Raw genomic sequence first — 72089 nt, 5'->3', positions numbered from 1 at the left:
ATTGTTGCGGCCAGAGTGATAGGCAGATCCGGCAGGACCGTCCTTATCACATTTGAAGGCAAGTCCATTCCAAAATACGTACGTTTCTTATACGAATCCTACCCAGTATCATCGTACAGACCACGACCCGTAGTCTGCTTCAACTGTCACGAAATCGGACATAAGTCAGATGTCTGTCCCAATAAAACTAGCCGTTGCGACAAGTGTGGACACGACCACAGCAAGGACAGCGACTGCGAGCTACAACCCAAGTGCCACAACTGCGGAGGCTCTCATGTGGCCACCAGCAATGATTGTCCCAAGCGCAGGATTCCGCCGAAGAGGCGAACGACGCACACAGCCACGCCTCCACAAGAGAACAAAACAAACAAACCGGCCCCCACAAAAGGAGCCCCGGGCCCGTCCCCAGTGATACCAACCACACCAAGTAAGGGAGCATGGAGCACTCCCTTATGTTTCACCGATACTGGCGCATCGGTGGTACTTGGCATGCCATCCAACAAACAGGCAGAAACACCCTCAGCAACCGTAGAGCTCGCCATCTGGCAAAGCAAGGTAGAGGCAAGAATGACCTCCGTAGAAACTTCGATAAAAGAAATTAAGCAAATGTTAGGGACCTTATTGAGCAAGCTAAATGTATAATCAGTCCCATCAGAAGACACGCAATCACACCGACAAAAAGAAATATATGCCTTGGATCATGCAATGGAACTGCAGAGGATTTCAAACCAAAGCTGCGGAACTTAAACTTCGATTTCAAGACAAGAGAGTAGAAAAACCAGCAATGATTCTCTTGCAAGAGGCGGATTGTGAGAACATAACACTTCCGGGCTATGTCACATTCACAACGCCCACCATAACAAGGCACAAAGGAGCCACGCCCCGTTCTTATGGTATAGCTGCAACACTGGTTCATAAAGGAGTACACCACGCAAAAATCGACACGTCAGATATCAGCGATAATAATAAAGAGGTTATCGGCATCAAGATCAAGATCGGTAGCAAGACCCTGAATGTTTTTAATGTCTATATCAGACCAACTATAACGGAAGACAAAGACTGCAAATGGCTCGACCAACTTTTAACGGACAAAACACCAACGATTCTTTGTGGCGATTTTAACGCCAGACACACGATGTGGGGATACAAAACGACGAACAGGAGAGGAAGGTCCATCAAGAAGTTGTGCGAGACTCATAATCTCGTACTTCTTAACGACAAAGACACGCCGACAAGGATATCCCAAAACCCTTCGCAGGCCGACACATCGCCGGACCTAACATGGGCCTCCAAGGGGCTCCGAATGTCCTGGCACGCCTCGCCAGACTCCATGGGCAGCGACCACGTTCCGATTCACATCGAACTACACAACCAGACATCTCCGCGGAGGAAGACCCACTTCGTTAAATGGGACAACTTTCGAAAAGTCATCGCCAACCTCCCCGGCCAAGACTTAGCCCAAAAGATCCAGACGGCACTCGAGCAAGCCATGGAAACTTATAATATAAAAGACGACGCCCCAACCCCGGACCTCCATCTCCTAAACCTATGGGCAAGTCGGCTTCAAGCCCTACAACGCTACCGGAAGAAGAAGAGCTCTAAACAGCTACGAATCAAGCTTAACCTAGCCACAGCCAGAGCCAGACGCTACACACTTGAGCTAAGCCGGCATAGATGGAGGTCACACTGCAACTCATTCAACGAGAAAACGGGCCTGAAAAAAGTATGGCGCACGTACAAATGCATGGCGGGTAAAACTAGATCTGTAGGTACCAGCGGCAACCTAGCCCTCAGTCTAGGACTCACGGAAGAAGAGGTAGCAGAACTCGCGGGAGACATATTCTTTCCGCAGCCAACAACGGCACCCCCAGCGGACTGCTATGAGCCTAGCAAGATCCAAGTACCGACCGACGAGGATCTCCCATTCACCATGGGAGAGCTGCAGGCAGCTCTCGCCAAAGCAAAGGCGAACACGGCACCTGGGCCAGACCGAGTTACGGTTGCGGCGCTACGAAACCTGCCTGAGAAGGACACCGCCGACCTTCTAGACTGGATCAACAGGATCTGGGAAGAGGGCATCATTCCGACAGAATGGAAGACATCCACTGTCCTTCCGATCACAAAACCAGGCAAAATTCCATCCGACCTCCGGAATCTCCGCCCAATTTCTCTCACTTCGAACTTCTGCAAGCTTATGGAAAGAATGGTCCTAGCTCGAATCACATGGATCCTCGAAACACACCGGAAACTGCACCCTATGCAGACGGGGTTTCGTCCCAACCTCTCGACTCAAGACAGCCTGGCGCTTATACACAAGGACATGACCGAAAACCCTGCCAATGCAAAGCCCAGAACGATGGTCGCCATCGACATAAAAAAGGCTTTTGACACAATACCTCACGACACAGTAATCCGCGCAGCGGAAAGCAGAGGACTACATGGACGCATACTCAACTTCATCAAGGCATTCCTGAAGGACAGGCAGTTTCATGTAATCATAGGTCGCACCAAAGGAACCCCCAAACCTAACCCCATCGGGGTCCCCCAAGGGGCGGTAATATCCCCCACTTTATTTAACATGGCTATGACGGACCTGGCCTTCGAACTCCAAGAGATCGATGACCTAGGATTTACTATATATGCTGATGATGTCACATTATGGACTATTAAAGGAACCGCCTCGAAACAACAGGCCATACTTCAAGAAGCCTTAAACGTCACCGACAAATTCATGAAAAAAACGGGACTGCAGATATCTACCGAAAAGACTGCCTATATGACCGTAACTAGCAAACGAGCCCGAGGCAAGCATAACATCCAGCTATTCCTTAACGGTGCTCCCATACAACCACAACCCAGAATCAAGGTTTTAGGCCTAACTTTCGACGAAGACGGTAGAGCTACAAGCTGGCAGAAGCAAATTAAGGCTCAGTGGAAGGACGGACTCAACCTCCTCAAACGGATTACCAGCAAATCATGGGGATGTCAGGAGGATTTGCTCCGAAGATTAGTCCGAGCACTGCTCGTCTCCAGAGCAGTGTACGGAATAAACTATCTTAGGCTCACTGCGACGCAAAGAGAGAAACTTGAGGTCCTCAACAGGTCCGCAATGAGGGTAATCACAGGCCTGCCAAAAATAACACCCATCAAGGAACTGCACAAAGCAGCTCAGGTCAACACCATCGAAGAGATCGCACAAGAAATGAAGATCAGTCAGTACAACAGGCTGGAGAAGACATGGCACGGACGCATCATACTAGAAAAACTAGGCAGAAGGACGTGGTGCATTCCAAGCAACCAACCATCACAGCCTCCGTGGGAGGACGAACCTGTCGTCTCCCTCAAACCTATACCCATGAATCAAGGTGAAGGACACAGGAAACGTCGCGCAGCTGCAGCAAAAAGACACCTCGAAGATCTCGGAAGACTTAGGGAACAGGAAGACGTCGAAATCCTATATACGGACGCAGCTAGAGACAATGACGGGAGAACGGCCGTTGCCTGGTTAGCAGAGAGCTCCTCCAAGAAAGAGAGTAAGCTCGCACCAATAACACCCAGCACGAAAACAGCAGAACTGCTCGCCATCCAGTTAGCAATTGAAGCTCATGTAGAAAGCACCAACAAACACCTGTACATATTCACCGACTCGAAGGAAGCGGTTAAGGAATGCCTTCACATAGGCAGCAAAAACAATATTACACGAAAAATCAAGAATTTAGCAAAAACACTACGTCTTAAAGGAAGGCGGCTCGAACTGTCATGGATTCCGGGACACATGGAAATTCCAGGAAACGAAGAGGCGAACGAGGCCGCGAGGGCTAGACTACAAGATGACGTACCCTCACAAGGACTCGCCTCCTCTTCGGTCAAAGAGAAACCCGTGGCACCGGACCCAGAGGAACAGAAAGAGATGGAGCGGATAGCCAGGAAACAACGACTGGCATCCCTGCTGCCCATGGACGACTGCCCCATCCCACCAGGCTTTACCAGATGGGAGAGGGTATGCATCCGAAGGCTCCAGACATGCACAGCCCTGACCCCAGTATGGCGTGCTCGATTTTATAAGCCTACTTCACCGAACGATCCCGGCCCAGACCCGCTCTGTAAAACTTGCAGCGTACCTGCTACCTGCCAGCACCTTATATGGGACTGTCAGGCCACCAGCAAGGAAAGACAAGCTGCCATAAACGAACTGCCCGCGGAAGCCAGACCCACAAACTACCGAGAATGGACAAGACCGGCCAGTGACAACGTCAATAGGAAACAAATATTAACCTCTCTGTTGGGCTACGTATGCTCGGCGGGCCTTCCTCAAATCATTTAACTTCCTCCAATTCCCCTACCCTCATCACCCTATTCCCTAACCCATCAAGGCTAGATGATATTTATCAAGAAGCCTTGACATAACCATTTCATCAATAAAAAAACGTTTAACCACCGGTTGCTTAAATTTGGTCGGTTTCGGTTTCAACGTGCACGCGATTGTGATGCTGTTTCAAGTTACTTTCGATTAATTTTGCGATATAAATTTCTTTCTTGTAGCACACAGCGAATGAAACAATAGTGTTGAGCCACTTGGCAAACCATGAAGGGGTTTCGAGCCGAAATTGCGATATTTTTTTTTACGAACACTATGTACGTCTGATTCCGTCCATCGTTAACTTCGGCCAGGTTCGGCGGTGAAACAACTGCGCTGATGCACAGCGAGAAGTACCATTGTCCACGGCCGTACCCGCGGACACTAATTTCTAGAAGAAAAAAAATAAAGAGCAGGACAAGCTCCGCCTGCAGCGTGCGCTCGTTGCCTGCAGCCGTGCCTTGGCTGTGCGTGCACCGAGTGGTACGGAAGGTAGATAGCTCGCGCTCAAGTCAGATATTGAACTGATCATCTTATATTGCAACAGACTATATTGCATCAGTGCTTAGTAAAAAAGCAGGTCGACAACATGATTAAACCTTTTCTAACTTCGAGACTGGAAACGTCTTTTATAATGACTAGAAAAGTTGCATATAATCAGGTAGATAATATAAAAAAGTGATATTGTCCCTGCCTGTTTTATTTAAAGAAATTAAGCGCTCGAGAAATATTTTGATAGACCATCGTAGGCCTGACTAGAAAATTTCTTTAACTAAAGTACTCATTTACAGCATTTCAAAATATTAGCCTTATGAAATAAACGTTTTGTTATATGGACATTTGCTTACGACGTTCTCAAGGTATAAGAATGGTGAGATAAGTGAATGCCAGACTTCAAATAAAGTCTGATATTCATCTTCCATAAAATTTGCCGAATGAAATTGAAGAGCGCAAAAGAAATGATCTCCGATAAGTTTGGCTGAAGTCGAACGCCAGGCGCCACTCAATGTACCTGTGTAGAAAGCTGTTCACTGATTTGAAACGATGCGCTTTGTACATTTTGACGTCGCCAGCTACTGAAAGGAACTCCCTATTCGCCGTCGACAGCCGGCTGCACTCAGGGGATTTTCATGCAGAAGGATTCTTTTCGGCGTCACATTTTGTGAATCATAGACACTATCAAGTTGTCTGTGACAGTTTCTTACGCGGGGAGTCCAAATATTTGTGTTGAAATAAATTAATTCAAACTTCATGGTTATATTAAAAAATTACTAAGCAACTGAAAGACTATAAAACATGGGACCAAGCATGATATACTATTCCGTGGAATTCATAGATATACCGATAAAGCGAATGCTTATATCACACACGCGATTAAGAACGTAAAACAGATATAGGTATGATATTGCGAACAAACAAGTTGCCTAATTTTAAGGTACCATTATTTATAGCATACAAAATATTTAAAACTAAACGTTTGTTCCCGCGTCTTGTCCGCAAGTTCCCTAGTGTAATCAAAAGAAACGGTTTCCGATCTGTTGTAACTACAAAACAGATGCTTTCAGGAAAAACACGTGGCTAATTACGCTGAGTGTTTTTGTTTCCTCCCTTGACACCAATGCGCACTCATATATATAATCACATTGGGCTTCCTATTGCAAATGGTCCGCCCTTATTAGTAACCAAACCTCAGTTCTCGTAAGTTATTGGTATTTGAAGGCAATGTGCGCGAGTGCTAACGCTGATTCCTGTTCCTATAAAGCCTTTTCACACGTATCCCGCACGCCGACGGTAAAAAAATATTCAAAATGCGTTACAAAATTAACTACAGAAGTTCCGCGCACAATGATGTAATGCAATTACATGGTAAGTATAAGTATCGGACGACACTTTACGGAGTAAGGCAAGAGACGCGGTGAAGCGCACCGAAAAACACGAATTCAACGCATCCGCCAAGGCGCGGACGGGAGAACGGAGCAACAAGTTGAAGCAACCTAATGGCGGCCGCATCACGTGATTCCAAGATGGCAGCGCCCATGCGGCGGAGGGTGAAAAGGTCTATAGGTTCGTACTACAGGTATTTTCTAGAGTGACGGCCGCCTCGTTGAAGCTACTAAGAAGAGTAAAAACAAACTTCCATAAAAACTGAAACGGTTTATGGTATATTTAATCTATCTTCAGCCTTTGAAAAAAATTTCTTCGCGGCCAAACGTGCATTTAGTTTCTGTCAACAAATGTAACTGAAAACTTGACACCCGACAAATATCTTGCGTATCAGCAAAGAGAACGGGAAACACGGAGATTGAACCGAAAAATCACAATTTTCTTCGCGTAAAATAGTGCAACTAGCAATAGTAGCATATTATGCCATTTATTAAAGAACAGCGGGTATTACGAAGTTTTCATTCCCTTCTGTTCGCATGCGTTCACTGATGAAGAAATGGAATGCCCAGATAGCCTCTGCAGCCCTTGCATCAATGTTTGGGGCTTTGTCAGGGTGGGCGAAGGCCATCTCCAAAAAAAACCCAGGAGTTCGGAAGGTGTGCTACCGCAAGTTTTGGGGCTGCTTGGCTAATTTAGAAGTCTGGCGTTCCCCGCCTACTTAGAAAAGAAGCGGAACAGCGGTCAGCTCAACGTCGTCACCAAGCGGAAAATCATGCCGAAGTGTGTCCTTTAACACGTTCGAGATCTTTACCCGAACCCAGCCGGGATTCGCCACAATTCATCTACAAAAAAAAAAAAAAAAAAAAAAAAAAAAAAAAAAAACTATAAAAAGGGGTAGGCTTAAACGATTTGACAGTTTTTGAATATAGTCATGCGGACTAACTGTCCACAAGTACGGAAAGAAATGCGGTAGAAATGCAGAGCTCTATTGTGTTCTTTATGTCCATACTTGTATTTCGCGCTGCACACCAATTAAAATGAATTCTGCAATATCTGTAGATTATGCCTGGTTATGCTGTCTTTAAAAGAAAAGTAATCAAGCAAGTTCGGTATCGTGGCACCAATTCGTGAAAATACAATTTTATGTGGTATTCAACGTCAAAACAGTACTTCCGCGGGAAATAATGCATCCGTCGTTCTTCGTCTTCCTGAAGCTATGAATTACCGATCTCGGCTACAAGACTTTTGGGTCCACAAAATATCACGCTCAGTAGAAAATTTGCCTTTTCTACCAAAAGTACTGGAAATTATTTATTTTTCAAACAGGTCGGGTGGTGATGCGTGTTTGAGTGTAGGACCGTACCAAACTTTTTTAGATGTATTAAGAACAAAAATGTCAATTGGAAAGTTCTAGAGCTGCTTGAGAAACACCCGATTAGCTGTTTGCAACGTGATACGGCTCGCGTGCCTTCCTTCTGACTAATAATAAAGCTTATGAAACATTACAAAATACCCCGTGATAAAGCGCCTCCTCATCATAAACTCAATTTCGAATGTCCCGGGATTTGTTTTCATAGGCCAGAAAACAAAAAACAGAGAGATGCATGCAAGACGTGTGCCCCGCGCTTTATTTATATCAGAAAAGAACTGCCCTCTGTTTTATATACAACGTTTATTGTTTTTGTTTTTTTCACCTACTAGATATGAGAAAAAACGTGGAAATTAGCGTTTTGTGGATGTGAGCTATACGGCCAGGCGAAGATTGGGTTCAAGAAAGAACGCAACAAAAACCGACTGATTACCTAACACTTGTTAATTAACTTTTTGATTATGAAATAAGACGGGATAGTTGATTTATAAAGTTGTTGGGCGTAATCGAAAGCCACCAAATAGTCCAGTGAAAATTAGCGCCATTGCGGTTTGTGTAGGTGAGCTATACGGCCAGGCGAGGATTAGGTTCAGTAACGAACGCAACTAAAACCGACCGATTGCCTAAAATTCGCTAATTAACCTTTTAATTAGAAAATAAAACGGCATCTTGTATTTAGAAAGTTGTTGGCCATAATCGCAAGCCACCAAACCGTAAATTCTTAAAAAGATGTAACGCGCGTACACTATTACACGGCGTCCTCCTAATTTGAGCGCGAAAATATAGTTCTGATTTTATGTGGGCTCCATCTCCCCGTGGCACAGCCTAACGCCATGAAGCCAAAGCGACAAATCATGCGCATCGCTGTGATAACGCCACTGTAGAAGGAGCGAGGAGCGCGGTGGCCGAAAAGATCGCGGTAACACGATTCGCGTCCTAATTAGGCTTTTTAGGACGCCGTGAGCCACTTCACGTCCACTACATCTCTTTAAAAATGAATGATTTGGTGTTTTTGATGACTACAGATAAGGCACAAACCGCAATTGCGTAACTCTGACGTCTTTTTAGAGAAATGTCTAGTCGTTAAAAAAAATCGCCATGTATAAGCACGATTGTAAGGCAGTTCTTTACGTCCGGCGACATCATTACGGCATGGAAGGAGACGTTGACCACAGATCATACTCTGTGTATGATCTGTGGTCACTGTTTTTTTTTTCGTACAAGAATGAGCAAACATTTGATACCAAATAAAATAGATTTAGCATTCACCACATTCGGCTTGTTTACTTGATTCAAACCGATACTTGATTTGATTACACTTATTTTGTACCCGCACACGCCTACTTTATTCCCTAATGAGTTACAAGTGATAATTACTTCTTTTTTTTTGTCGTGCGAGGTCATCACAATTTATTATTAACAATCGGAGCTATGCGATTACGCGGAGGAGGCGCATTTGAAGATATTCAAAATTGTTCTGAATACACAAACAACTTCAAACGTCTTGCTGTTTGGGTCGTTTCCTACACGCAGGCCCAATAATAAAGCCAAAACCTTATAGAGGAGACTATCTCTATCAAATCAACGCACAAACACGATGTGAAGCGTGTCTGCGTACGTTGGAAAAGAGATACCGGCGAGCAAACCATAGCGTCGAATGTCCATGCATAAAATGTCCGTGCACCGAAATATCCGCGCACCGAAAAGTCTTTGCAGCAAAATGTCCGTACCCTGAAATGTCTGTGCACCAAAAAGTCCGCACCGAAATGCCCTACAGCAAAACGCTCTGCACCGAAAAGTACTAGACCCTCTACAGATGGGATCCGCCGTCACCTCTGCCGGTTTACGAACCATAATGATTCAGAACCACCGGTCTATGGAGCGCCATCCCTGATATACAGAAAACGCCGCTCGTACTTCCCGTTGTCGCCATGAATCCGCCTAAACAACGAAAGATGCCAAATCAGATATTTATATTAAAATTGATACTTCAATGACTACTTCTTTGAGTAGAACAAGGCATTTGTGCTCTCACAACAGTAAAGAATCGTCTTCCAAACCAATGCTAAAAAAGAGCCAATGCAACTCGTTGGGAAGAGCAAGTGCCAAGCTCGCTCAAAACAGCTACTCAGTTGGTTCAGCACCTTGTCGCAGGTGTGCCGGCTGAAAAATTGGCTTGCTCTTCATGTTTATACAGCCTTGATGAGATGCGCCTCAACGGGTAATCGGTCTCTTAGCGGTAGATGAGAAATTTGGCCAGTGCGGTACAACCGCTAACCTGGGGTTTTTAACGTGCATCACGCAGTAGTGATCACACGAACGCGTGCCGGTACGAAACTCATCCAGATCGAAACGGGCGGGGGCGGCGGGGATCGAACCCAGGAGGTTCCCAGCGCAAGCTTTCGCTCCACGCTCCGAGCTGAGACGCGTTAGCCCACTCGGCCACTTCCTCCCCTTATGGATAATCTTTTCGAATCCTTGAAGCTTTCATTTCCTCCACCCCAAACTTGTAAAAAAAAAAACAAAAAAAAACAGAAAAAAAACAGGCAGCTGGCAAAAAAAGAAAATCGGAAAATGGCGAGGAAGAAACGAGAGGCAATTTCCTCCTTTCACAGTGGCGAGAAGGAAAGTGAGGGTCGGGTTCCTTCTCTCTGCTTGCGGGCCGGCCTTTAAGGACAAAAATTTTCGGCGTGCCCTTAAATTTCGCAAATTTTTCAAGTCGCGAAATTCGCGAAAATTACGGACCCGCGAATTTAAAGGGTATTACAGCATGGGAAGTTAGCGGGGTATATCCCGGAGCGTTGTATCTTATCGCTAATTACGAGTATCTTAGGTAGCCTAAAGGCCGGTTCTCACATGCAGCGAAGCGCTCATGTAGCGCTCCTCACGTGTCGTCGGCTACTTATCCTCTGCCATGAGCAACAATTTTGACGGGGCGATACAAAGCTGGTGAACGCTGCCGTCAGCACGCGCTTAGCGCGAGGTTAGCGCTATGCTTGTAGCGCTCCGCTGCATGTGTGAACGGGCCTTAAGAAACTCGGTAGAGCTCTGAATAGACCTATCTCACCAGGCAGTTTGACAACGCCTCCGCTGCCGCAATATATCGAGGGAACTTTAGCCTTTCTGCGCGTGCGACAACCTGGCTGTAGTTCTGCGCGTGCAGGGCACGAACAGTCTCGTGCAGTACCGATTGCCTCCTGTGAACTAAGGTTATGCACTGCCTTGCGCATGGGTCGAACGCTTGGTGAGATCGGTCTATTCTTAGGGGTTCGCTGAATAGCAGGAGAGTCGAATGTGACTCTTGCACAATGTCCGGGGATCTACTGCAGAGTAACGTAAAGGGAAGATTGCGTGTCGAGGTGACGTTGCAGTAGGTTGTGAATGTGCCAGGGCAGCGCACTGTCGCGGAACATTCGCCATGCTTCCTGGCTATCTATTACGATGGTGAGGTCAATTGAGAGCTAAGATAACTTCGAGTTTTTCCGCATTGGGAGGTGTGGAGCATTCATTGCAATGCTGGTATTGATATCCTACTAGGGCTGTTAAGCTTCTACTTTGACCGTGACTGGCGTCAGTGTAGTACCATGTGGTATTTGGTGGCGGTGTTTTGCTCTCTATCCGTTAGACTAGTCGTCTGGGGGAGAGCAGCGCTTTTGTACGGCTGCATATGTTTATGTATTGGCGCGTGCGCTTCCACCCATTGCCCGAAAAATAAAGCTGACGGCAACGGGCCATCTAGTTAGAGTTTGAGTTGGATAGGAGCAACATAAAAACATTCTACTGCGGGTTTTATGTTTCTGAAAATTATTGTAAATTAATGGGGCAGTTTTGTGAGCGTTGTATCGTACCGCTAATTCCCAATTTCGTAGTCTACATCTCTACAGCCGTGAATTTGTAGAAATCCGCTGACAAGGAACAGCTTGTGCAGTTTCTTGTCCAGCAAACCGACATGGAATCAGGCAGGACATTTAGATTAGAAACCGTATTGACAGCAAATGAGCACCAAAAAAAAAAGCGTAATGCGGCGGAGTAGAGCCAGGCTACGTTGTAACGCAAGCGTACGCCGGATGTTGAGAAGATGGCGTTGGCTGGATCTTTCCAGCACGTTGCAGTTTTTCACAGAAAACGTTACTCGACATTAAACGAGGCCATTACTTAAAGTGTCCCGTACTTTATGGCAGTCGTGACCTATAAGGGCTGGTTTTTAAAATAAAAAGAAAATCGACGTAAAATTTTTAACGTTGTTTTAAGAAGAAAACAAAACAAAAGAAAAACAACAGGTCAACTTACACAAAACAGTTTTGGATATGCGTTGTCCCGTGCGTGTTCTGTTTTAGTTTCGGTGTATAATATAATTATGGTTAGTCATGCAATCTGCCATTAAACACTCTGCTTCAGCGTTTCATACTCATCCAAAGATTCATTATGCTGCTAAAACTGGTAAAAACAACACGAGAGGGTGTTCGAGATGGTGGAGAGAGTTGCCATGGATAGTGCTGTTAATTAACTCCTGTTTCCTCGGGGTTTGGTGTTAAAAGTTTGACTATTTTTCAGAACAAAAAAGCTTACACGCGAAAGAAACGTGGAGTAGTAATTTCTCTCTAATGAGAAGAACTTACGTGTCCCCTTTGTTCTATTGGAAAAGGATAAACGTGAAAACGATAAACGACAAAATGGGTAGAAAAATTGCTCCCATAAAAAGGGAAGACATTCGCCACCATTTTGCTGCAAGTGGAGAAAAACTTCCTCCCCTAAACTAACATGGCGGCCCGTAATCGAGAACCTGGTCGAAAGGCTTAGCCAGCTACATGGCTCTTCACCGGAGTGACAGCGCACGACGTATATGACTTTTTGACGTCTATCACGTACACTAAGACACTTCAAACACCCGCCTTCAAGCACCGGCCCCATACCTAGTACGGGAAGGACGACTGTGTTTGCGTGTGGTGGTTCGGCAACTATAACCACGTAGAGTAATTGATGTAACTTCCACCAGAGAGCGCTCAAAACGAGAAAAAGAAGTCGGCAGGGCGCTTTTCTTCTGCCTTGCTTTTTATGCAAAAATAACAGGGAATATACGATAAACTGCACTGACATACAAGCAGACAAATGCGCAAACACCAACACAACAGCGAAACCAATCACGCATACTTCTCCACGAATGCCAAGTTCACCCGATCACCGTACAACAACTTGACTCTGTTACGTCACGCCGCGGTAGGGGCGCTTCAGGCGCATTTCTGGTCTTGGGGTATGGGCGGATGTCACTATGCGGGCCGGACACTGCTGCGTTGTTTTGGAAGAAACCAGACCAAAACTTGACTTCTCGTCAAAACGCCGCGAATGGAGCTGCACCTAAAAAACCGGGAAAGGCGTAAAGATAGTTCTTCCGTGTTTTCTGCAAGCCCTGTTCGTCCGACAACGCACATAGGTGCCATGAAAAGGCAAAACCAGACGTTGTCGTACCACAATTGTTTGTGCGGGAAGCAGTTTGAGTTCAATTCACGTAGATTTGTAATCGTCCGATTCACTTATTTTGTTCAAACAACGCGGTAAAATCGTCAAGTTGTCCAAACCACCCGCGGAACACGTTCAGTGCGTCTTCACGTTGCAACAACCCTGATATCGTGCAACCTGTCATCTGCTCTTTCAAACTCGTCTACTTGTTCAAACTGTCGTTTGCTCGTTCAATCGACAATGGCCTGTACTCCACACGTTGATGCGGTAATTGCGAAAAGAAGGAATGCTGGCCTCGAAATGCTTTAAGTTTGAAAGTTCTTCATGGTAAGTAGGCTCGGTAGAAACATACAAGGGGATGTTGACCATTCACATGGTCCGACTCGGCTTCAATTTCCAGTATCGACGTCAAGCATCGCTGTCGTACACACTTTCTTGCAGCCCGAGAGACGTCCCGGCTGAAACTAGCAAGCAGAATCTTCTAACGCGAATCAGGCTTTAGCTGCCATTCTGCGGCGTCCACGCGGAATGAATCGCCGCATGTCAGAATATTCACGCGAAGTTTTGGAGTGTAACGAGTCTCGTCCATTTCGCTGGGGCCAGCAAAGGAGACAGATATCGCTAGGAAGGCGTTTAATCAACATTCCCAACACGAAGAAATGCACGGGCACGCATACTGACACTGACAACATCGTATTCCAACAGTTTGTTGGTGTGAGACGGAGCGCTTCTTGCCCACACCCCATCGTGCATGCGCGGCGCCGGTGTCGTCCGCTGGGGGCGTTGAGGATTGTTTGTAAACATAAGTGAGTGTATATTTGGTAGTTTTTTTTTTAATTCGACTGCGGTTGCTGCCATATTTGTCGCATAAATGCGTAGAGGCTGACGAGATATTACCCACTTAATTTTTTTTTAAGAAATAATTTATTTTGTTTTGTGCGAATAGCTGAGTCAGCAGCGTGCTCGACTACCACGACGCTGGTCAGGATTTGGTCCCCGCCAGCGCTTGTCCTTTTTATTTTTATTTTGCTTGCCTAACTGGAATGTTCCAGCTGACTCGAGAACATTGTTTGTTCCGCGCTCGGAAACTTCTAGAACCCCACGCGCTTACAAAGAGAACTTCGCACGCAGTGTTGCCAACTCAAAAATTGAAAACCCGCAGTCGGAATCCCGAAAACCGCTAAAAAACCGCTAAATCCAATACACAGCGCAAAACAACTTTTTAGACACTATTTTTTTTTTTTTTTTGCTTCAATTCTTGACAAAGGTATAATAACAGTAGAGATCATATCAATGCCATCTGAAAGGAAGCTTTCCTTTTGTTTTGACTAGAAAAAGTCGAAATTGCAGAGTGAGCGCATACGAACATGGCAAGGGACCCTTCAGCAGTGCGTGACTATACTCCGCGACAACTTTTCTTGGCAATGCAATGGAAAGTACGTCCGGCGTCCCCTCTCCCATTTTGAGTGTGCGCAGGTTTTCCTCCTCCCCCATTTCCGGGGAGAGGAGCAAAGCCTTCGTACACTCAAAGTGGGAGAGGGGAAGCGGGACGTACCTTCCACTGCATTGCCAAGAAAAGTTGTCGCGGAGTATAGTCAGACCCCTTCAACTCATAGAGTCGTCTGCTACCAGAGGAGAAAGGTGCAGCGGCCGCAACATGCTTCTTCGTTGCAGCGTGCGCGACCAAATCCACATTCTTCGCAGATAGTTCTGTTTTGAAGTAGCGGCACCTGGCTCGTCTGCTATCACCAGGAACCTCCAGTAGCCAGTCTTTAAGTTAAGGGTCTTATAGCCAGTCTTTTCAAAACTTTTGAGCGTACTTCACCACGCCCATTTCACGAAATAGTGACAAAAACGTCAAAGGAAAATTGGAACATTCATGCTGTTCAAACGTGCGCGCACAAAACAGGGAGGCATGTTCCGACATTCGACGCCTTAATGTTTTGATGACGTCACAGGCGTTACTCTCACAAACCAAAACATTACTGAGAGTAAGCGAAGACGACTGTGGCTTATTATCCTTGTCTTTATGGATATGAAGGGTGCATAGTTGACAGTAAATCGATATAACTTGTATATCGCTAAAAAACCGCCAAGGTTTAATAAAACCGGCTAAAAATCCCGCCGCCCGCAAAACAATAATTTATCCCGCTAAACAGAACCAAAAACCGCTAAGTTTAGCGGGAAAACTGCTAAATTGGCAACACTGTTCGCACGGCTGCTCGATTCAGTCGTCCTTCCGTCGCCGTCAAAGACCGTGCAGTCTTTGTTACTAGATATTTCTCGACACAAGTTCGCTGCATTCAACGTCCATTTTAAGTTTCAATAATCAAGTTTATTATTATTCATAATAAAAGGCCCCTTTCGAAATTCGCTTGTCAATTATTAGAAGGTTGGGACCCCTGCGTATTGGCGGAATAATTGACATCGTGGTACGTGCAAGTCTTTCCATAAGATAGCGAATGTCAGAGCCAACGAGGTAAAGGGGCTTAGAGCGATAAACCGGGGTTCCGGTCTGCACTGAAAAGTGGCCCCCAAAAGGCCGCTGCCATCGTATGGAAATGTGACCACTCTTCACGTCACCAAAGCATATACGTGACGTCGCAGGAAAGATGGCAGCGCCCAGGTAGCCGCTGGCCTCAGTTGTGCCGGAGCATTGGCCGGAGCTTGTCGGATGCTTTGTTCGTTGTCGTTCGTCTCGGCGAGTTGATTTCAGACAGGGAAGCCGTCATATGAGGCCGGTCGAAAGCGACTTCAGAGTTCAGCGTGGTGTCTCACGTAGGTATAACGTGAAAATACGGAGGAACGGTGTGCATTTCGCTGGTCATCGACGTGGATATGGCCACGAAAGCGAAAATTGGCCCTGCGTTGCTCAGACATCAGATTGATTCGGATATCGCTAGGTTGAATTTTAAGGTGATGTTTCTGTGCTTTCGTTGACTATTGGAATCCTCGAGGTCTACAGTGAAGCGTGTGCAACGTATCTGGAAACACAGCGTACACACGGAAATCGCGTGAGTCGTGCTTGGCAGTGTGCGGTGGTGGTGCCGCTTCGTTCAATTGACCGAAGGCTCACTTTGGTTGTGCGGCACACCGGAGAGCTGCTTGAAGCTGGTAGTTCCCGTACCGTGCTAATTGATGCTGTGCTCCTTCCCAAATTGTTCCGGCGGAGGCGTGCACTTTCACGGAGCACAGGTTTTGCCGTTTGTATTGAATCCGCTGGTCTGTCGCTCGTTTTGTCGGCACAAACGTTTCATCCACACTCGTTACGCGAATTGCAAGAATATTTGATCGAGCGTGTTACCTGCCCAGCTCACCCGCTCACGCTGCTTTGCGGAGACAGTCTGCAGTGGCTCTTTACCAGAAAAGTGGTCCCACATTCATTTCAGTTCGTCCACGGCAGTCTCCGAACACCGAAGGAGAGGAATTATTCGGACAGAACGCCACTAAAGCAATGCAGCTTCTTTAGTAGTCAGGATTGACTCTATTCTGTCAGTTTTGTTATATTGTCATGGCTCCTTATTCCAGTCCTATCTTCTATCAATATTCACTATTCTGGCAAGTTCCAGGCTATGCTCGGCTGTCATCGTATGTTCTGGTGGAGGTGCTTGGTACTTTACCAATAGCCCTTCACATTGTGCGCACCCTGGCGGCTCCTCTGCTGAGTTGCCCGATAACGGACACGGGTGGCGGACTATTCCGTGTCTTAAAGGGATACTAAAGCGAAACTTGAAATACACCTATTATGGTCAAAAATGTGTTTAATATGATCAATGATATCCGTAAATCATAATCACGCGTTTGTATTTTGAACGGATGGCTATATTTTTCACCCTGAGGGGCCCGATTGGGCGCGCGCTCAAATATCAGCCATCGGAGAGCGCGATGCGTCTTGGGATATTGGGCGCATTCGCGACGTCACTTGTGCCAGACGGGAAAGGCTACGGCGTGGCTGTTGTGGTTACGAGCGTTGCCACTTGGTGGCGCATCGACGATTTACGACCTGTGACAACGTGGCCGTTAGAGATGTGCAAGGGCTGCACGCACGCTGCACCACGGCAAGTCGGCAACCACGGCACCACTGACAAAACCAGCTCTGAGGCCGGATTCTCAAAGCCAACTTACGACGAAAAAGTGCGTACGACAAATTTGAGAGAAGACCCGTATTCTCGAAACAAAATTGTCGTAACTTTTGCGCAGGTTACGACAGAATCCTACGACAGCTTCGCAGCTGTCTTTCGCACTTTTTACGATCAACTCAACATGGCTGACAGCTTCGCTCAGTTAGTTGGTAGCGACGACCAACGGATATTTATTTTTCTACGTGCTCTTCTCGTGCGTCCCGACTTCAACCAGCAAGAAAAAAGGAAGGAGTACTTGAAACAGACCACGACGCTCAAGAAAGCAGGATCCACACACGCCCGAGAAGAGCTACAACGGCCACGATTCTACCGACCAAGCGAGCTCGGCAGAATATAGTATAGGCCTAGCAGCAACACCGACTCGGCGCACCGTTGCTCCGGCGGTCCTTGGCCAAGACCGTCTGCCCATGACCGGCTGGCCTGCTGAAGGGAATATGCTCGCGTGACCCTTGTGGACCCTTTCCGGATGAATAGTTTGATCCCTGAACTGAATTTCAGAGGTCAATCTTTTCCCCTTGTCATATCTCGATCTCCTTGTTTTCCGAGACAGTGGTGACGAACGCTGTCATCGAAAAGGGACTCTCATTGATTCTATCTCCTTGTTTTGTGTGATACAGAGCTCAAATAAACGCCATACGAATTACCTTCGCAACATGGTATGTACAGTTTGTTATTAGTATGCCATTTTTATTCTGACACGACGCTACGTCACTGTCGAGCTATAGCAGTTCGTGGGAGCTACGCGATGTCGGTCCAACCTTTCTTTCCCGAGTGTCACGTCAGTATCGAGTTGCGATCGTAAAAGATCGGTCCAGAAGCGCTTACCGAAACGCGGTGTAACAGAGCGAATCCAGCACATTGTCGTAGCAATATCAACATTTTTTAACGCTTTGTTGCACTAAAAAAAAATAGCGGTGACCTTTATCTTTAAAGTTTAATGATGGATGAAATGCGGTGTTTAGGAAAAAAACATTTAAATTGTATGTAGTCACGTCACGTTAATTCTACCACTGAATTTTGCGGCAAAATACATTGGTGTATGGTTTACGTGACGTCCAGGTTACGTCCCATACAAAAATGGTCTATGGTCGTCTATAGAAAATTATATGGCGGGCTATCACCCCCTATGGCCCCCTATGGTCGGCCATAGAAATCCATAAAGGCAGCGAAAGCCAACGATAGAAAAATCTATGGCCCTGTGTGGAGCCAATAATATTCTTTACCCGCCTATATAAAATTCTATAGCCGCAAGCCTAAAGACTGGGAACCAATAAACTGTCTTTTGCGGTCTATAGAAAATTTTATGGCCCTATATCTAAAGACCGGGAACCAATAGAATTTCTTAAGACGCCTATGGAAAAGTGTATGGCCCCATGTCTAAAGACAGCTAACCAATAAACGTTCTTTACCCGCCTATAGAAAATTCTTTGGCCCCGAGTTTAATGACTGGAAACCAATAAATTGTCTTTACCGGTCTATAGAAAAATGTATAGCCCCGAGTCTAAAGACTAAAAACAAATAAATGTTCTTTCCACGCCTATGGAAAATCACTACCGGCGCTTACTGTTTTAGTAAAAACACTCAGCGTTAGAAAATTAAATCAATACTAAATTCTTGTAATGCCGGTGACAAACCATGACCCGAGATATGCTCCCTGCTGTTGCAACGAGTTGTGAAAACCAGTAGTATTGTTTGTTTGAAAAATCCATTAAAATACTCGTGCAACAATTAAAATTAATTGTTTAATTTCATAATAATTAATTATTAATTATTATTAATTGAGGGTAATAATTAATTAAAATTAAATATTACCCCCAAAAGTGAGAATAAATTACACTGGCGCCGAACACTCCAATCAAGCAATAGCTTGATTGCAATCATTAGCACCAGTGTACTGCATGTCATCACTGCATTGTCAACGTGATTCATCAAACTTATTAAAAAGATAAATATTAATTTTTTGTTAATTAGCCTGATGATCTACATTTGCTTTTTTCAGGGAGTTGAATCAAGAGATGGGGGCTATTCCAAGACACAATTCAAATAATCTATTAAGTACGAGTAATACTTGCTCCGCCTCTCCGAGTTTTTGAGACAAATGATGGGTCACCGGCAAAGTCGGATTCAAACATTAGACTGCCATTATGTATAGCTAGTGCGAACATAGCATATGTAGAGAGGTGGCGCTGCGTTGTAGCTGTTGTGTAGGATAGTGTTCTGTGTATTCTGTATTCGGACATGTATGTGAATCTACCATGTAGCGTTCACAACTCGGGGAAGGGGGAACCTGAAGTATTGTTTTTTATATAGTTTGCTGGTTAATGAGAGCCACAGGTGATCCATAGAGATGTCTTTAGCGAACCATTAGACAAGCTAAAGAGCGATATGGCTGGACAGCGATAGGGCAATAGACAGAGCTAAAGAGACCCATAAAGGCGACCATAAAAATGCTAAAGACAGCCATAGAAATGTGACAAGACTGGCATACAAAGACGACACAGGCCTCAGATTGTGTGTGCAGGCTGTGTTTTGCACGATGTATCCGCAGCGGGACTGCGGCCTTAGTATCGCAGTGGCAATGCACCACACTAGAGCCGCCGCGCAGAAGGAAGCGCATGGTCCAAGGAGCAAGCACGAATGTTTCGTCGCGTGCGAAACTTTGCGCCTCAAAATTACGAACGCGAGCTTTCTCAGCTTCGGTGTCGACCTCAAAACCAATAGAGCTCCATCGCCACTTTGTCTCAAATGCGTACTGCGTGCGCCAGGCTTTTAACGTAGCTTTCGTACACGAGTTTTAATTGGCCGTTTACAATCGTACGCTTTCGTTCCAGTTCCTTGTTGTGCAACACGCGACTCGTGAGAAGTTGCTAGCTTACGAGTGAAGAAAATCGCCTAATGAAACAAAAGACGAAAAGCATCGCGCCCGTAGAGGATGCCAACAGTGTCAACAACACCTAAGATAATCGAAGCCGGTGCACTGGCAGTTGGACGCCACCAGAGTGATCAAACGCAAAGACACAGTGCACTCGACTGCTACGTGAGCATTTGAATCAGCCTCGTGCTTAGTCCATGCGCCGAAAGACACCCGGCGTCGGTCTCGGACACAGTTTGCTGAGTTGACGCCACTTGACGAAGAAGACGAAGACAAAGCTACTCATCGGACGTGTGTTCTAGTCTCCTCTATTTTCATTGAATATTTTGCTTATGTCGACTTTATATCAACAAGTAGCTTCTCAACGTCATCGGGAGGTCCCTATAGTCCCCTCCAGGGCCTTCTGACCCTTCGATCCGGTTTTTAAACCGGCGAGGTATGGACACCACGACCGCCCCTGCAACTGCCATGGATGAAACACCCGACCCGACCGCGCAGGATGACGCCGCAAGCCTGTCCGACTCGCTGATTGAAGACACTGAAGGTCCCTTCCAGGAAGTGACATGCAGAAAGAAGAGACGCTGCAGCAGCCACAACTCTGGCTCCAGCGACGCGACCATCGTCACCCTCCCAGAGCCGACAGTTGGTTTGGTGGTTCTGTTCACGCCACTGGATCCAGACGTGAGCATCGACTCCATTGATTCGGTCCGCGTCTCTAATACCCTGGAGACGCTGGTGCCCTCATGCGTCATTGAGGCTCGATTCAACGGGCGAAAAAATCTTCTCGCGGTTGACACCCGGAATGGCCAGACAACGCGGGTGCTTCTAGGCTTGACCACGCTTTGCGGCATGAAAGTTCGAAGTTCGAACCTTTGAGCCCCGTGGAAAAGTTTCCAGTGTAGGCATCCTGCGCAACGTTGGCATCGCTCTCTCAGACACCGAGATCGTCGGAGCGCTACGGTCAAGTGTAAGCATCCGTTGTGTTCGTCGGCTTCGAAAATCAAGCACAGTTCGCATTGAGTTTGCATCTGCTACACTTCCCCAACACATCTACGTTGGCTTGGTCCGGCATGAAGTCGACCTGTACGTCAACAACCCTCTGCAATGCCACCGATGCGGGCTCTTCGGTCACGTTGCGACTGGCTGCAAGAGGAAGTTGACTTGCCTCCGCTGTGCGCAGCCCCACGCAACTGCGCAGTGTGACGCCTCTGACCTCCACTGCGTAAACTGCAACAAGTCGCATGAAGCAACGTCTCACATATGCCCGTTCTGGCAAGCCGAGCGCACCATGTGCCGCTATCGCTGCGAGAACAACGTGCCGTTTGCGCAAGCACGAGCAGCAATTGACAAGCCTAATGATGCGCAGGCTGTGCCGGAAGCACAAGCTGCACCAGAAGTCGTCGGCTCTTCCCCGGAACACCCACAAAGGCGAAGACATTCACGACGACGCCAGGTGCAACAAAATTGCGCTGATAAATCGACCTCTTCACCTCTCCCCGAAACATCAAATGCAGTAAACATCGATCAAGGTACCACGTCGGACCCCGTGTCCTCCGTCAACAAAAACGAGAAACGAAGCTTCAAAGACGTACTGTGCAGCAGCTCTAGAACGTCGGCTCCTCAAGTGCAAATGCGGCCTACACCAAAGCCTGCACAGGAACTCCCAGACACCGCACCGAAAATCGCAGATTCACGTCCGCCTCAAATTTTCTCCGGCTCCTCTTCGTTCTCTAGCATCGTTCGCCAGATATTTATTGCAGTACGAGAATTTTTACCATTCATAAAGTACTCATGGGCAGACAAGTTACTGCATTTCATTGGACTGATAGAACCTTTAATCAAAAGCTTCCTGCGATGAAGGTCCTTATCATGCTTAGCATTATCATAATGGCAGTCTGTCCCTCTATTTTACAATGGAACGCCCGCAGCATCGCCTCTAAACTACCTGAGTTGCAATATTATTTTGCCTCTACGCCAGTACCTATACTTGCAATCTCGGAAGGCCGGCTCCCACCTGCATCTCGAATTCAGCCATATGTTCATTATGGAAGTGCCGTATCTGACCCAAACAGCCTGTCGGGAGCTTCGGTTTTTGTTCACTCCACCATTCAACAAGCTGCAGAAGATGTGTCACATCTGTGTACCGAAACAGCAGAGTTTGCGGCTTGCACTGTCATATTTGGTTCTTTTAGGATGACTATTGTATCCGTGTATATATCTCCTGCGGGTCGCTTCGATGCGAAGAGCATTCAAATTTTACGTCGACAGTTCCCCGGTTCTCTGCTTCTATGTGGAGACTTTAACGCGCATCACCCTTCGTGGGATAGTGAACGCACGACGCCGCGGGGCACATCCCTTGCAGACGCCATTGAATCTACAGACTTGGTGCTCTTAAATGATGGCTCTCCAACATTTTTCGGCCATCGCGTGAAGCCTAGCGTCCTCGACCTTAGTTTTGCCTCGCCCGATCTTGACGTATATTGGTCGCTGGACGTGGACACGCGCGGAAGCGATCATCTCCCAGTTTTGATGAGTATACCCAGGGTGGGCCGCTTGCCGCGTCGTCTGTACCATGTAAACAATTGGGACATGTTCCGGAAAAGTCTTTTGTCTCTCGATCCGTCAGAGGATATCCTAAAAGCCATTCCAAGCTGCCTCGTCCAATCTACAACAAAAATCACACTCAGAGTATCGCAACCTAGCCCGGACTTGAAATTTCTTCGTCTTCGGGCAGCTCGCCGTCGTGCCCAGCGCCGTGCGCTCCGCTCTGGCAAGATCGCTGATTGGGTGGTGTGTCGCCGTATAACGTCAGCCTTACGCCGGCACACCCGAGTACTTCGTCGCAGGCAATTTCGCCAGTTCTGCTCGTCACTGACCCCATGTACACCGAAGCCGAAGATCTATGAAGTGCTCAGAGGTATGAGTGGATCTCCGACACCTCGAGACGTGTTCGTTGCTCTTAGTTTAAAAACTGGCTTGGCAGTATGTCAACTTGCCGACGAATTTGCGATACGCTTTGTCGTTGCTCCACGCTCTGTAAGGTCATCGCGGCCCCTATCGCTGACTGGCCCATCGCGAAGTCCGCAGAATCTGGACCACCCCCTCACCATGTCAGAACTGGAAGCTGCTCTTCGAAGATGCAAGCGTCACAGCGCTCCCGGGCCTGCCCATACAAAAATGGTCTATGGTTGTCTATGGAAATTTATATGGCTGTTTATCACCCCCTATGGCCCTCTATGGTCGGCCATAGAAATCTATAAAGACAGCTACAGCCAGCTATAGAAATATCTATGGCCCTGTGTCTAAAGACTGGGAACCAATACATTTTCTTTACCCGCTTATAGATAATTCTATGGACACAAGTCTAAAGACTGGGAACCAATAAATTGTCTTTAACCCTCTACAGAAAATTTTATGGCCCAGAGTCTAAAGACTGGGAACCAATAAAATTGCTTTAGACGCCTATAGAATATTATATGGCCCCATTTCTAAAGACAGCGAACCAAGAAATGTTTTTTACCCGCCTATAAAAAATCCTTTGGCCCCGAGTTTAAATACTGGAAACCAATTATTGGTCTTTACTCGTCTATAGAAAAATTTATGGCCCCGAGTCTAAAGGCCAAGAACCAATACATTTTCTTTCCACGCCTATAGAAAATCACTACCGGCGCTTACTTTTTAGTAAAAACACTCCACGTTAGAAAATTAAATCAATACTAAATTTTTGTAATGGAGGTGACAAACCATGACCCAAGATATGTTCTCTGCTGTTGCAACGAGTCGTGAAAATGAGTAATATCGTTTGTTTGAAGAAGCCATTAAAATATTTGTGCCACAATTAAAATTATTTATTACCCCCCAAAAGTGAAAATAAATTACAATGGCGCCGAACACTGCAACCAAGCAATAGCTTGATTGCAATCTTCAGCACCAGTGTACTGCATGTCATCACTGCATTGTCAACGTGATTCATCAAACTTATTAAAAAGATAATCAATAAATTTTAGTTAATTAGCCTAATGATCTACATTTGCTTTTTTCAGGGTGTCGAATTAAGAGATGGGGGCTATTCCAAGAGACAATTCAAATAATGTATTAAGTACGAGTAATATTTGCTCCGCCTCTCCGTGTTTTTGAGACAAATGATGGGTCACCGGGAAAGTCGGATTCAAAAATTAGACTGCTATATATACAGCTAGTGCGAACGTAGCATACGTTCGTACTAAATGTATAAATGGCAGTCCGGTGTTGCTGCGTTGTTGCTGTTCTGTGGGGTAGTGTTCTGCTTGTGTTGTGTGTACTCTGTGTGTTCAGATATGCATGTATATCTACCATGTAGCGTTCACAAGTTTGGGGAACTTGAAGTAAATTTTTTTAGAGTTTGCTGGCTAAAGAGAGCCATAGGATAAGCCATAGAGGAGTCTTTAGCCAACCATTAGAAAAGCTAAAGAGCGCTATGGCTGGACAGCGATAGGGCCATAGACAAAGCTAAAGAGCCCCATAAAGGCGACCATAAGAAATGCTAAAGACAGCCATAGAAAATTCTTTAGCTAATTGGGCCAAATAGCTAAAGCCGACCATACAAAGAATTTTCTATAGCCGACCATAGGACATTTTTGTATGGGTGATCACATAACATATCAAGCATTGCGAAATCTCATCTATCAGTCACGCAGCTCCTTACTCGAACGTCTAAATTCAGTTTGGTCTTCGGGTGTGATCCCTCAAGAATGGAAACACGCATTAGTAACACCCATTTTAAAGCGCGGCAAGCCCTCCTCTGAGTCGTCATCCTATCGCCCGATATCTTTGACATCATGCGTTGGTAAGCTTTTAGAGCGCCTGGTCCTTACACGCCTTCAGTGGTTCCTCGACGATACTGAAGCTCTTCCCTTTGAGCTCGCAGGATTCAGAAGCGAACGTTGCACCGCTGACTGCATTGCGACTCTCACCGCATTGGAAGACGCCCGTTCCCAGGGAAATACAGGCTTGGCAGTATTTTTAGACGTGGAACGCGCATTTGACTCTGTTCCCCATGATGTTGTTCTTGCGTGCTTGAGACATCTTGGCGTAACGGGAAGGACGTTAAGATATTTCAAAGACTTCCTGAACGGCAGGACTATCAGTGTCCGCCTGGGAACGTTTAAAGGTGCTGTTTGCCCACTGCTGCGGGGACTACCTGAAGGTAGCTGTCTGAGCCCGGCGCTCTTCAACGTCGTAATGGCAACGCTACCACTGTGCATGGACTCATCACCTCATCCTAGTGGTATGATAATTTATGCTGACATTTGTTTGTGGGTTCCCATTCCGATCGCCGTATACTTCGCCCTTTTATGCAAACCTGCCTTAAACGAGTTGCAAACATGCTGGAAGACCTCGGCCTCTCCATCTCGGCAGAAAAGACGGCTGTGCTCGCATGTTCTCGCCGTCCTCTTCGCCACGGGTTTCCACGTTTAACTTTTTCTGGGATCCGATTGCCACGTGTGCGAAACTACCGTTATCTGGGCGTTGATCTCGACTCGCGGCTCTGCTGGCGTCGCCACGTAACCACTCTTGTACGGCAGAGCACGATGACAACCTCCCTCATTCGTAGGCTTCGTGGCCTTGATTGGGGACCAACTCCTCGAGCCCTAACTCACGTGCATCGAGCGCTGAACCTGTCTCGAATTCTTTATGTTGCGCCGTACTTGCCCCCATTTGCTCTCTGTGGGATCAGCTGGAACGACGTCATCGCGCTGGACTAAGGATGGCCCTAGGACTCCCCTCTTACTCTCGAATAGAGGCAACGTGGATTTAGGCCCAGGAAATGCCAGTATCTTTGCACGCTAAGGAACGGGCTCTTCGCCATCTGGTTCGACTCGCCCAGTCAAGCAGCTGTGGTTCTCTTTACGAGGATATCCAACGGCGGCATTGTTCTCATTATGGCAGACACCGCAACACTTTGATAGAGGCGCTCGGATCTACACCAGCTGTTCAGCGTTCTCTAGCCGATTCACCGTGGAGTGAGCCTCCATTCACCGTATATGATGACATCCCTGGCTTTCATGGAAAATCACAGCATTCCTCGCTGGTCAGCCGCGCCTTGATGGAAGACGTCCTGGCGTCCCGCCACGCTTCATTTAAGATCATATTCACTGATGGCTCTGTTAATCTCATTAACGATTCCGCGTCTGCGGCATACCATATCCCATCAGAACATTATTCTTGGTCAGGACGGCTTGATCACGCTGTTTCATCGACTACGGCCGAGCTTTGTGGAATTCACGCAGCTCTTCTTTATATCTTGAAAAGGCCACCAGAAAACTGGCTGCTCGCAACGGACAGTGCGAAGCATTCGAAGTGGCCGAGGCGTTAATGCCAACATGACTCGTGATATATTTAATTTGGGACGTCTACTTGTTTTCCGAGGCTGTAATATTCGAGTGCAATGGATACCTTCACATGTTGGCATTCTTGGAAATGAAAAGGCGGACCAAATGGCTTTTAACGCTCTGCTCCTACCTACTGCTACTTTATACAGCTTCCGACCGAGACTGACTCAAAGATAGCAATCTAATCCTGGATACAGTATAGACATCCGGTCTCAAGAATTGCAGCGCATGACCCGCCTCCCCCGGCATGTACGCGGGGCTTAACACGCAAGTTTGCTTCCCTTCTTCACCGTCTTAGATCAGATTCCGCTTATACAAATGTTAACTTGTACCGGATTGGAAAAGCGGCATGCCCTAATTGCCAACACTGTGACCAACAAGAGACAATTGAAAACATATTTTTTTAAGTGCGAACACTACGCATCCGAACGAATTGAATTCTTGAACTGCCTGAGAGGGCTGGACATTCCTTTCACGCTCGAAGCTACATTATTTCCGAAGGGACCAACTTCCACGTGCATACGGCTGAGAAAATTTGTGTTTTGTTTTTTGGGCGCGTGCGAACTACTCTCAAGACTCTGACCGTGACGTGTAAGAAACTTTAGAACGGTAGCCTATACTTCGTTTCGCCATATCTGCGGGCGGGGCCGGGGCTGAGAGCGCGGGACCAGCGCTTTTAGCGCTTCTCCCCAGCTCGCGTGCTCGAGCCAAGCCTGAGCGCGCGGAGCTTTCGTGCTCGCGCTTCTAGCTTTGCCTTCGCTCGCACGTGGGGTGAAACGAAGTATAGTTAGGTCGATATAAGTACTCTCATTATTTATTTTGTGCTTGCTGGTGCGCGCTATGAGGTTCTGTCGTGTACAGCATTGTTTGAACATATGTCACAGTTCGTCTTAACGGCCCTAATCATTTTTTTTTTTTGCCCGCGAAACGTGTTTAGTCATTATTTTGCAAACTCTGCCCTCGTCATCCCCGGACCCCTTCCATCACCATATTTTCCCTTTCCTTTCTCCGCATTCACCCTCATCAACCTACAATAACCCAGGCCCGTGAAACATGCCCACGTGCGGCAAATGTCACGTCTGGCAAACAATACAACCAACCAACCAACCACTTGACTGTGAAAACGTTACGTGGACTAGAGGGGGGCTGTTCGTAAGCTTCGGTTCCTCTAGGTGGTGCTGGCAGTGCGGACCAGTCACCGCACTCGGAAACCTCCCGTAAAAGAATGGAAGAGAACTCTCCGTAGGCGTTTTGTTTCGTTCGCATAGAGCTTTCGGATAAAAGCGACACATTCGCACTGGTCCTCGCCGTGCGGCTGGTTGACTCGCCCGCGGGGGAAGTCAGCCGTGATCTCGCTGTAGTGCGAGAGGACCGGTTCTTCAGATCGGACTCGCTCGTCGTTTCCAGTGCGGCTTGGAGTCGCGAACAACCGAAACGACGATGCCTGCTACCGCGACGGAGGGAAGAATGACCTCTCGCGAACGGGCTGTTGCGATACACCGTGGCGCTTGCTTTGCCCTCGCACACTACCTGATTAGGAGCACGCGTGACTCATGAGGTCGGCCGGGCTTGACGTCCTTCGGAATTGGAGGGAACAGGAAGTGATCGAGATCGGTTCGGTGTGTCGTCTGGACTTGGCGTCTGGGAACGTGAGCTTCGAACGGACCCAACGCCATCGAAAATTGGCATGCGGTCGTTAGCTGGCTGGGTTTATGCAAAGCTAATTGCGACGATCTGAATGTTCCGTGCTTTAGAAACGCTGATGCCGTCGTCCCCGATTATTATTGTGAAATCCGGGACGAACATCATCGAGCAGCAAGCACTCGTGCGACTACGCCAAGACGGGTTCAAAATTATAGCAGCACTTAAAGGAGCACTGAAGCCATTTTTTTAAAAAGGTCCTTTTTGATCTTGTATTGTTTTAAATGTGTTAGTTCCCACATACTTCAACTCCTATATTACAAAACTCCCTATTCATCTCAGGGCAATTGAAAAACATGTGGACTATTTTTTCTCGCGGACTACATTGTGTGGACTAATGGAAGCCCTACAATACGCGCGGATTCCGAATGATTTTATTATAACTTGTTTCAAAGAGAGAGTGATAAGTACACATTCGGATAAGACTCCCCTTTTCTCCGCGGGCGAAGCCATCGCTTGCAACTCGCCAACAAGCGCCCTTCGTCCACCACTTCACTCGAAAGAAAATTCTTCCGAAAAATGGCGTGTTGCGATCTTTGAACCGCTTTAATTAGGAAATAAGCAACGCACGATTGTGATTTTGGGTTTGTTGGGATGCTTAGAGCGTCTACGTTGAGTTGTCACCACAAAAGGATCATCTCCGAATCGAGTTCAGTGCCCCTTCAACGTGAATGAAGGTGCCATCTGAGGCCTTACCTGATAGAGTGTCGGGTTGCCGTCAAGACACTCCCTTATTCGCACGGTACGCAAAATTAATTATGTTCATTGTATGTTTAGACAGCGGGAAGTTAGACCGCCCCAATAGGTGTATGGTGTGTACAGAGGAGAAATTTAGCCAGTGCAGTACCACTGCTAGCCTGCGTCTTTAACATGCATCCCGTAGTAGTGATACACGGCTGCAGGCCGGCACGATGCTCATCCGAATCGAAATGGGCAGCGGTGAAATTTTAACAAGGAATCTCTGTGTTCTGCAGCGCGAGCTTTCAACCCTCGTCTTCCGAGCTACTTGCGTTAAAAAACTGACCACCTACCTTTTTTTTTTTTTTTTTTTTCTGCATTGCTTGGCCGCCAATTGCCCGGCGGTTAGTGGTTAACACTATACAGAGGCGAGCGCCAGTGTTCACACTTATCTGAGGTGAGGATTTATTTTCGGTTTCGAAAACGTCTTTCGCAGTCCTTTGCTGACAACGCTTCACACAGGCTGGTCGCGACCGTCAGAATAAATAAAAACTATAAATAAAACAATATGCTAGATTTAAACCAAAACGTCACTGCGGTATCTGTCTGTCATTACAACGAACCACTAGTTCACCATCCCTCGATGTCTTCTTTCACAAAGCAGCGTTTTGGTACCCTGCATGAGTCGCAAAGACTCGGACGAGGGGCCACTGGAGCTGCTGCCCTCACTGGCTCCAGCAACAGCGTCCAACTGCAGAGTTGCGTGGGCGAAACGCGAACACGGCTCATCAGGCACAGTCTCCTCGATGCTAGCGGACTTCCCTCAGCCCTTGTGGGTTGTGACACTGTCTATCCAAGACCTGTAGGCTGAGGTCCTCATGTAGACTCCGGGCATGTTGGGCTCGGCGCAGCGAATGCCGTGGGACACGGTGCCCACCAGGACCCAGCGGCCGTCGTCGCGGAGAAGGGTCAGTGGACCCCCGGAATCTCCCTAACAGGAACAAAGTAAAAACAAGATACATCAAACAAAATGAATTTATTTCTCAGACAACGACAGCGTTCTTTTTTAAATTGATGGATACTCTGTTTAGCAAGCGCCGTTATTTTGGCAGTGTGTTCCACTACTTTATATATATATATATATATATATATATATATGTTATTTTTATTTTAGTAAGGCTTATAACGAACCAGGATTAGAACACATAACTTGTAACATAACAATTTTAATATCGCCAGGACGTAATCAGGGGAACATGTTTAGGGCCAAGGCAGTATGTAAAACAGGAAAACAATCTAGATAATTATACCTCTCACAAATATATGAATATATATAAACAATTTATTTTGAGCGACATTCTTCAGTTGGCCCCCAGGCGCGCTCCAATAAAACAAGAATAAGGTTTCATGGCTTAATAAGCAATTCTAAACTTTCGTAACCTTCGGTATTTCATAACGGAGGAACAACATTGTTCAATGGTCTCAAAAATGGCAATGCGTGTTGCTTTGGGAATTCTAGTGGGGTCCAATTGATAGTTTTATACTGTTTCTATGGAAACGTGGAAATCGTTTACAAGCCGAACCTTTGCGCTGTGGGAACGGCTAGGGTGCCTCAATGTCCTTCTGTTTAGGGTGATGCCACCCTTTGTAGTACCCGATGCCGACAGCACGCACTCCCGGGGAAAATACAAAGAAATCGACGAAAACAAAATGTCGCCATAGCACAGTCAGCGCCACAAGCGCGTGCAGGAACACGCTCTTTCACGCGCTTCTGAACAAAAAATAAAAAGTGTGAGACAAAATGGCCAGATGTCTCCACAATAAGCAAAGCGCACATGAAGGCACCCTAGGAACGGCGTGTTTCGAGCATCCCCATCTAGACCTAGCGCGGGGAAACCTGGGTGCCGCCATGTCGGGGCACAGGACCCGGATGCGAGAGGAGGCCGCTTTCTCTTGTGGAAGACTCTTCCTCGCCCTTCGGGACCTTGATATTTTGACGCGTTCGCCCCTCCCTGGAAACGAACCTACTTCCGACAATTCGGGCGTGTCCATTCCAGCAGGCTATTGGCGACTCCAGCGAAATCGACGCCGCGTAGCGGCAACGCCGAGAAGCTCAGGAGTGGAGGTCGTTTCGACTCTGTCATCTTCTATCGCTGCTTGGTTCTCGTAGGCAGCATAGAAACAAGCATCGTTTGCAGTAATTATTTTTGTTCTTCCGCCGTATCATTCCTACGACTAGAAGGTTTCTACCACCGAAAAATCGTTTTGCTTTCATATGTAACACCGATTTTACGCTGTAGTGCAAGAAATTTATGTTGGTCCGCGTGCTGAACGACGAAAACGACCTCCTTTCGGCCGCCATTTTGCCTGACCAGCGCCCCCTATGTTCGCTGGAGTCGCGAATAGACCAACTCGTGTTTACAAACATACCGGAGCACCCCTAGTGGACGCCATCGGCACCGCGCATGTGCGATAGAGTGTGGGAAAGAGGAACGCCGTCGTCCATGAACAAATCATTGGAATGTGATGTTGTCGGCATCAGTGCGAGTCCCCGTGCTCTTTGTAGCGTTGGGATTCTTCATTCTACGTCTTCCTGTCACTGACTACTTTAGCGGCCTCAGCAAAATTGACGGGGCTTGTTACTTTGCGAAACTTCGCGTGAATAATCTGACATGCGGCGATTCATTACGCGTGGGCGCCGCAGAATGGACGCTACAGCCTGATTGGGATCATGCGATTCCGCTCCCAATTTTCAGTCGTGACGCCGCTCGGGCTGCAAAAGCGTGAACCATAGCTGAGATGGTCGACGTCGATACTGAAAATCGCAAGCAGAATCGGACCGAGTGAATCAGGCATATCAAGACGGTGATGGCCACTGGTAACACTTATCAGAATCTCCTTGTATCCACTGTTTACACCGAGCCTACTTACTCTAACCAACCATCAGACTTAAAAGTCTGCTGAGGCATGCACTTACTTCTTATCGCACTTACCGGGTCAACATTTGGTCTACGGGCTGCTGTCGTCTGAGCTTTGAACGAACAGACAAGCAGAAACGTTTGGAAGAGCAGACGACAGTTCGAATGATCACGCGACCGCTTGAACTTGGAGACGCACTGAACGTAGTACGCAGGTGGTCAGTACTACCTGTCGGTTTTTCCGCGTTCATATTGGGGAAAAACAATCAAACGACCACAAGTATTCGTGAATTGAACACAAAGTGCTTCCCGCACGAGCAATCGTGGTCCGACGGCGTCTGGTATTACCTTTTCACGGCCCCAATCCACGTTCTCGGGCGAACGGAGAAGGCAGAAAACACGTAAAAACTGACTTTCAAACCTTTTCTGACTCGTTTCGTACAGCCCCAGTGCTACACACCATTTTCTAAATCCTCCAAGCGCCCCGGCCCGCACTCGAGGAAACATGGAAACGGTGTTCCTTCAAGTCACTAGACTAGTGATCGCCAATTTCGACCAATTCGATCCTTACACACTTTTGAGTGTAATCCAGAGTCATTGTTGTACAGAGTCCAAAGACCTGTCATACTACTTGTCGTACCATGTCGCACTGCTTCAAAGACTCTGATATTGCTTTAGAAACTCTAAAAAACACTGAACGGGCCCGCTAACTCCAAGTTAAACCCTGGTTATGGTTGTGAATTTTCGGCTTTCTAAGCAATGCCTGCTAAAACAACGAGCACAAAAATGATAATATTGTAAGAGATTTCCGCAGCTCAGCCAGTTGGAAAGGAGGATTGCATGCACGGTATCAAAAACGCTGACTCTGATCAGAAATTTTAAAAGGGATATCACAACTCTTTGGACTCTACACGAGGCTTATTCGGGATGACTCTAGATACACTCAAAGTGTGCAACCATCGAATTGGTCGAAATTACAGTTCACTAGGGAGCTGAAGGAACACCGTTCTTATGATTACTTGAGCGCAAGCCGGGGCGCTTGAGGTTTTAGCAAGTGGTCTATTTGAGGCTGCTCCCCTTTCCATGAATCTGCCTATTGCGGGAACGCGGAGACCGATCGGTGATCTATCACATTGTGTCAGAGCCAATACTTCTGACTTGATCGAGGCCAACGCGTGTAGGCATTTGAGTCATTAAACACGACGTTCCACGAACCCAGACATACTTGTGTTCTTATACACAGCTTGCAATGACGCCAATTGGTCCGACATAGAAGTGAAAAAGAGCGTGAGAGAATGGCTCCCGCTGCGTTAACGAGGTACTTCTGCCACCAGAAAGAGGAGCGGACCAGGGGCGTATCTAGGGGGGTGTGGGGGCGACCTCGTCCTAAGCCTTCCAAGGTCAACGTTTTCTTGTGTTTTCTTTATGTAATTAAAAAATCTATATGCTCTAGTTAAAAGGTCATTTTTGGTAACAGCAAATATTGGGTCAACAAAAAAAATAGATCTGGGCAACGTTTCTGCCGTAACATCATGTCAAAGAACATTTTATTACCCATTAAACATCTAAATGGGGAGGTCGAGGGGGAAAGCTGAGCAATCAGATTGACGAGGCCCTGCCTTGCCCCCCCCCCCCCCCCCCTCCCTCTCCCCTATATATTGGCAGACTCTTACGCCCCCCAACAAAGGTGAAAACCCACAGCGTAAACAGCATAAATAATGCTGTTTACGCTGTGGGTTTACATCTTTGTTGAGACGCTCTTTTCTCCTGTCTTTCTTCTTCGACTCCGTTTCCTTGCTTTTACCACAGTCTCGGGTTTTCTACATTATGATCAACATCCAACAGCTCGCCTGCGCACTCACAGTTTTTTTCATTGATAAATAATGTGTATGCACCAGCAAGAAGCAGGTGGGTTTGTACTTTGTCTTTCTTGTTCCCCATCTCCAGGGATTATTTTCGTCATGTGATATTGGGCCTCACTGCGCCAACCGCAGAGGGTTTCTGTATGGTTCAAGGTTCCTCTAGATGGCGCGGAGAAGACGCAGAGGTGGTGCAGGGGTCTCAGAGGCTCTCTAAGCAGCGCGGCATGTATCAATGGTAATGCGCTCCGCCGTTCGCAGGTCATTAGTGGCCGAAAGTACACTATGCTTTTGCGCGCACGTGCAAATGCTGTTTTTGCGTGCATATACGCATTATGCGCATAAGAATAATTTAATTGGGAATTACTCTGGTAGATGTGGAGGGGTTTTGGACCGCTCCTATGTTGGCATATGTTTCCGCATCAAGCGCGCGCTAGCATTTACCGTTCTAAAGGCGCGAGTATGGAGGGCGTTTTGATCGCTCCAAATAGACCATCGAAATTTCTCATGACTCCTTCCCAGGATTTCATTTAATTATTTTCTTATTTGTGTAAATAAATGTGGACATTTAGCAGTCCGTTACCGTGTTCGAAGTACCGCACAACTCGAGCCTTTGAAGCATGCTTTTAAGCGCGCGCCCCGCGGTCATGGTATCACCCGGGCGCGCGCTTAAAAGCACGCTTCGAATACTTCGGTAGTGATGTACACGGATCATGGTAACGGTTTGCTAAAAGTACCTATTGAAGAGCATTTCCTCGTGCGTGACTTTCACGTGATCTTATTGCGTTGTACTGGTCGTCATTCCTTCTCGTTCTTCCTGAGAGCGACACATTCGGTGGCGCGTAATGTATATGCCGCAGGAGGCACGTGATCAGCAGCAAGGGTACTTCAATGGCCGCTGATGTGACGTCAGTGCAGACGAAATATACGACACTCTGCAAGTACAGAAATGTCAGTCAAATTGAACCCCTCCGAAACACTTCACAAATTCTATACTCAAATGACACCTTAAAACAGCCGTTTTTTTTTTTTTTTTTTTTTTTTTGAAGAACGATTGGGGTTTTTACTTAACTGCTAAACGAAATTGTGTATATAAAGCTTTTTCATTCTTTGAACATTTCATTACTCAGCTTTTAGCCTATAATGGAATCACAAACTTGTACTGCGTTTAATGAAAAGGGAGTGTGTGCTGGCGAGCTGGTGTTATTTAATCGGGATGTTAAAACCTGAGAGTGTGGGGAGGGAAATATAGGATACTTTGAAGTTGAAGCAAAGCGTACAGGAGAAGACACCTCTCCTGCGCCTTTTTCTTCGAATTCAAAGCTTCCTATTTCTTTCCCTCACCACGCGTATGGGGTTCTTATTGTTGTACTGCGTGTTAATGTGTGTTTATTGTCAACTGTTCCTGCATTGTCATGTATATATGTGCGGCCCCTTGGCGGAAGTACTTATCAAATGTCTGTTACATGTCGCAGCACTCCGCTCTACGCCCACCAATTTCGACCAGCGAGGCTGCGTTGGACGGCGGTCATTTCTGCGAAGCTTCTGCGTCATTTAGCCGTTGCTGAAGATCGGACATCGGACACTGTCATCCTGCAGCGCCGAATCGGCACCACGGTGGCGTCGCCATCGCAACTTCTGTGTTACAAAACGGACGGTCGTGCTGCACTTCGTTGGGATTTGCTGCCTCTTTGGCTGAAGTGCTTATCAAACGTCTGTTATATCTCGCCGGTAAGAACACTGCATCGTTTTCCCTATGTAGTGTTTTCTTGGCCACAAATCCTAAAGAGTGCGTGCGCGTGTGCGCGTGTGCGCGTGCGCGCGTGTGCGCGCGCGTGTGCGCGTGCGCGTGCGTGGGTGCGCGCGTGCGTGCGTGCGTGTGCATGCGTGTGTTTAGGGTTAAGTGTACCTCCCGTCATGGGCATCCCAGTCGCTGCCTATCGTGCTTGCATTGGACGCTTTTTTTCGATCTCGCAGAACAAATAGAGGACAACGTTTTATGTCACCTAGTCTTCGCCTGTCTCTACCAAAAATCCGATTGATGTTTGCCACGGTGTGCTTGTGCTCCGGTTTAATTTTTGTGAGAGATGTCGAGACGAACCCGGGCCCAATGAACAGCTAGACAGACTTCATTCTAACCCCGACAAGCTTGTGCAAAGTGCAGAAAACTAGCAGAAAGAAAATACAGGAAAGCTAAGTGCTATCACAGCCGGTATTTAGATCCTCAGAAACAGAGTGACTCAGCTAGAAAAAAAAGGTAGATGATCACTCTAGGCGTCAGAACGACGGCATCGCAATGAAACCGAATGTCAGTTCATTTGATAACAACCCATGGGCGTTATCTTTGGCGTGTGAGAACTTTGGGGCAGTAGCAGGGCATGTGAACGCTCTCGATAATCCCCTGCCGCCGGAATATTCTTCTTTTTAAAACGATCCCTGAAGAACGAGGAAAAACATGGAATCGAACCGAGCAGATTGTGTTCGATTTCGTTAAAAAGTACTTGAAAGTAGACCCCCGGTGAAATTGAACAAGCACATGGTATTGGCATAAAACGGGATGGGTTCAATCGTGTAATTGTTGTGACGTTTGAACGTTTTAAGAATAAACAGGAAGTATTGAGCAAAGCTCCGACTAATGTTTAGTCGCCAAAGGTATGGATTGACAAGGGTTGTCTCCTAATATTCAGAAAGCACGAAGGAAACTTGTGGGCAACATGGGGATTCAAAGCGTTTGGACCAGCTTGCCCCTCCGACAATCGTCAGTGGTCACCTGCACCGCAAGGGGGACAAGGGTAACTGGCTACGCGAGCGGCGCTCCGCCGTCGATAAAAGGCCGCCGCAGCGCATGCGCGGGGGATTTTGGGATCGCGGTGCGGGCGATAACGGTCCTTAAATGTCTTCGTGTTATTGAACCGGTGTGCTGTGTCATTCCCCGAGACGGGTAGCAGCAAATAATTCTCACAAGCTTAAAGAATTCGCCAAACCACATTGCGAAGCTCAGAATAAAATACGACTCGGTCTGAATAAACTGTTTCTTGATGATAAAGCGTTTTTTATGACCCCCACCTAGCTGAACCAAGTCGCTGAAGTACAAAATGCTAAGTTGAGACCTATGCTTCTAGGCATAAATGAGCGCGATTGACGGTTTAGTCATAAAAGTAAGGTCAACCAGTTGTTCCTCGTTGTCATTTTCCGAACTTTGCTATCCAAGCAAGATGAGCTTAATAATGCTGTTGAAGCATACTGCCTTCATGTTATTCTAGGTACTAAAATGTGGCTTTGAAGTAATATATCTAATGACCAACTTCCAATCAGTCTTGGGCAGTAACTAGTTACTAGTAACGCGTTACCGGTAACTAGTTACTTTTTTCGGTAACTTTTAACTGTAACGCGTTACTCTTTAATACTGGTAACTTGTAACTGTAACACTGTTACTTTTTTATTGGGTAACTGTAACTGTTTAGGCCGTTACAGTTACTTTTTACTATAAAATTAAAATTCCTGGCTGACAAAAAAAAAAAGAAATTGAACAAACAAAAAAAATTGCCTCGTTTTGCCCACGACGGACCATAGACGAGACGGACGAGCGAGCACGAAACCGGGAGATTAAGGAAGCGGCGCCTGCGGTGGTAGGGGAGGCAAACAATGTGTGTTTCACCGACTTTGGCTCAATCTTCTTCTGTGGGGACCGTCTGCGGGTGTCGGTGGTCATGCGACATGTCTCCGAGTATTCCGTCTGGGCTGTGTCTGCCCTTCCCCCTCTCCCTTCCTCTTTGTCAGATATGTCCGCGCTGTACGTCGCTTTTACACCCAGCCGGTCGCCGCTCCCTCTTCGCTATGAGTTTCCAAGGAAGCCGTCCCCATATTAGGCGGAAAGTCGGCGCTTGTTTAACTTATTCTTTCTCTTCGGAACCGCTCGAGTAAATTGCCTTTCCCGCTGACAGCCCCAAGAAATACTCCAATAGACGTTTTGTTGTGGATTCTCTGCAGTGCTCCAGCTGAAGCGATTACCCGGAAAACACGTGTTTTTAAGAGAGAGAAATTGCTGTTTTGAGGCGCGTGTGCGGACTGATCTTCCACAGTTGGCGTTTGAGACAGAGGCGCCGCGGTGGTCGTCGTACACACGTAGAGCACCAGAAGGCCTCACTTTGTCTCCTTTCCCCCTATATTCTTCCAAAGCTGTTTGACCTGCTATATTTAAGCCTGCTTTCGAGTATATCCCATAAGGTAATTATGTGACCATCTGTGTCCTCTTTGGTTTCGGAGTGAAAAATAAACGAAAATGTTCACTGACGCGGGAGGTCCATCTAACGCAACGTATGTCCGAAAGCTTGTACCCTGTCGCCTATTGGTGAAAACTTTTGGGGGCTGAGCCACGTGCGGGAATGCGATTGGTTTGCGCAGAGGCCAGTTTAACCAGACGGTTCAAAAATGGCCACTATTCTTCAGCTATCACTTGTCAGTTTATTGGGAAATCTCAAGCAGAGGTTACTGTGCGCGTTCAGCCTGTTTATTCTTGATAGCGCTCAAGCCATCCTGACAGGCAGTCATGTCTTCCGACACGGAGCAGCCGTTACCTTGGCCCTCGTATCGCGAATATTTTTCTGTTCTGACAACGACTGCGACAAACATCACAGTGCTGTGCAACATTTGCAGTAAACAGTACTCAGCAAGCAGGACGTCTTCGTCCAACCTGCGCAAGCATCTAGAGGTATGTTTAAGCTTTCTATTCTTGGGAACTCCGGTTTCTTATGGCTCATTTGGCGTTATGAATTGTGCTGACGATGGGGAAATATATCCATATCATTAAATTGTGCTCTTTTCTTTCTTTTTTTTTTTTTTTTGCGCAGAAGAAACATTCTGTCGCTCTGAAGGAATTCGACTCTAAGAAAAGGAAAGCCGAACCTGGTCAGCCCTCGAATGAGAAAAGACATGCGGGTGGCGGCTCGACACAGACACTGGAGTTCTATCTTGCAGGAACGAGTCGACACAAAGCTGTGCCGCAAAGTCAGATAGACAGGCTAATTGTAAACTTTGTGGTAGGCGACATGCAGTGCTTTTCAGTCGTTGAAAATGAACACTTCCGGCGCTTGATCATCGGAATGCAGCCATCGGCAACAGTGATGAACCGAAAGTCTTTTGTGAATCATCTGGACATCCTCTACCGAGAACAAAAAGCGTCCCTCATCGCTACCCTTGAGAAGGCGACGAGGGTCTGCTGCACAGCAGACTGCTGGACAGCCTCAAACAGGTAAGTTCTTGATGCACTGCACCCTATCTATACGATACTCTCAGTGAGACGCAGGTCGGTTTGTTTTAGAACCCGGCACATCTAAGCCTGTAATTTGTGAATAGCTGAAATAATTAATATACAGATATTGTAGTACATTGTCAACAGAAACCTAGCCTTAAGATCAAAGATCTCGTAGTCCATTTTCTAGTCTTTTTGTAAAAAGTGTCTCCTGTTGCATCAGCACTTGAGCAGTAAGTGCATGGAGCTAATATGTTTGTGACCAGTCAAGCCACAAGCCACTACTGTGTTACTGATCCAGCCGTTTATTTATGGCAGCGTTAGAGTCATATAACGTTATCTTCCCTTTGCGTTATACGTTTACACCGTAGAAAACACCCGCGCGCAAGTAAACCCGAAGTTGAACGTAATCACCATTCGAGCGCAGCGATACCTTGTTTATTTATTTATTTATCAATACTGCCAGCCCAATATAGGGCAAAGGCAGGAGTGGGGTAATACAGTGTCACACATGCTTATTATAAACACAACAATTGTTTAATCTAAGCGGCTGCTCAGCCATTCAAGACCGTTACGAAAGGGCACCGTTCTGGCGTTTGTCCTTTTTTTTTTTCATTCAATGAAAGCAGAGAGGACGCTGTTTCCTTGGGTTTTTAGATTTTGTTTTGTACTGTTCGACGCGCATTTAACTTTTGGCGGCGCTCAGATGTATGTTGGAACGAAATATAACATTTTCGCACCAAATAATTTGTAACCCCTGCCATTGATCGATGTGTTTGGCGCATCACTTGTGGGCAAGTAGACCTGTGCGTCTTTTTTTTTTTTTTTTTTATATAGTGAATAGTAAATTTGACAGGTTCAGTATTCAAGGCCTCTCTGGAATCGAGATTTTGCTGTTCGGCTGAACAGCGACCTCTTGATTTTCACTTATTAGATTTCCAACATATTGCCATTTTCGTAATTTCGTCGTCAAATGGTAAGACATAATAAAAATAGTCCGCATTAATCAGCTATATTATGAGTGTCACGGTTATAACCGGAGCTTTGTTGTTCCTAAACTAATTAGTATGACTGGCGAGAAAATTGCAGAAATTTAAGATTCCAATTAGAATATTTTGCGGTGACCATAGGAGCTTCAAGCATGTATACAAGAGCATCGCGCTTGGTCGTGATTGCATTGTCACTACATTGAAGGGCGCAGCAACAACAATAGTCATTCCTTTTTTTTTCCAATCTTTTTAGGAGCTTTCTCGGAGTGACAGTTCACTTCCTGGATGAGGAATCCCTGGAAAGGAAATCCGCAGCGCTGACCTGCCATCGGCTTTCAGGCCGTCATACATATGATGTGATCGCTTCTGCGCTCCATGCAGTGTTTGTGGACTACAAAATATTACACAAGATATGTGTCGTGATCACGGACAATGGTTCGAACTTTGTGAAGGCTTTTAGGTAAGTTTATGGTCTTGTTTGTTCCTGTTTTTTTTTTTTGTTTTTTTTTTTACCCTTTGAGCTCCGGCTGGACACCTTCATATCACCCCAAACGTATACCAGAATTACATATTAAATGCGGTACATTGTGTTTCACTCACAATTTTTATTATGCTGTTGGGGCGATCTGCAGTGTAGGGGCACATATTAAAATAGGGGGACATTTACTGCTTTTATACGATTAATGAAGCTCCACATGTGAAATTTGGCCGAGTTTAGGCAGTTTTATTGAAAATATCCGGACGTACACTCGTTGCGTAGCTTCATTTCGTAATCCTATTTTTATGACACTTCCCCATCGGAGTCATTAAACACTACTAGACGATTGTTTAAATTTGTAGCTAACCTATCATCTCATATCTTTTGCGACGTTCAAGCTCAGCTGGGTAAAGGTTCTGACGGGTGTGACTTATTTTGTGGCGCAGGGTATTTGGAGAAGCTACCGAACCTGAGGAAGATGTCATCCAAAATTGCATCACAGAGGTTCTTGACACAGCTCCAGGCGCTTGCACATCAGAGATCCACTTGCCTCGGCACCAGAGGTGCGCTGCACACACTCTTAATCTAGTTGCCTCCGCGGATGCTGAAAACGCGTGCAACCAGTTACCTTACGGTGCAATGGCGAAGAATGTGTTTGCAAAACTGAAATGTCTCTGGAGGAAGCAAGCCCAGTCAGTTCAAGCCGCTGAAGCCATAAAAATCACCCTAGGAAGACAACTTCCTGTCCCAAACGCGACGCGATGGAACTCTTTGTATAACGCTGTAAAGTTCCTGAATGAGGTCTCGAAAGGCAAACTGGACGCCACATTCGAGAGGCTTTCGCTGCCAAAGCTACAGAACGAGGAGCTTGCCTTCATCGACGAATACTGCAAGGTATTGTAATAGCGTATTTGTTTCACTTTATGCAGTGCGCTAACCTTTCGTACTCTTTCAGACGATGTATGGCGTGGCGAAGGCACTGGACATCCTGCAAGGCGAGCAGTACATGTATATGGGTGTGCTGCAGCCCACTCTCCACTCGCTCTTGCGATACCAAGGGTCCCTGTCACAAATGCAGTACTGCACCCCACTTTCCAACGCCCTTGAGGCGGGAGTCAAGAAGAGGTGAGCGATATATTTGTTGTTCACTATATTGCTACCCCTCTCTGCACATGCGTTTGCATGGTAGCATATCCGTGCGAGCTATCTACACTTAACATTGTAGGTTTCAATCATCCATATTTCGATTTATAGGTTCAAGCAGTGCAAAAATCTCCTTTTTGTTTCTTGTCTCGTCACAGGTTTTCAGAAGTTCTTGAAGACAAGGACTTGGCCCTTGCAGCGGCGGTACACCCCAAGTTCAAGCTATCCTGGATCATGGAAAACGAGCGGAAAGCTGCAACTGTACGGCTGCTCGAGGAAGAATGTCGTGCGCTGGAGGAGCACTGCAGTGAGGACGCAACAGGCAAAGAGGATGGCGACGAAGACGATTTTTTTTTCCACTTGCCTCAAGCATTACCATCATCAACGGAGGTGCAACAGTGGGTGAGCGACCCCGCGACCGATCTGACCGGGCTCTCAAGGTTCCCCATGATAAAGAGGATCTTCATCAGGCTCAACACGGGGATTCCGTCAAGCGCGCCGGCTGAACGCCTGTTCAGCAAAGGACGCGATGTGTTCGCCATCAAGAGAGGGAAGCTCTCCGATGACAATTTTGAAAAACAGTTGATATTAAGTTATAACAAATATTGCAAATAAGTTATAATCGTTAAAATTCTGAAACGACGAATGACACAAAAAAGAAGCACCCTTCGGTTTTAATGTTTTCTAATTTCTCAGCAGTTCATCTTTCTTCTCACTACAGTGTAACAAATAAAATATTTTTTTTGGTTTATGGTTTCTTGTGTCCAATTTTGGTACTGTAACGAGAAAGTAACGGCGTTACTCTTTCTGCGGTAACTGTAACTGTAACACGTTACTTTTTTAATCCGATAACTGTAACTGTAACAGAGTTACTTTTTCCCCCTAGGTAACTGTAACTGTAACACTGTTACTTTTTACTGGTAACGTGCCCATGACTGCTTCCAATACAGAGCGACTTGAACATTCCCGGAACAGACTTTTGTCCAGGCGGGTCGCGTCCTCGTGGCAATTCAATAATGTTTCTCATCAGCAGCTGTTGAATTACAGTCTAATATTAAACTATGTTTTGTTCGGGTTCAATTCATAGTTTCTACTATCTTGATAGGCGTTTGTTATGGACCTCCGGATGTGGATGTCATGTTCATTTAAGAATTGTAGTGTTCTGAATTTCGTAACACTGCGTTAAACCGCAGTGTCCCGCATTTCTTGGGAGTGATTTTAATTACCCTGAAATAGACTGGGTTGAGTGCGTGCCTGATAGTAATTGCAGAAATATTTTACAGTGTAGAAGCTTCTCTGACATTAGCAGAGCATTTTCACTTGATCAGGTTGTGTTAGCGCCAACCAGGGCTTGGCAGTATCGCGATACTATTTCAGAGATACTTTTGAGTATCTGTATCTCCGCATCGAAATACATTTCAAAAATGTATTTGTATCTCAGTAGTGGAATACAGTTGCTATGTATCGGTTGTAACGCGATACTCGGCCAGGCAAAGGTATCTCGCTGCATTGGGGGGAGGGGGGGTGGGGTTGGCAGCGTTTTGAAGACGTCACCAAAAGATCGATGAGATGAAACAAAAAACCCTATTTTTCGGAAAATGTCAACCTCGCCTTCGCTGTCCGGTTTATTTTACTGCGGACCAGCGGTTTATTGTCCTGACGGCAATCGTCAGGTTTCCTTCATAAAGAGGATGCTGTGAGACGTCTAGGGTTCACTCCTTTTGTGAAACGATCGTCCTCCTTTGTCCTCTATGGGGTTCACTGGGTAAAATAACGGTTTCTTATCCGTATCAGGAAAATCAACTATGAAGGAAGAGAAGTTCGAAACGAAGAGAAGGAGGAGGTATCGCCTCATCATTTCCAAAATGGAAAACAATGAGGCGAAACTCGCCACCTGTTCGCACCCCTTTTTCAAACTGCGATGAACATCCAGTGAAGTGGCAAACACTTTCGGCTTTGAGAACTTGCGCGTACGCGCCGCCGAGACTCAGGGACCAAACACAAAAGACCCAAGCGACGAGGGGTCTTCATCAACGATGAATCACGGGTTCTACGACCTTGAACATGGCAACCCTTCGTTTTCGGCACGGTCTGAACATGATCCGAGGAAAGATGTCTCCATGCTCCAGGAATTCCCAGCCATGAAGGCGGTATTTATTGGTTTAGTACGAACTTATGCTCCTCGCAGCGGTGGAAAGACTTTTCTCGTTCGCGAGTGTTGTACTAAAACCGAACCGTCGCTGTCTTGACGACGAACTGTTTGAGAAGCTTCTCCTACTCAATTGCAATTAATTTTATTTTTCCCTGTTTGCGAGAACCTTTCATGAATAAAGAGATGTTTTTCTAGCTTGAAAATTAAGGTTTGTTCGTTTCTTGCGCCACATTTTGGACTCGCGTTATATGGGTCATTGCGTAGCTTATAGTGCATTTTTAAATATATTTACGGAACATGACGTCATTCGAGGAACAAAAACATATCAATATCTGTATTTCAGTATCTGAAGTTCATTATCTGCATTCTCGGATACATTTTTCCCCTTTTTTCAGAATATCTCCGAAATATCCCCACACAGCAAAAGGAAACGTATCTCAGTATTTCTATTCCAAGATACTTTGTTAATTTATCTCAGTATTTCTATCCCGGAATACTTTTCTGTGTATCTCTGCCCAGGCCTGGCTCCAGCGCGCTAAATGACTTATTTTTTGCACCCATCCCTGACCTAATATAATATTTTCATGACGTTGAGGAAGTATGTGGTCATAGAATTGTCTTGGTAGATGCAAACATTGCGTTTCCTGAAAAAGTTGTGAGTTATTTTTTTACTATTTTTGAGCAAATTCTTTCGAGATCGCGTTATCTACAGAAACGTTCCTGGTTGACTTTAGGGTTCCATAGGTGTAACCATAGGCGTCAGTTCAGTGGAAGAGAACTGGAGCTTGATCAAAGTCAAGCCTTTAGAAACTCTGAATATATATGGGCCAAAAATCAAACCACATCTAACAATCAAGCATTTGTTAACTAGACAATTAAAAACCTTATTAATACTAGAAAACAACTTTATTTTAGAATACGTCTTGCGAACTCTACAGGTTGATGGGAAAAATTGTTAAGACATTCTACATTTTGTAAACAATTAATTGAAAACGAAAAAAACGATTCTTCGGCGGGACACTAGAATTATTAAGCTCTAATCCAAGAAAGCTTTGGAAAATCGTTAGCCCTCCGAAATAAATTACTCGCTTTGTGTGGCTTAACTGATGATCATGGGAGCACCTTGCATGACCTGGAAAGTGGAATTTCTTTTAATCAATTCTTTCGTAAGGATTTTAACGAAGATTCAATTTCTCTGCCTGCATATGATGTTAGTTTTAACAGTGCATTTCTTGATCAAATAAGTGTCTACTCCCACAATGTTAGCAAGCTTATACTCAACCTCTCCCATTCTTCAAGTTCGGGTAGTGACGGTATTACGTCCAAACTTCAAAAGCTCACTTTGTCATTCTCGAGTATCTTACGGCAACTACTATTTCAGGGGTGGTCCAAGCTGCGGTTCGCGGTTCGCGGCACCCTCCCCCTCCACCCCCTCCCCCTCCCCCTCCCCCCCCCCCCCCCCCCCCCCCGCTTTCCACCTCCCTCCCGGTCACACGTACACTTCCCCAGAAAGAGCAATGGAACGCGCTTTAAATCGAAAGACAGGTTGCGGTTTGGTAGTCTTGTGCTACTGCTACCTTACGTACCGTTGGACTGCTTTTGACTCGGATAGATTGAAGGTGGTTCGAGTTTTGTTTATTGCTCTGAACAAAAGTTTGCCCACCCACCCCCGCGTCTCTTGGAAGTTTCATGGTTTTGTTTGCGGCTCTCAGGTCGGGTCAGCCTGGCCACCCCTGTACTATTTCAACATAGTCTGGACCAGGGATCGCTACCTAGAGACTGGACACATGCAAAGGTTATTCCTCTTCTTAAGTAGGCTGTACAGATTTAATTCACATGCAAAGGTTATTCCTATTTTAAGTATGTTCTACACGTGCCTCAAAAAGAGCAACGAAAGCTCGTTCCTCATAATTTTTGGAACGCGTTCCCGTTACAAGTTTCATCTGTGAGAATTTTATAAACGGTAACGTTTCCGTTACCGTTTGTAAAATTGAATGTATCGTTACGTATGCATTACTTTTGTATTGTGCTAATTACCATATTTATGTAGTTCAAACGACGTTTCTTTATATATAAATATATATATACATCCCATCAAATGTCAATATAAAAATCTGGATGCCTTAATGCAGGGACTCCAGGAGAAAAAACAAAAACCGGAAGCAAGTTTTATTTGTTGATACATTGGCCTTTAAACATCTCTGCGTTTTAAGATATTCCTGTTTGCGGTGGACGATTCAGACGAGCCAAATGTACTGTGAGCCGGGAAGAAGGAGCGGGGTTAATTTTATTATTCTTTATTAAATGGTTACTCCACATCGTACGAGCGTTTTACAACGACCTCACAGGTTTCAATCTAAGTCCCTTGGTTGAACTTAACAACAGTTGCTTCTCGATGTTGGTGTCCGAAAGAGGAGCAATTGGAGAAGAGAGAAGGGCTTTCGGAAGCTCAGTCTTAAAAGCTACCAGTCCGTCTTGATGAAGGTAGGATTCATTGTTCAGTGTGAAGGTAGGGGAGAAGGGGAGACGATATAAAGATTAATTTTTGTATATCTTTTGAGTGATTAAGGTTCGAGCTACAAGGGTCCGTTCGATATCTGGTTAGCTGGTATTGTTATAACGGTAGGTCTGTGTGGACGTTCAGCGGGGGCTGTAGTCTTGCTTATATTTATGTGTGTATCAGGATCCATGGAAGCAAAAAGTGTTGCTGAGTTTGAGAGGTCCCTTTTTCTGTGCCTTTTCCTTCGACTAAAAGGTGTTCTTTTTTTTTTTGCCGCAGTCTAGAGTAATGAAAGATGAATCAATGTTTACCAGCTCGCCTGCACCCGACTGTTACCAAGCGAGGACCCCACAAAATAAATCCTAAAATAGGTTACACAAAAGTTAACAAAAAGCTGCTCTTCGTAAAGTTATTGTTTTCAGACTTTCTAGAATTTCTCAATTAAAACTATATAAAAATTATCTCACTGGTCAAAAAAAAAAAAAAAAGAAACGCCTTTTTTTTGTAAGAACGTAACGAGCTTTTTGTTACAGTTGCACCGATGTAAGATGGAACGGTGGCGTTCCTTCGTTGTTTTTAAAATAAACGCGTTCCAGTAACCCCCTTTCCTTAAAACGCTGTTACGTACAACACTGGTCTGGAGGCATCTGTCTGCTATTGATTATAGCCCAATTACCCCAACCAGCATACCCTTTGAGCTCCTTGACCATGTTATCATCAGTCACGTCGTTAGTAACCTCTCAGATATAAACTTTTTCTTCCCTAACCAGCACGATTTCCGTAAAGAGAGATCCTGCGAGACTCAGCTTTTTTGTATTTCCTACCAATGCGCATGAGAACACACATTCTCAAACACAAACTGCTGATATTTTTGTTGTTTTTTCGAAACCGTTTGACCGAGTCCCTCACCAGCGTTTATTAAAAAAAATCAAAATTAAGCTCTTAACATTCACCAGTCAATTCTTGTATAGATGAAGGCATTCCTTTCCGACAGAACTCAATCACTCAGTTCGTAATAACTCATCTCATAAAATTATAGTAAAATCAAAAATTCTTTTACGTAAATAATCTCTCCAATTTAATCTGCTCTCAAATCAGACTTGTCGTGAATGACTGCGTAATTTTGTACGCGCCTAGTTACCAAAGACGATAGCTTGACCTGCAGCGTGACCTAAATTTTTCAGTATCATGGTGCGAGAATCGGCAAATGAGCATCAACACTAAAAAGACTAAACTACTGACATTTTTTTACAAAGAAAACGACAATTACTCCTGGCTACGAAATAAACAGCTTCATTGAAAAAAAGTTAGCAAATATAAATATCTAGGTTTAATACTAACGAAAAATCTAGATTCGAACCTGCATACTGGTTACATAGTTGGAAAAGCTAATTGTACATAGGGTTATTTTAGAAGAAATTTATATTGAGCACCCTCTGATGTTTGCTTGTTAACTCGCTAGTCCTTCCTTCGTTCGACGGTAGAGTACGCTGACCTAATTCGGAGTTCCTGTCTAGATTACTTAATTTAAAAAGTCGAATCTACCCAAAGCAAAGCCGTTCGCTTTACTTTTAGAGATTATTATTTTACGTTTAGTGTGACAGCTCTAAAGTCTAAAGCTGGCCTTGCATCTCTATGCAACAGACGCAAAGTATAGCGATTAACCCTTCTTCACCGCTATACTACCATAATCCGCATCTTCAAACTTTTAACCCCCCCTCCCCTCCCCCCACACAATTTTTCCTTGGCACGATCACCAGCACAAAATCCGGCTGCCCTTATGTCGCACCAAACAGCATTCTTCGGAGTCGCCTTTAAATATGTATATTAAAAAAATGGGATGACCTGCCGAAGAATGTGGTAAACATTTTTGATTGTAGTCAATATAAGTGTGCTTGCGAAGAATTATAGTCTAATGTAGCACCCTATGTACTACATTAGAGTGTAAATATTGTTTTTTTCGTTTCTTTTCATGCAAGACTTTGTTAAGCCTTTTTTAATTTTGTATGCTTTGAATTTGAAGCATTTATTATTACTTTGTTCCCCCCTCACGTAATGACTTCGGGCGATTTGATGTAAATAAATGAAAAGAAAATTAAAGTTATACCCTTCCTGTAACGGCCCTCAAAAAAGGGCTAACTGTATTTTCAAATAAATAAATTACAGGGCTTCGCAGCCCTTGCGAGGTAGCACACAACGCGGTGTACCCGTGCATAAGAATTCTAAATCAGATAGGATTTTTTTTTATACATGCAAAAGTATTTATGAAAATAACTCCAATTATAAAACTGTCGATAGTCAACTATTGAAAGTGACAAGTTGGTCAGTTGAGAATTCTGAATTTTTAATGGCGGTAAGTTTAAGATAGTGGCATAGACAAAATGAAACAGGCTAAACCTTTCCTTTGGGGCTTGCATTGTAAATTTTTAGCGGGGCTCTAAAACATTGACTTTCTGTTAAAGCGTAGTATTTAGTTTGGAATGTCAACACGTTTATAAATTATGTGGACAAAAATCAACTTATATGAATCGCTAACTATACAAAACTTTACAGATAAAATCTTGTCATTAAGAAATAAAATAAAGGTGTATATTGTAAATACAAAAAAAAAAATGTTTTTTTAAAGTTAGGAGAGATACACAAATGCGCTCTGTGCAGGTGAGTTATACGGCCAGGAGGAAATTATTGAAGGAGTGAAATAGTCAGATTAAGTCGAATGATTAGCTAAAATATTTTTCATTAACTTTTTAATCGGTGAAGATAAACATTGTTTGAAGTAAAAACTTACTGAGCGTAATAAAAAATCACTGAATTAGTTCATTTTAAGAAGACATAGCACGTGAAAAGCGCGTGATTGCGGTGCGGAAACACGAATTATAAGATTAATATGAGCATTTTCTCACAGCCAGCTATTGCACCAACGGTAACCTTAGCACACTCCCTCTTTGCAATGTGCTTCATGTCCTTACAATTAACGAATTTAGTGGCTTTGGATGACGCTAAGCAAGTTTCTAGTTAAAACCTTGTTTCCACAGAAATGAAATTAGGGAGCTGGATGACAATGAGCGCCGGCGCAAGAAAATGTTTTTTGTTTTGTTTTTTGTTTAAAAAGTTAATAAACACATTTTAGTTAATTCTGCCGATTTTTTCCCGATGAAATGTCCCCCCCCCCCCCCCCCCCCCGGGCCGCATAACTGTCCTGCATTGACAATGTTAGTGTGCATTTTACGTGCTTTTTTTTAATAGATTTGCTTGAGGTAAAATTAAACATCCTGTATATACAAAAGTATAATGCTGATAAATGTCGTCACTTATGTTAGATTCAAAGAGTTCTTTGAAGGTGTTTTGAGTTCTGTTTATTTTTAGATAGGGTCAAAAGAAGGCAAATTTTTTCAATATTTACGAGGGCGGCGGTCGCAGCCACGACCGTCGGCAGCTTATGGCTTCGGGAGAAGCCCGAGTCTAGGGCAGGGCACTTCACAACCGAGGGATCTATGCGTTCCCCCACCAAGCCGGATCGGGCGCGTTGAGGGTAACGAAACCTCCGAGCAAGCAAGGCGCGTCGGGGAATCGGAAGACGGAGGACGATTTCGGGAAACTTGACGGCGCGAGGGGGAAGAATGTGGGAGTCTTCGCTGAGCATCGGAGGGCCAGGACGTCACCAGCTCCTAAAACGCCGTTCCCACACTTGTAACCGAAAACGACCGAGATAGACAAGACCGGTTTTTAAGCTTCTTGCGACGACGTAGGGCATGCTCCGCAGCAGCACATCTCGTCCTCCGCCGTTGCAAGAGGCTGAAAAACCGGTCTCGTCTCAGCCGGTTCTACTCGGCTGCAAGTGTGTGAACGGGTCTCTAGATCTGGTAACCCAGCCGGAATATAATATGCAAATAAACTACATATACTATATACTTATATATTGGTAAGCTTCACCCGGGGTATCCCGGTGCTTCTCTACGATCTCCGTCGACCAAGGCGGTATCTCGGTTCCCATCATCTATGGCAACCACCCCACAACAAGTACTTAACTACGTACCTCGCAGGAATCTCGATTTCCTCTGTCGTATCCTGCACAGACAAAGTTGTCCCTGATGGCTTTCACGTGACCAGCCAGCATGAACATCTTCTGGCACCTGTTGTTGCTCAGAATCGGGACCTGGACGTATTGGAGCACGTTGGGCACAGACCCACCTGTAGCAGAAGACATTGCGAAAGTAAGCCAAGATATAAATCTTTATAGAATTACATTGTTTTTATCCACATCGATGATTGTTTTTTTTTTCTTTTTTTTTTTTTGAAGGAGCGTTTAATATTTAGACATCCTGAGTGGAAGTCTTTATAGAGCCGGAGTTTGCTTGACGCACCGATCTGATGCAGACTCCAGCTTAAACCCTGAAGGCTCGAAAACAAAGCAGTCTGGGTAAATGTTGGGCCTGCTGGCAAGCTGACATTCCGTTAAAGCAGCGTTCGACGTAGGAAGGTGAGTGAAGTAACATTGTCGCTCATTGATGCCCAAAACCGTCTTCATCCTCCCAATTCAACCTCTTATTTCGACCTGCAGTAACATCGGTGTAGTCTTCAGGAAATAAAACCGCAGCACTTGAGCATCGACCACAGGGTTTTTTTTATTATAGATTGGACAATGATGATCGAGCTCATATTTTTTTATACCTATTAAAACAAATATATGTGAAAACCATGTCCTTGTGAGGCGCATCCAGCTACATATGAACGTCGTAGCTAATTTTCTTCCGGAGATGTAAAATTTCGAAACTCGTGGCGTGGAGACTGCCAAGGTTTCACTATGGGACTTTGCAAAGTCGTCAATTTCACACCGATAAATGGACGTAATATACTGTTTTCAACTTCATTTATGAAAGGTTTACAACATGTGCGCAGATTGTTTAAAATTAAAAAAAAAAACATTTCTGTGCAAGATAAGTTACGAAACACGTCCAGTAAACATATTTTATAGATGCATTCAGAAATTATTTTTTCAACGAAATACCCTTTATAAAATGGCCCAAAACGTACCAATATAAGCATCTTCCATTGAATTTTAAGATATATAAAAAGATATGCTTAGCCGTTATGGGAACTTTGTTATTTCTAAAATAAAATACAGCTGATTTCTCTAAATGTGGCAAAATTACAAGTAAATATTTATATTTTCTTTATTTTAAACTCTCCTTAAGCAACTACATTTTCTTCAACTAACTTGGGATGGTAAATATTGAGTAAGGTATGCCCTCCAAGAGAGAGAAACGACAACAAACTTACCTTCACTTAAATTAAGCTAGCATGTCTTTATTATAGGGGCATTGTCGCACGAGGTAAGCTCCAAAGAGACATTTTCTAGAACTGACAAAGATTGTACACTGGTGCTGCTCTATCGTAGGGTGTAGAAAGTAATGCTGTTCCTAGCTTAACTTCATATCTGTGTTTTATTACGTTTCCGTAATAAGTCTCCGTCATGTTGTGAGCACCTTGGCCAGGACTCGGACGTGCCAACTGGGAATCCGTAGGTCAGCGCTATTCCTTGGAGCGACCGAGGGGGCTGTGTCTCCAGTGTCTCCAGATGATGGCGATTAATATTATTGCTTTAACCTTCAATAGCAACTGGTTCCAAAACCCATAATTCAAAACCAAAACCCGTCAGGCTCACCTTATGCGCAAAGTTGGATTTTTTTTCTTAGCTCCACAACATTAAAGCATTAGCTCCTGATAATTTGACACGATAAATTCATCAACCTACGAGTACCTTCGGGCGGCTGTATATTGTTATACCAGACACTGTCGATACAAGCAATTTGATTCTAAGTTGTCCCAAACTCGGCGACGCCACAAAAACGAGCAGTTAATCAGAATGTAACCATGACGAAAAACATCATGATTACGTAGTGATATCATGGAGTCGCGAGATGGCATTGTGTGAAGTGACGCCATCGTGTCACGTGGCGCCATGGTGACACGTGACATTCTGACGTTTGTGGAGAAACCAACACCAGCGAAAAAGGTTCGTGGAGGGTTCCCGTACCCGTATAGACGATTGCAAGCTGAGCGACTGGCTGCCGCCATGTCTCTGCTCGAGCAGGCATGCCCGTGCGATTACGAGCTTGCCAAAGCTACGTTCACCCGCGCGTTGCACGCGCTTGCACGCATGGGGCACCACTTGTGGCGCCATGCTTGCAATTGTCTATAAAGCAGAGTTGTTCTCGTTACTTGAAAAATGTAATGGATCACAATTGCAAATTACCGAGCCTCAAATGTAATGGATTACCGTTATAAATTACTTTCGCTGAAAAGTAACGGATTACTTTACTCGTTCCGTTTCAAATTACTTCAAGCACTTTTCTGTAAACTTATCTGGAAAACAATATAAACAATTTTGATATCTTAAAAAAAATATTCTGCAACACTATTTTTCACTTTTCATACGCCTAATTCTGGTAGTTTTTGTAAAAATCAGATATTGTATTAGAGAGACAGACTGTAGGTGCACTCCGTTCTCCTGTAAGCTCACAAAGCACCGAAAGCTGCAACCACACCCGCCATCCCGCTAGCTTACGGCCTCCGAAAATGATCCCTAAAATTGCGCAGACAATGCTAGCGATGCGCATGCTCAGAAGCAGCGTCTTCCTCCGCTATCACATTCGGAGCTAAAGAAGCGATCTACGAAAGCTTCCTTTTGCCTCTTGTGTTTCGCCTGTTATTTACAAGAAAAGAAAAAAATTGGTTCTAATGTTCCAATGTATAGCTAATGCAGAATGCAGGTGTCCCAGATTACCTTAATGTGTTTCCGCAGATTAGAGTTTATTGTTCTTGCTGATGACAATGTGCGTGTGTTTTTGTGTTTTTTTTTTTGTTTTTTTTTGTTTTTTTTGCAAGCAAAGTTTGCCCTGAAACTCTAGGTTTCCATTCTCCTTAATGCCCTGAATTTTGAACATCTCATTAAGAGATGGCCATGGAGACGACGTACTATCCATGACTGAAAACTTGACCAGCCAGAGAAAAATTGGCGGTTACGGGTTATCGATCGCTCATCCGGTTCTTACTTTCATACCAATATTTGTGGAGCCCAGGGGAGGTGAGGGATTAGAGAGAGAGACAGGCGGTGGCCATCTCTCTCACAAAACAAAAGAGGATCACCCCACTTCTACGCGTTCTCTCTCCGTTTGTCAGCACTCCTTAGATGGCCTAACCCCCCCCCCCCCCCCTTTATGTTGAGAGTTGACTGTAAAGTGAGGAGTGGACTCGACCACCATGCCCTCACAAGTACACCAAAAGAAGTATCGTCCGTACTCTCGAAGACAACGCTCTTAGCCTCGCACCGGGCGCTTTTCAGCCGTGCCTCAAGAGCGTGCTAAAATTAAGTAGCGCACATCAAAGTTAAGAGAATTTAACCCCCTCGCGCGAGGCTACATCGTCTGTTACGCGAGTTGTGAACCTGAAAATCGAGGCGATACGGACCCACGTTAAATATTTGTGCAGGTGGCGGAAGACGTCGAAGAAATTTGGAAAGGGTTAAACGGTGTAAAAGACAAAAACAAATAAACAGGAAGAGCTTTCTCCTGCCCGGGAGAAGAAGAAAAATACGATGGAAGGTAACGGAGAGCCTACTCGGCGTTGACTTACTTGATGTTTGTCTTTCTTATATTTCTACACGAGTTAATCGTTTTTGTAGTAATACTAGTGACCGGTCATACAAAAAAAAAAAAATCGTGTTCACTTTTCCGCTATTCTCTCATTTCTGATGTATTCTATTTTGTTAAACTTTCTCTCTTTATGCTGCTGAATGTTCTGCTCGTATTCTCCTGTTACTGTAATATGCTCAATGTTTTTAAAGTAACGAGTGATTGAAGTAATCTAGTACAAGTAATCCGTTACTTGTAACGGATTACTTTTGAAGTTTGGGATAAAGCCATCGGTTTAAAACGAGTGAAAAAACAAAGACGCAGCGTGCCAAGTCCTGCTCACCGTGCGACAGCTTTCCCCATCCGGTGACGTAAGAGGTCCTCCCGGTGAAGTCTTCGTTCTTTCCGGGCAAACAGATGGGCACGATGTGCGGCTGGAAGGTGACCGGCCTCTCTAGCTCCAGAAGGGCCAAATCGTTCTCGAAGGTGGCCGGGTTGTAGTTCCGGTGCACGACCATTCTCCGCACGGGCACCGACACGGGTTTCATGGTCTCGTAGTCGCCCGACAGGTCATGCTCGCCCAGGACCACGAGCAGTGACGACAGGAACCTGCAGCCGTAGCGGTCAAGCAGTCATATCGTCACTATTAACCCCCTTAATAGGTCACAACTCTTATGTCGACGATATTTTCGTTGACGAACTGGATAAACACACGCACGGTTGTTTCGTTTTTATGAATGACTCAGATTATGGACAATTTTTGGGGAGTAGGAAGATGTCCATATTAACGAGGCAGGACTAAGTAAAAAAAAACTAGGTCCCATGCACTTCGTCCGCTTTAGAACGGCGATGCGCAGGCGCAAATATCGGTGTTCTCGGTTAATTTATATTTTGCTGACGACACTTTAATATACACGGAGACGCAGAGAAACGTCATCTGTAAAGCCTGTGTATAAATTGCTTTTTCTAGCGTTAATGGGTAGGAAAGCACCGGCGTTGAACATTGCACAAAAATAAGCAACTTTGACAAGCATTCGAACTTATCGCAGCAAAACCAACATGTCCTACCAATTGTCCTTCTCGTTCTTTCTCACTGGACGAAAGATGTCAGCGCTAATGATTTCCCGCGTTTTGCTACTAATTAGGGACTTGTTTTTTCTCTCTGGAGGAACAAACCTAATAAAATTGCGGTTGAAACACATCAACGTCAAGCAAAGGTAACTTGACGATAATGCAATTAATGCAGAGATACCAGCGAGCTAGACAAGAACGACGATAATAATCCCTGGAAAAGGGGAGCAAGGGAAACAAAGGATTAGCAGAAATCTCCAAACACATCTAGGTGATTGGGGCGCGACCGAAAAAATCCGCCTGGTCCTGGTATCGAACCGAACCAGGGACCTCACCAATTCCAGCTGCACGCCCTTCCAAATAAACTAATCAGGAATTAGGGCAGAGGTAACATGACGTATACATTTCCTAAACTATACACAAAAAAAGTAAAGTTCAAATGTGTTAAAAAAAATAATAGCACGATCAAATCAATGAAGCAGCTTGTTTGAATAAATGCAATTTAAGACACTCGGTTTCATGATGATAACTGGAAATTAATGGTACGGTAGCTCGTCTCGTTCCCAGGCTGAAATCTACTATGCAGCTTTTGGTTTGGTGAAAGAATAGAATTCTTAAAACGTAGCTGCACATTAGAACGTTTTACAATAGGAAACTCCAAAGCGCCGGGGCCTCCTCTTCTAGAATTTTGTATTTGTTTTTTCTAACTGCAAGTTTGTTTTTTTGTTTTTTTGTGGGGGTGTTTTAATAGAAAACATCAGTTTGAATTTTGTCTGTTCAATAATTTTCCTACACGCACTCAATTAAAGGTTAAAATGCTGTAACTGTTTACTTTAGCCACTTCTAGCGCGAGCGCGGGGACCTTATCACTTACCCTGGTTGGCAGTGCGCAGCCGTCAGAGCGTACTTGCTACTGATGAGTACGCCGCCGCATTTGTTCTTGATGAACAGTCCTAGCCACGTAGCTTCCTTGACCAGTACCTGGATGGTTAAATTGTATTGAAAGACGCACTTTCTCTTAGAAAAAAAATATATACAGGGTGTTTTTTTTAAGCTTAAGAGATTTGTTTAAAAAAAGCCGTGGAAGTTACACTTATGCCGCTTGTGGAGGCGAGTTATACGGACAGGGGGACATATTATAGGGGGCTAATTGTAACGATCAGTCGTGTAATTAATAAAAAAAAATTTTAATTTTTTAATTAATGAAAATAGGCATATGATTCCAATGAGAAACTTGCTCAGCGTCATCGAAAACCACTAAATCAGTCGTTTTCAGAAAGACTTTCGGCGCGTGAGAAGCGTAGTATTATACTGAAGTTACCACTCGTGGAGCAGGTACAAGGCAGGGGCTAGATAAGAGACGTAAAATCGCGCGGGCGCCTTATCGCAACCGCTAGCTTTGCACCTGCTCCACGAGTGGTAACTTTAGTGCACTACTACGCTCCTCGCGCGCTCAAAGTCTTTCTGAAAATGACTGATTTAGTGGTTTTCAATGACGCTGAGCAAGTTCCTAATTGGAACCATATGTCTATTTTCATTAATTAAAAAGTTAATTACCGAATTTTAGTTATTTAGTCGACTGATTGTTACGATTAGCCCCCTATAATATGTCCCCCTGGCCGTATAACACACCTTTACTAGCGGCATAACTAACTTTCACGGATCTTTTTAAACAAATCTGTTAAGCTTAAAAAAAAAAAAAAAAAAAAAAAAAAAACACTCGGTATATATAACATGAACAGGTTAAAGTTTACAGTAAGCTACCACAGAAACAAGGAAAAAAAATTGAGTAGGAAAGTTGGAGGTACCTGCCACGGCCATTCACCGAAGAAAGAATTCCTGCCCCCGACTATCCTCCCTTGAGGACGGAGTGGCCGTACCCCGCAGTCTTTTGTCATGTGGTAGAGAGAAACAAGACTTATTAGTAACACGCTTGTTTTTGATGGCGATTGTCAAAATTAGGTAAAACAAATTTTGTTTGAAATAGTGTATTATTGGTTTTATGGCAAATTTTGGGTTATATTGATAATTATAGCCCCGAGGTGCGAGTCTTTTTTTCTCAAATATAAGAGGTTTTTGTTTATTTCTAATGTAGGAGAAATTCTTAGTAGAAGCGTGAATCCTTATTTGAAACATTAAAATATAAGAAATGATTGCAAAAATACGAGCCGATTTCAATGTAAAGGAGTCATGCCAAGTCTAAATATTTAAATTTCAAGTGGCTATCGCACTAGAATTCATAATGTGTTAATATGCTATACATATGTGTCAAATCTTTCTTGTAATAAACAATGCACTTTAATGAATAAAATCAATACTACCGCGGGACCCTCAGATTCACCCATTCAGCAAGGCCGCCATTTCCTTTAAGTAAATGTGACGGGGGGGAGGGGGGGTGATTCCCTCTTCGGCAATGTTAAACTGCGCTTCTTTCACTTAGTCGCGCTGATGCACGGAAAAGAGCGCATACCGGATCGAGCTCTTAGCTTTGCATGTGCTACGGCGGTATTTAGCTTCGAGCTAAGTGGTGAGAGTGCAGGTCATCGAAAGGCTGGTGACATCAAAGTTATGTCAGGGCTGCCTGGCTACCAGTTACAAATTATGCACATACATTTTTTTCAACAAATATTAAGGCTTCAGAGATTGTGAAAAAATCGTGTGCATATTAAGTAGTCCAGGAAGATTCCGTATGAGGAATGATCTAACAAGTTTTATATTTGTGTCATGACTCGTTATTTTATTCACTGTCTTTTGTTTTATATACGAAGCTGCGTTATTGGTACCTGATTCTGCATCTAAAACAGTCTTTCTGAGTTGTGTTTGATTTGCACTGTAGTTAATTTTTGCTCAACCCTTTACCTCTAAATTAGCACCTGATGAACTTTCACTGAATCCTAAAAAAACGAGCTGTTTCATGCCAACTGCGACGTCATAATTAAGTTAAAACAACAACCTCAAATGTTTGATCTAGATTAGCGGTCTTCTTGCAATATTTCTCAGCGCATCCATAGTATTACCTAACATTTTGAGGAGCTATCAACAAAAGACTTATCCCTCGAAAAGGTGGGCCAGAGAGCAATAATGCCGAATACAATTTCTTGTTCCACAAATTGTTCGGCTGCCTCGTATTTCGGCCATTCGGACAATACGCTGAGGTCGTCCTTGATTGCATCTTCATTAGGATGATAACTTAATCTACAACACTAAGAGTCCTAAAAGCAAATTAAAGTTGTACGCGACCAATTTTTTTATTAACACCGTGATCAAGATATAAAAATGCATGCCCCTAGTCTTTCATCGCGTTTTTTATTCGGAAAAGAGGCCGTGCATCATCGTAATCATGGGTCGCTCACTACGCTTACAGCGATCTCACTAAAAGAGAAACCTGGAAGCCCTTTAGGTATTCCTTTTAACCTAAGGATACTATTGCAAAGGAGACGACTCAACTGTCATACGGAAATAAGCTGATTTGTCCTGGAGGTCTCGGAGTGTTCGAAGCAGGTGCTTGAGAACTGCGGAACCCACGACATCGACAGCTAAGAGGAACTGAAGTGTGAAGTCTCACGTTTCCGGTAGTCCCACCGCAGGGGGCTCGTTTCCGTGGGGGTGACGCTGCCGTTCCCGGTGGTTCCCTTGACGGGAAGCTTCTGCTTGGTGGTCAGCGTGCTGCCGGATGGCCAAGACGTCGTCGGGGGCTGCGCCGGAAGCCTTGAAGGAGCAGGCCGGGGAGTTGTCTTCTTCGTTGAAGACTTGGTCGGTACGGGTGCCTTTGTGGGCTTCACCGGCCGAGATGGTATCGGGAGAATGGGCTTCACCGGCTTGGGCGTGCTTTTGGGTTTCGTCGCGGCCGTCATGGGCTGCGTCGTCTTTACCGGCTTGCCAGTGCCGGGGGTGGGTTTTTTCGTAGAAACTGGGAATTTCAGGGTGGTGTAGTAGGTTGGACGATACACCTGAGTGGTGGCCGGGGGACGCAGAGTTTGAAGCGTCGTAATGGGGGGCCGCTTTATGGCAATTATATTTGTCATGGGAAATTTGAGAATGGTCGAAGGTCGCAGCGTGTATTTTGAGGGATAAGTGACGTGCGGGATTAAGTTTGAGCCCGCGGTGGGATCTGGCCGCGTTTTCGTCGGATTAGGAAACGTAGGCTTCTGCACTGTCGCTCGGCGTGTCGTTTCCGCTTGAGACGTCGGGTTTGGCGTTGTTGCCCTCAGCCGACGTGTTGTAGTCAACCGACGAGTTGTAGTCGGCCGACGAGTGGTAGTCGGCCAACGCGTTGAAGTCGGCCACCGTGACGCCGCATCGATTGAAGACGCGACGTGCGTGACAGTGACGTCAGCGACCTCGCCGTACGACGGTCGCCCGACGCTGACAGTGTTGACATTCTCCGTCACGGTTGGGTGCTCTTCGACATCAAAGTCGAGGGTGTATTCTATCGAAGCCGTGGTCGGCGGCCGGTGCGTGGTGGCAAACTCGGTCAGGTCAATGAAGTCTGGTTGACTGACGGTCCCTTCGTTCCCCATGGACGGAAATCCGCTCACCGTGGTGTAACGGACGTGAGGAGTCTTCAGACTGGCAGCGAGGTCCTCCAAAGCGTTTAGTGTGGCAGGCGGAAGCCTACTGACCGCGTGAGAGCTGATCTCTCCGGCGACCGACGTAAAAGGCTCGAGTGCTGTTGTTTGCGTCGGTGGTTCCGTTGATGAAACTTCGTGCCTCTGAGGATTTTTCGTCGGCGAGTCAGATTGCATCGGCGTCGTCAAGGGCGAGTGCGTTTTTGAGGGCAAGATGCTGACTGTCTGCGGCCGCGAAAACATCGCTGAGGTGACCGGACGTGTCATAGGCCGTGTGAAAGGTCTCGTCAACAGTGAGCCTAGTATTCCAATGGGAGTGTTGGCGAGCACGGCTTGCAAAGAAGGGCGCTGGACGTACAAGGGCGTTGAAGGCAGATGTGGCGGCCGAAGGGTCAGCCTGGTGGGGGTAAATATCATGGCTGGCCTCGTAGTCATCCAAGCCGTCACTAGCGGGGTGGCGATGGTCGGCGGTCGGTGGTGGTTATTCACGGTTGCCGTTCCTTGAGACGTGGATGTTTGTACGATGGTCGGTCGTTTCAGCGTTGTCGGGAGTCTGATGAAAGGCCACAGTGTCGTTGGTCTAGCGACGAGCGCGGTAGGTCTCATGACGGTTGACGGAGGGGTCGAGGGAGCTTCTGTGGTTGTGCTAAGAGGAAGCCTGGATGCCTCGGGGAGGTGGTGTTCGGACCAGCTCGAGGTGTACTCGCTCGTGGTCGTTTCAGGGTCGCCACTATCTTTTGACGCTTCTGAAGTGGTGTGCGTACTGTGTTCTGTCCATGACACTGCGGTGGCGTTGACCTCTTCGGGAAGCTTGCAACACGCCCCCAGCAAAAAACCGTCCATGCAGGCGGCAAGCATCGTTCCCTCCTGCCGAATGCACTCCCAGTTGAACATGCACATCCCTGTTTCTCCTTGGACGCCTTCGCAGGGCCTCCTGCCGATTGTCCATTGTTTCCCTAAAAACCGGAAAGAAACACGAAGAGTATGAAACACTTATAAAATTAGGGGCATAAGCAACACGTAAATGTTGCTAGTCATTATTCTTTCCGTTCTTCCATTTTACTTCAATGTTCTTGAAACGTCCACAAGTCATCAATAATAAAAATTAAAAATATATAAAAAAAGTAGGTCGAGACACTACAATCGCAAAGTGTTACTCTTGAATCACGTAGTAAAAATTCGCATAATACTCCTGACTTAAAGGGATACTACAACGAAATTTCGGCGCTCATTTTTTGGTCTATATTTGTTAAAAAGAGCAGTATCACATGGAGCATACCAATATCTTCTTAAAAAAGTCTCGAAAAGGAATTTTAAAACGAATTAAACGATTAGCAAAGAGCGCCTGGTGGATGTCGCTAACGCCTCGTTTGTAATGCTCGTCTAGGAACCTTGACAGCTAGTGACGGAGGTTGTCTCGTCTCCGGCCACGACGAGAGAAGTGGGGAAGGAGGAACTCCCATCTTCCCGAGAATCCCTTTTGTGTGTCGCAGAAGTCGCTATTGTCCCCCTAGAAGATTATAGAAGATTAACCCGTCACTCAAAATTCGTACAAAAGCAGCCGCTTCGGTGGCTGGAACGACTAGGCCATCCTCTCGACGTCAGCCTCGCCGTAGCTTTGCTCGTCTTGAGACGACCTACGTCACGATTGCGTTGGATGTCACGTGCTCTAAGCTGGGCCTTCTCCAAGCGCTTGCCAGAGTGGGCCGTTTATAACGAGAAATACAGCCACCAGGATCAAAACACAAACATGCGATTGTCATTTACGGATATTGTGGATCATATTCAACCTATTTTTGAACACGACGGGAATATTTCAAATTTTGTTGAAGTATCCCTTTAAGGCAAAGTAACATCATTTCCATCGAATGACATCATGTTATCGGCGAATCAGATCGCGATCCTGACTACGAACGTCACGCCTGTACCGCGCAGCGCCAGGAGTGGAGCGCGCTGATTGACCGAGCAGATAACGCAATTCAATGGAAATGACGATAACTTTGTCATGTAGCAGGGTCATAAATCATGTAAAAACAAAAAAGCTTGTTTTGTTATAGGACACGTTTTGCGTTAAGTGTTTTCTTTGAACAGCAATAAATCGGCTCAGCTGCACTCTTAATTACACTGAACAAAAAAGAATATGCGAAGCCCTTCATATAGGTTAATTTATACTAGCTGGACTTTTATTCCTCATGGTATAGCAGCTTTGTGTCTGGAAGCTGGGTGAAACAAGCATAACACTTATTTCTGCTAATGCGATGCTGTAAATTGAAATGCAAAGATGGCACGAATGCAAGTATTCTTTTTAACGCATACTGATGTTGTTTTTTTGCGTTTTTTTAAAGTGTGTGCTGGTATTTATAAGAGTATAATAGGCATATAATAAATAAAAACATATGCACTACTATCGCGGGCTATAGTTAAAAAAAAAACATGTTCGCCCGTTTTAGGGGCAGCCTAAAGGGCTGTCGAGGATATTTAGAATTTAATGAGGTATGCGTCCTCTCACGAAAACCCCGTGAAGGAACACTTGTCCAGATCGGTAGGCTGAGCTAATTTAGGAACATTGATTGATTCGAACTTTGGATATCATCAAGATGTCCATAACCAAAGCAGTAATCTCCGTTAAAAGGGCTATCAATGGAATTTTTGACTAGGATAAATGATTCTAGATTGGGATTTTACTAATCGCATATTATTTAGTGGGCCGAAAGAAAGAGGGTAAAATGTCAAAAGCCTGCGTTTCGTTACGAACATCTGAAAATAGAGCGGACTATTTCGTACCTGTTTTACTTCCAAAGCTCGCCGCCTTTGCAATGGGATACATTAGCGGTACCCCAAGCCCCAAAGCACGTCAGCCGGCCACAGCTCACGGTTTAAACACGAGCACTGCGTCACTCAGACGTATGCGCTCGTCGACGATCAACCCGTCGACCAACATTTGGATTCGTGTTCGTGGCCAGTAAGTGCGGTGACGGCACTTATCATCACTCACGAATGGCAGGTTCCTTGGTGTACTTAAAAAGCACGTGGAAGCCTGTGCACCACAAGCACGTTACGACCACGGGATTTCTCATTTCGCTTTTGATTTAAAGAGTAAAGCTAAGGAGGAAGAAGTTGGACAACCTTTGAATGGCCACTTTAAGTAAGTATATCTAAGTTACCAACCTTTCAAAGCATTAATAAAGCCACATACCGGGTGTTTTTGCGAAAAGTTTCAAAAATCCTAAAGATTACGGCATTTGAAAAAAAAGAAAAGAAAATGTCTTCGGGAGCGAACGACCATCCACGGTGGACATCAGGAGTTGCAAAAAACATACTAATTAACCAGCTAATTAATTAAAAAAAAATTAATTAACTTTTTTATTAGCGGAACTAGACATATGGTTGCAATTAGAAAGTTGCTGAGCGTTATCGAAAACCACTAAGTCAGTCGTTTTCAGAAAGACTTTGAGTGCGTAAGAAGAGTAGTAGCGCACTAAAGTTACCTACTAGTCTACTCGTGGAGCAGGTACGAGGCTGGGGCAAGATAAGAGGCGGAAAAATCGCGCGGCCGCCTTACCGTAACCGCTAGCCTTGTACCTGCTCCACGAGTGGTAACTTTAGTGCGCTACTACTCTTCTCACGCGCTCAAAGTCTTTCTGAAAATGACTGATTTAGTGGTTTTCGATAACGCTTAGCAACTTTCTAATTGGAACAATATGTCTATTATCATAATTAAAAAGTTAATTAACAAATTTAATTGTTTAGCTGGCTAATTAGTATGCTTTCGGCAATACCTGACGTTCGCCGTGGCTGGTAGTTTGTTCCCAAAGACAGTTTTTTTTTTTTTTTTTCAAGCGCCCTAATTTTCAGGATTTTTTAAAGTCTTCGCAAAAACAGCCGGTACTTTTCATGCAATTGCCCCTTTTTCTAAATTCGCCCCGACGTTTTCCGGGCGCAAAGTATACTTCTGTTCTTGCCCAGACTCATAATCTAAAACTTAAGTCTCCGCTCGTAACGTGCTTTCACGCTTATAATGGAAAAGGGCTATCTAGAACGAACTAGTTGCCGCTTGCTCTCTCTCCTCCTTGCTCTCGACGCAGGGGGGGGGGGGGGGGGGGGGGGGGGCTTGGAATAATGCTGAGTGAGGCCATTTTCAATTGCATATTTGTTCCTAGTGTGTAAAGGCGAAGATTTTACGATGTTACGGGCAGACTAGATTACTTTCGCGGTCTATTCCGATAAAAAACTTTACCGAAACAACCATTTATGCTTGTTGTGCTATGATCATCAGTGTCAGAACAGGCAATGAGAACACGTCGGTCTTTATCAGTGATAAAATTATGATATGCTGCCTTGATTTTCCGAGACAACGTAAAATATCGTCTATGCGGCCATATAATGTGGGATTGCATTGTTTCTGTATCCAATTGTTATTTTAGACGAATGCGTATAAGTTTTGTTCATCGGTATTTACAATGTAGCGCAGTGGGTACGAAATTAATAAGGACTACCCCAAAAAATTACTCTCGGGCCGCTTTAGCCAATACGCATAAATTAGATAACGTGATTTCATTCACAATTTTAATATTGGATACAAATTAAATCTAAATGACTACATAAATAAATAACTGGGAAACAATAGTCTGCCCACTTAGGCTGCCACAATTAATTAATTTCGTGGAGCAATGTGCGCTCGAATATACGTATATATCAGAGGGCATCAATTAAGAAACTAGACGTGTAGATCCTTCCCGAAGGTAAGTTGTAGGAATGGAACACTCACACGGCGTCACCGCCGAGGTGTAATGCTTCGCCGACGCGGACAGGGAGGCAGCCCTGCAACCGTGCAAGCAGGCAATGGTGACGAGGATGGCCGTCCATCGGACTTCCATCACGTCGCTGGAACGAGACGAAAACAGGGACACAGTGAAACTACTCGTCTTATCTTCTCTCAACGGGAGGCCTCCAGAATTTCTACGGAAGAGGCTCCCAGTTTGTGGCCTTGCCCGATCTTTCCGATTGTACTTCCACCACTATTGGAGACATGCGTGACCAAAAGTGTCGCTGCGATCGGACTTCCAGGATTGGCCTAACGCTCACTATGACGTCTTGAGTAGGATGAGCCAACGTTGTTATATTACCTCAGTTGTGGAACTCCTGCGAAGGTGGGTACCTTTCTTTCTTTCTTTCTTTATTTGTTTTCCTTCGGGCAGAGCCCGAAAGAAGGGCCGGTGCAAAAGGCTAAAAAAGCCTGACATGGCACCTGGTCCCTTACCAGTCCAGACAGAAAAAATTAACATAAAAAATGCATTCCATCTAACAAAATAATACAGCAGTATAAAAAAAACTTTTACAAAACGGAGGCACACATACATAACACAAATGCAACAATAAAAGTCATGTATATAAGGATAAAAATGCGTACTGAATGCAAAAAACAAGAATACAGAATATAATCCACATGAAAGAAAAAACAAGTCATCTAAGGAACACACAAATAACAAACATCATTATCGCTCACTTTACAGAAAAAAAAACAGTATATGCCCAACAAGGCGAGTCATGCACATAAAATAAAACAAGGATGAATTTTGAAGGTATAAAGTATAATACAAAACTTTATTGGTGATTAGGAAGCTTAGATAAATTTTATAACATTTATATAAATTTTATATCGCTGTCTACCAGCAGCGCATTACATCTTTTTAAATAAAGGGAACGACTTTGTATAGTTCATAGAGGGCATGTTATTTAATAGACTAATTGTTTGATAGTGTATACTCTGCCTTCCGTAATTTGTTCTTATATAGGGTTCCCGCCTTTTAACTTGACGAAACGGGTACAGTTCTTCTGTTGCTACTGGGGTGGCGTATAACCTTTTTAGATAAATTAATTGAAATAATTTGAAGTGATATACTTGATTTGCCTTTAAGATCTTGTATTTATTAAAAAGTGTCCCGTCCCAAGTTCTCTTATTCTCCCCCCCCCCCCCCCCCCCTAGTTTCCGAATATACGTAGAATTTTTTTTTGCAGGATTAGTAATTTATAGTAATCAGATGCTGTAGTTGTGCCTCATATAAGAATCTCGTAACACATTTTGGAAAAATATAAAAAGTAATACAATGTTTCTACTAACCATCTCCGGCGCCAGGCTTGCTACTCTATAAATACAGCCAAGGACTCGTGATAATTCTGACTTTAGTTTATTTACATGTGTATTCCATTTTAGCTCTTGGTTAAAACACAAACCCAGAAATTTTTGCTCAGTTACTTGATCTATTAAATCACCTTCAAACGTAATCTTAATGAAGCTTGTAAGACGTTTTGTTGCTGGTTTAAAAATCACATATTTTGTTTTGCTTGTGTTTAATTGTAGCCCGTTGGAACTCAGCCATATTGAAAGCTTTACAAGATAGGCGTTTGCCCTCTCCACCAGGCATTCTCGAGTTGCTTCACTAAAAAAAATATTAATGTCGTCTGCATACATTATTAACTCCGGGGAACCAGAAATGCTTACACCATTTATATAGGAGGTATTCACTGGACGGCCATATTTGAGGGCGATATTTGGAGCGCATGCTCAGAACGAGCTCACATTAATATCCTGCTAAGACCGGCAACCTTGATGGTGCTAAATGCAGGTCCAAAAGGACTGCGGAAGCTCGCCGTCAGCACGCGCTCAGCAGCAGAGCACACGGATATGGCCGCAATATCAAACCCTGTGGGACACCATGACGCGTTTTTTTCTTATTTGATTCTAGATTGTCAATTTTTACGTATTGTTGCCGATTTGTTAAATAGCTTTTTAGTAATGCGAGCGTGACCGCGCGGATGCCGTAATATTCTAGTTTGTTGAGCAAAATGGGATGCTGAACGGTGTCGAACGCTTTCCTCAAATCTAAAAACAGTCCGAGTGTAAGTAACTTGTCTTCAATATTTGCAACCAATTTCTCTTTAATGTCGAGAAGAGCTTGCTCTGTAGATTTTTCCTTTTGCAGCCCGTATTGGGCGGTGGAGATTACACTATGCTTTGTGAAAAAACTTTCCAGGCGGTTTTTTATTACGCCTTCAAATATTTTACAGAATATTGTTAGTACAAAAATGGGCCTGTAATTTTCGATACTTTTTTTACTACCGCCCTTGTAAATAGGAGTAACTTTAGCCAGCTTCAAATCAGTCGGGAAAATACCGCTTTCTAACACGCTATTCGCGAGGTATGATAGTGTAGGGCTAATAATTGTAGCTACATACTTGAGTGGTTGAGCCTTCAACCCGTCGTCACCCGCTACTACGTCTTTCTTTATTTTATCCAATGAGCGTTTCTATTTCGTACATTGTTGTCGCGAAGAACATTATTGAATTTGTTATCTTCGTCATTGTTATCACGTCGGCGTTAGTATTGCCTTGCGATACCATACTTCCGCCGATATTTATAAAATGCTTGTTCATTTCGTTTACCATTTCAACGCCCGTCACCTCATTCCCGTTGATTAGGATTTCTTTCACTGCACTTTTCTGTTCTTTCAGGTTTTCTGCAGTATTAAAAACCTCCTGTACTTTCTTTTGGTCATTCGTGAGCAGACAGAAATTTATTTTGGTAATACTGGCGTTTGGCCGCCTTCAAATCAGAGTTTACTTTATTCCTATTTTTTTACAATTCTCTTAGTACGTTCAGGTCACGTGAACGCAAGAATGCGTGATATATTTTATTCTTTCTATTGATTTTCTTTACTAAACACGTGGTTACCCAGGGTTTCCTAATTTTATTACTTTTCCGTTTTGGTTGTTTTAAATGAAAGGATGCGTCATAAGCAGCTTTATACTTCCCATGAAAGATATTAAATGCTGAAAAAGGATTTTCCTCCGTGAACATTTCTCCCCAATTTGTTTCTTCTAAAAGGCAAGTAAAAGTATTCAGCGTTTCATCATTTCTTTCTCTATAAAAAAGTGTTTCAGTTTCCTTTGTGCTTTTTTCACGCATGAAAGGGCACAGGCTAAAAATAGGAAGATGGTCACTGATGTCCTCTATGAACGCACCAGATACAAGCTTATTTGCCAGCACATTTGTAACACAGACGTCAATTGAAGTTGCCCTCTTTTGACTCACCCTGGTAGGCAGCGTTATTTCGTTGCTACAGGCATATTGATTTAAAATGTCCCAAAACTCTCTGGCGTGTCCATCATTAGCAATTGTATTAAGATCCTAATAACATTACGTCAAAACTAACTGACAGTGGTTGAAAAAAGAGGTCAAGCTTGTCCTGTTTGTTTCTAATACTTTGTGTGTTTAAATGCATGACAGAAAAAACCAGAAACCTCCCCTCACTCACTTCAATCCGCCAAGCGTCGTTCGAAGCGCCATCTATATTTTCGTTTCATAACTATGCGTTCGAGCTAAAGGCCATTTCGAAGCCGAATCAGATACAGCGGAAAGGGTTACAGGGATGCCACCCCCGTCTTTTTGAAGCAATTGTATTAAGATTGATGTCTCCAAGTATCAGAAATGGTAGAGAAAATTCACCCAAAAATTGCAGCAGGTTATTTAAAAAAATTCTAAGAAGTCAGTAACATTACCAGAGGGTGGCCTATACACATCTGCAATATACAGAGACTCTACTTTGGCAACCAGACACTCAATATCATTATTCATTAATTTAAAATCTTCCAGTACGTCGTAGTTTAAGATTTCTTTAAAATACATGGCTATTCCACCACCCCTTTTTGTAGTTCTGCATAGACTTTCAAATTTGTATCTTTCAAAATAAGGTGGAGCCTCGTTCGCAGAGAGCCACATTTCTGTAAACAACATTAGGTCAAAACTAACTGATAGTGGTTGAAAAAAAGGTCAAGCTTGTCCTGTTTGCTTCTAATACTTTGTGTGTTTAAATGCATGACAGAAAAGACCAGAAACCTCCCCTCACTCACTTCAATCCGCCAAGCGTCGTTCGAAGCGCCATCTATATTTTCGTTTCATAACTATGCGTTCGAGCTAAAGCGCCAAATGGCGATCACAACGCCGCCATTTACCCTGCAGCTGTCACTCGAGGAACTGCACCTAACATCTATTTTGGCTTCAATCGGCCATTTCGAAGCCGAATCAGATACAGTGGAAAGGGTTACAAGGATGCCACCCCCGTCTCCCCAGCGAACGCGCCGCGGATTCATCTAGAAGGTAAGATGAGCCTAGGTCGGGACACGCTACCTGAAATCACTGCTGAGGCATGGTTGTATGAAAAATATATTATTGTGTCGCAAAACCTAGCAAACTAAAGATTTTAAAAAACATCACGCGCCCCCCATTTTGTACTAAACTCCCATAAAAGTTACTATAAAAAGAGTTTTTTTCCGTTGGTTTTTAGGTTTCTGGTAACGTTGAAACGCACGTATCCTGATTCAGTTACCAAAACAGCCGTCTGGCGGCGCGTTGAGCAACGCTTGGCGAGTCGTGGTGAGTGAGAGGGGGTACTGTTCCTGCATGCGGCGTCTATGAGCAGTTCCGTAACTGAGCTAATCTAATAACGTTGGGATGAGCTCTCCTCTCACCGACGAAAATAAGAGCAAAGTCAGACTCTCAACTCTGATGGTGTCGATTTAGGAACGTGATCACCATTGGCGGCGAGAAGCTCGCCAGGGGCGCTTCTGTTTTCTTCCCTATGGCTAGGGCACGTGCTACCCACGTGGTTACGTTTTAATTTATATAGTGCATAGATGCTTGGCATTGCACGTGCTTGCACCAGCAGATGCTGTTGAAGTATCCTCCCTTCGGGTTGGGAAAAGACTACACCAGGCGGCGATACCGAAACACCTCGCCGCGAATACTTCGATGCGGATCAAGAAAAGCAAGACAAGCCCCCCCTCCCCTTCCCGCTAGGCCCCCTACTCTTTCGGCTTTATAAAAAAAAAGAAAGCTGGGGAGGAAGCGAGTGGACACGCCTCCTCTTCAGCGTTCGCTCTGCTAAAGTGGAAAGAGTGGAGGGCTCTGCGGAGCGAGCTTGTGCTGCTTTTCTTAACCTGCAAAACGGTATAGACGTTTCCGGCGGCTGTCCTGAACCAGGCGATTTACAGTGCACGTCCCGGGTTTTGAGAGTGTACTTCAGTGTTGCCCGACTGTGCTGAGCTGTGGGTTTTCTCGTTAGAGAGCTCCCGCAGCCTGCATAGAAGCAATTCCCGACACTGGTGACAGCTAGACTGCTGCCTTGTTTTCTTTTTTTTTTTTATTATTGTGCGTTTTGTGGCGAATGAAACTTCTCGGGGCCTTTGAGAAAGCATTTTACATTCTCCGGGAACAAATAAAAAGAAATAAAAGCTTTTTGGTGAGTCCATACACGACAAAATGAATGCAACTGGAATGTTCGTTTCATTTTACTCAGATCATTGACGCCTACAAACACTCAGCCTTGCCAATCTACGAAGGTCTTAACTATTGAAAATATTTAAGGGGAATCAGTGGCCGAGTGAGCTAGCGCACACCAACTCGGAGCACGTGGAGCGAAAGCTTGTGCAGCAGAACCCAAGGATCCTGGGCTTAGTCCCCGCCCCTGCCAGTTTCGCTCTGAATGAGCATCGTACCGGCGTGCGGTCTTGTATCACTACTGCGTGATGCACGTTAAAGGCCCCAAGCCAGCGGTTGTACTGTACTGGCTAGATTGCTCATCTACAGCTGAGAGACAAGTTGCTCGTTGAGGCCGACTAAGTTCAGGCTGTATAAGCACACACACACCGAGTTATTTATTAGAAAGTATTTGTTTACACGAATTTTTCCGAAAAGCATGGGTATTCGCCACTCAACAGAAAATTTGAACAAGTTCCACTTATCGAACAATATATTGTGCGTACCCCACGGTCCCGCGTTTTCCGAACAGGATCTATTTGAGAAATATCTCGAACACAGCATATCCAATCTGCAGTGTCGACGAAAGTAACTTCTTGACGATCGGATGAAATGTGGGCTTGTTTTAGGGCTCGTTTTTAGGAGAGCTTGTTTTTTGCACAACACCGAAGCAAAGGTACAGACGTGTCCGCGTTGTTCTTTTCCCCGCCCCGCACCCAAAGAGCTTTTTTTTCGCGAAGTCTCAGGAAGCTTTTCAGAGATTAGCGAATTTGAATACACCATTCTTGAACCCGCTCCGCTCTACCGAGCGGGACAATGGCCACTGCGCATGCGCGGCCACTCTGAATTTCAGCGTAACCTGTTGCGCATGCGCGGTTGGGCGGGCTCGCAGCGGAGCGGGAAGTGAAAACGATCTACTGATAATTCTTTTTATCTCGGAGATCATCCACGAAGAACGTCGAGCGGCCCGCTTCTCGGGCTGTTCGACGTTTGCTCTCTTCGTTTGCTTTCCGCGAAGGCCGAGCAGGCAACGAGCCCTGGTATTCACTGGTTCTCACAGTGATAGATTACTCGAAATGGTTGAGCGCCTTAAATAGGCATATTAAATCAAAACTTTCAAGAAAGGGCGGTGAACTCGGAACGAATTCGCACAGGGAAGGGGGAAAGTCGCGCCGACCGGATTTCCATAGCTCAGGAAGGCGGTATAACTTTCTGACTGATGGAGGTGGTGAGCGGGTACAAAATGCCGAACTCGTCCGTCGCTTCCAATAATCCTGATGGTGACGTCAGAGATAGGATCTATGAGGGGGCGCCGCCAGAACACCTCGTCGCCAATGTTTGCCTGAAATCGGTTTGAATTACATTTACTCGCAACCTAAGTTGACTTCAAAACAAAGATTAAAGGGGTCATGAAACGATATTGGGTTGGAATGTTTATGACTTTGCAGAGGCGTGCTAGTCCTAGTCTGGCCCAACTATACTCGTATAGACCGCAACTGATTCAGAGGCTTCTTTTGTCGCGGTAAAATTCGAGGATAAAAGGAAACTATTTATTTCAGTCTTGCCTTGGCAAAGCTTCATGATGTAATTGTGGGATCGACGCCCTACGACAGTTGAGCGCGGCTTATGGATTGGACACGAGAACTGCGTGAGCACTCGACTTTGGCTCGTAACAATCAATGCCTCGGCGGACTCGAGGGCAATGGCTCGTGTTCAACCACTGCGGTGTTGAGAATAGCCGAACTCTAACAATAAATGGAGATCACACTCTTTCTGCTTTGCTAACCCCAGCCCGTGGCTGCATAGGATAGGCACCGGGCAGCGTGGCCGCTTGTTCCATAGCCCGAAGTTGAGGGGATTAACTTTTTTTTTCGCGACTGCCATGGCTTAGAAATGAAAAACACAGCAAGATCATTCAGTCATTAACGTTAATGAGGGATCCTAAGTAGTATTTTGCGAAAGTATAAAAATCGTTTTATGGCTCCTTTAACATCACTTGAACGTTACTTTCTAGCTTACGTTTCTAGATCCAGGGTCTCACTCCAACTAGAGTCACCGACAGAATAAGAACGGCAGGGTGTGTCTTTCGAACGCCCGATCTCCAGCACACGCTCAATCCGTTCCTTCCGTTGTCCTATTCCTGCGCGCGGGCGCTCGATGAGCACGGATATTAAAGTGTTGTCGAGGGTAAGGAGCTCATGCAGGAAGCGGAACAACTTAAACTCCTCTCTGCCGTTCTCACCTTGTGAGTGACCATAGTCCTATTATTATGCACCTTTGATCACTCCATGCAAAAAAACAAAAAGTTCGAGATATCGCTCTAAGACGAAAGGGTTCTGAACAAGTAGTCGGTAAATTTGAGGAGAGACACACATTACGT

The 72089-nt window shown here is 45.1% G+C and overlaps 1 protein-coding gene across 1 annotated transcript; it reads right to left on the bottom strand.

The window, feature by feature from the left end:
* Window positions 1-29484: 29484 nt before the first annotated feature.
* On the bottom strand, window positions 29485-64271 carry LOC8024663 (serine proteinase stubble). The gene is given in 7 exon segments (XM_040500065.2): window positions 29485-29822; window positions 50158-50312; window positions 54099-54409; window positions 55701-55807; window positions 56635-56714; window positions 58392-60350; window positions 64163-64271. Coding segments are annotated over 7 exon segments (2889 nt in total). The 3' UTR covers window positions 29485-29654.
* Between the last annotated feature and the right edge of the window lie 7818 nt (window positions 64272-72089).

The sequence above is a fragment of the Ixodes scapularis genome, unplaced genomic scaffold (assembly GCF_016920785.2).
Source record: "Ixodes scapularis isolate PalLabHiFi unplaced genomic scaffold, ASM1692078v2 PGA_scaffold0__279_contigs__length_252992795, whole genome shotgun sequence".
In the NCBI taxonomy this organism is placed as follows: Eukaryota; Metazoa; Arthropoda; class Arachnida; order Ixodida; family Ixodidae; genus Ixodes; species Ixodes scapularis.
The sequence above is the reverse complement of the archived record's forward strand: the minus strand, read 5'-3'. Positions and strand labels throughout refer to the sequence as shown.